Consider the following 72,089-nt stretch of genomic DNA (forward strand, 5'->3'; position numbering starts at 1 on the left):
AATGAATGAAGACATCGTGCAAAGTTTTAAATCTGAAAGTGCACCGTATATAAAGTTATTGTCTTTCAAAAGTAAGAGTCGACTCTTGAGTAAATTAAATTAACTGTTTTTCAAACGAGTCATAGCCATTTCGTCTGGACGTCAAGAGGAAACATTAGCCCGCCCACTTATTGTGCGTGCAGACACCAGGGAAACTTAAACCTCAAACCGGCAGCTGATTCCTGTGGATACTGGACAGCATCATGTCGAGGAGACGCTGTGCTCTACAATTTGACAGTAAAGACTTTTTCTTTTTTTTCCACTGCCCAAGGACGAGCATGTGAAGAATCTGTGGTTATGATAATCTTTACCGGCAGAGCTGCCAACTCTCACACATTGACCGTGAGACTCACGCAATTGACCCTTTTCACACACTCTCACGCCACACATCCATTTTCTCACGCAGAGAAAAATCGCGGAGCAAAGAGGACACTTACACCGACAGACTAGACAGAGCTGGTTACTTTTGATATGGAAAAAATTCTCAGCTCTCAGATTCTGTCAATTTTATTACGATATTACAATAAATACCGTTTTGGTACTTTTAAATGTGACAAATCGTAGTATCGCCTCAATTCAAATGGCACGTGAACCGATCATCTCTCTTTACTAGCCTAGTTAATAGTAAATAAACACGAATGATCAATAGGTGTGTAACGTGTGTTGAAAGATACAGTAGCCTACAATTATTGTGCCATACACTTATTGTGATGCAAGTTTTTTTTAAATATCTTTTATATGCACTTGTTAATGCTGATAGTGAGGAATTGTAACATCTCATAATGTACCTCAAACTGAGTAGTAAATCACTGAAACATCCTGCTCGAGTCGTCCTTGCGATGGAGGTTCGGGTTGAATAACTAGTAGCCTAGTTCTTCTAGTGTTTCATCATCGGACTCGCGCTCGGATTAATATGGTAAAATCAACATCATTGTTCGTTACTGTGTTTAGTTTACGGTGTAGGAAGCCGCAGAGCTGTCGATGTTATGGCAATGGGAATTTTTGTTTTTGACGCGTGCTGTCCGCGGTAAACCAATCACAACAGACTGAGCTGTCAGGCCAATCAGAGCAGAGTAGCTTGCGGAAAGGAGGGGTTTAGAGAGATTGATTCATTTGGCGAGTCATTTGAGAATCATTGAAAATCTGGTGATGTGCAAATGTATATTATGAGGAAATTAAACGTTTTTTTTTACCTTTGATGCATGTAAACCTGTTGTAGAAGACTCCAAAACAACATTAGGAAACTTTAAAATATCATATAGCGGGCCCTTAAAAAAAAAATCATCCTTGTTGGTTTTTCCCCACTGCTAACAGCAAACTTGGTCCAATTAATAACTTTGGCAAACTGAAATAAAAACATCAGAATTCAAATGCCATTATAATCATCTACAATTGATTGGGTGTTTTCAGTAAAGTAATTGTAATGCAAATGGCATATGGGTACTACTGATATCTATGAGTCATAGGGCTGGAGCCTATATCAGTTGCTTAGACCAGACCAGAGGCAGGGGAAAGCACCCTGGACAAACAGATCACAGATATATATATAATTTCAAAAATAAATGTCACGTAATAATAATAAAAAATATATTGAAAATATATATTTCTGAATCAATGCAAATCAGTTTGATCAGATTTTGGAAGTAAACCGGGCTGCGATGGTACGGTTTTATGAGTTTCTGAACAGAATACTTCAACAAGAAAAAATTTATTGGATTATGATTTTTAACTAAATATGGGGTTAATTTTGATTTCATGGTGTATCAAAGTATCTGGAGTATCAAATGATTGAATAAATACGCACACACTCACTCCATTAGCTCTGTCTACAGCTCAATCTCTGTTTTTTTCGAGGAAGTGTGGTCTCCTCAGATTAAGCTCTGGAAGCCAGCGCTGGTAGACGGCCACAGGGTTGATGTTCCAGTGTTTGTGGAAGGAGATTGGGCTCTGCCGTGCCAGAAGTTCTTTCACATAATCAACCTGCCGGACATGTGGTCAGAGAAGAGACCATGGATTATTCCAGAGGTTTCACACTCAGCATACAAATGGAACCTAATTTATAAAGACGCATCTGCGAACTTGTTGTGTGAACGTATAATCGTTTCTCGAATGCTAAACTGAACAATTTATAAATGGTGTACATGTAAAACTGTTCTTGTCTTTTCCGGCCAATTCGGTTTTTCTAAATATAATTTTCTAAACTCTTAAGCCTTTTAAAGGGATAGTTCAACCAGAAATGAACATTATCATCATTTTATTCCCCTCATATTGTTCGAAACCCATATGGCTTCTTTCTTATGTGGAACACAAAAGAGGTAACTGGCAGAAAAATGTCCTATCTGCTTTTTTCCACAGTGAAAGTGAATGGCGGTGATGACACTAAAGTTCAAAATGGGGTCAGTAAGATAATCATCTATGGTCTCGAAAGACTTGGAATATAGTGCACAAGAGTAATGGACCACTTTTATGGTGCTTTTCTGTCCTTTTTGATATTGATGGTCCCTATTTACTTTCATTGTATAAAAGAGAGCAGTGTGAACATTCTTCAAAACTTTTCCTTCCAGAAAAATAAATGATTTCATAATTCATATGTAAACTATTCCTTTAATTACCAATCAAATAGATGGAATATATCAATATTATAAATGAGGCTCTCTAGGGAGTACAAATAAAGCCAGTACAAGGATATAATAAACCTGTCTGCCTGCACCCTCGATTCATCTGTGAAATCACAAGATTGCTCTCCAGATTTGCAGCAACAGATTTCAGCTTATTTGTTGCTCTGCTTGGGTGCCAAAGTATGGCAACATTGAAAAAAAGAATCGTAGACAGCCGCAGCCACCTGCCAAAATGTTCTGCACACCAACTCTACTGAACACCATCCTGTAAGAATATAGAAACTTTACTCTATATGGAACAAGTTCTACTGGACATAATTCAGCTCACACAGGCAGATTCTGAATTGCCTAACGATTTGGGACGGCTAACTATGTGAAAAGTTAACTTGTCCAGTCTCAAGTGAAAGTGAATCACACTCACCTGTGTGACAGACAGTCATGACACCATTGTGTCTTTCACAAAGTACCTACATTGCAATGGGAAGTCACTGTCTGCTAATTTGAATGCTACAAGTAAACAAAAAAACACTTGAGGACCGTTACTAAGCACCAAACTGTTAGGACACTTTGATAGCATGACAAAACGGGTAGCATGCCACTACCAACACCATGTTACTACATGTTTGCTAAGGGGATCTGAGTGGTTTTTAGCGTGTTGATAGGTGGTTGCTTACTGTCAAGTAAAAAAAAAAGTTTAAGCAATAGTAATCTGAGCAGACTGTATCTGTGAAGCGTGACGTAATTTTCATCATTAGGAGGGTCCGTGGAGGTCCGAGTGCTGCCCAATTTTCGTGACTGTGCGGACAGCGCATGGTGTGCACGCGCAGATCCGCGCTTACAGCCAAAGTAGTGTACTTTGAAAGGCTCTCGGGAGAGGAACGTGGAAAATAAAGTATACCCGGGCCTTAACTCACCCTCCACCACCCGTGATGTAGATGTAGCCACCCCTGCTAAGCCCATAGCCGTAGCGCTCTCCAACACTCACAGATTCATTTGGAGCATAACATCCCAGCAGTCTGGGTAGACTGGAAGACATTGGTTATTCAGTGCATTATGTGACACAAATCCACAGGGTAATTTTCCCAAAGAGGTGTCATCTATATTCCTCATAAACATAACCTGACATTAAAGCTGCAGTCTGTAACCTTTTTGGGTTAAAAAATCCATAATACATTTTTGAGCAAGTACATAACCAGTCAGTGTTCAAAACTATCTGCTTGCCTTAGCTCGATTCAAAACGGTAAGCTTGTAATAATGTTTTTAATTCCAGTGGTACTGGTGGATTTCCGCAGGAAATTCGAGCATGTCTTTGCGCCATTACGTCACATCTGTACACATAAAGGTGTCTCGGGGAGTAGGCTATGTTGCGTGTGAGGATGTTGGAGATTTATAGCCTTTTCTCACAGCACTTGATATAAAATTCTTATGTTGGTCATCTACTTCCAAAAAGTAGAATGAATCTGTGATTGCGAATGCCAGTATCCACACCGGCGTGATGACTGACAGCCGCACATTCTCCTCAAAACATTGTGTTCATCCGCGCTGTGCCGGGCCGAGGCACAACCCACGTAAAGTTGATAATTCCACGAATAACTGCAATTGCAGGTTTCGAACAGAGATGGCGACAAAGAGCAAAAACGACCGATTGCAGCTTTTTAAAAAAAACAACATCTGGTGTCAACTTTTATCATGTGTTTACAGGCATTTTTCTGAACATATTAACAAAATACAGTAGCTTTATTTATTAATTTTCTTTCTTTCTTTTACCTATCCACCTTTTTGGCCTGTCCTCAGCCCTGTTCCCAACTCTTTTTACTGTAGGCGTATTGGCAGATATGCACAATTGGATGAATTATGAAAGCACAATACATTAAAATAAAAGCAATACATTTTAGTCGACTATTTTTTAAGTGTTAAAAAGTTATCCATTAAAGGTAGGGTAGGTCAGAATTGTCTAAAAAAAACTTTTATTCAAATTTGTTTAAACTGTCTTTATATACCAATGCATAATTAAAATGTAAGTACTCTGATAAAAAGAGTATAAAAATCGAGTGACTCTAGACCGTTTAATCTTCATTAAACACAGCTCATTAATTCCATTCACTCCCACCTAAAAACGGGTGCGCGACTGCGCGCACGTGGGCAGAGCCAGTAATAACGGCGGTAGTCATGGCGACGGAGAGTGACAGTCGCGCAAGCCAATCCTGTGATTCGTCCCGAATGGAAATAATGAGCTGTGTTTAATGAAGATTAAACGGTCTAGAGTCACTCGATTTTTATACTCTTTTTATCAGAGTACTTACATTTTAGTTATGCATTGATATATATAGAAAGTTTAATCAAATTTGGTAAAAAGTTTTTATATAAATCCTACCTACCCTACCTTTAACCCCATAATATATTTTTTCCATTTAAAGTGATAAACTATTTAATAAATAAAAAGTTATCCTCTCATGAACTCTGTAAGGACAAGTTAAAAGTCTTTTTAACTTTTACTACATTATGTAATGTTGTCTTATACTTGTCAGTAGGGATGATATTAAAACATCAAAATTACAACTGAAAATAACAAGTGAATATTTATAGCACTAAATTAAATAAGTGAATAATAATAATAGCATTAAATTATAAGAGCCAAATTGTAGCTTCACGGCCTTGCATACAATATACTGGCAAATTAGACTGTAAAAATGGTAAACCTTCCTGAAAACATTCAAATGTAATACTTTAACCTGAGATGGCACACTGCAATTTACACTAAACACACTATCAACTGTAATATAAATAACATAAATATAAATGAGCAAATAAATAAAAAGATACAGCATGTCACAATTTTAAGTATCTAATATGTGCCAAAGAGTTTAATGGCAATTTTTTTATGGTGTATTAAATGTTTTGATAAATCTGTCCTATTGTATTGTCTTGGGAGATAAAACTGTCCATATTTTACGAGAGAATATTCACTTTTTACTTTTTTTTTTAAAGGTGAAGTCTGGATATTTGCAAGCCTTTAAATGGCATGAAATGCCCTGATTTTCCTCTCTTACTGAGGTTGTATTAAAGGAGATGGAATATCTCCTTTAGGGTATAATTTGTAAGCACATTTAACAGAGACTTCACAACCATGTGAATTCCGGTCCAAATTTTGCACAGATTTCAGCATCGTGACCTTAAGTGCTTCAGAGTATTTTTGTGTGGGCGTACTTGATTTTCATGTTTGTGCCAGACTGCTGGATTATAATTCTGGATGATATGTGAGATGAGACTTCTTTTAGATTCAAGATTACATACTTTAGTGTATTTCCCATTAAGTGTATGCATCTTAATGCATCAAGTTCCGTTTTGTTTAATAATCATTGTGTCGTCATCTACTATGAGTTAACAAGGTGCTTGTGTTACTGCCCCATTCGCAAACCTCCTCAGGATGGCAAATGGTTTCATACAGTGCCCTGTAAATACAAGTGTAACAAGTTTGTAATTCATCTAGACAAGACTCTGGACTGCGTTCCTGCAATATGTTGCTATAAATGAGAATAAAAACAGCAGATGAATGAATTGGAGACATGCAACTCAACTCGTATCTCTTATGTTCTGTCCAAGAACTCAGGGCAGACATACTGTAAGCAAGACTGCAAAAACCTGCATCTGATTCAGTAATCGCCAGGTGGCACAGAAACTATCTGAAGAAGGGAGGTGGGCTCTTTTTAACCTTATAGCTCATCATGAATATTAATTAGATGACATAACATTCACCAATAAATAACAGTGAAGATTAGCATAATAACAGGTGCTATCCAACTTAATTTTCAACACGGAAGGTGTTTTCTGTGAATGAAAGACTTATTTATTAGCCGCTATAGGGAAATAATGAGAAGAATATATAGAAATGCAGTAAACTGTAAAACTATTTGCACTACATACCAGCATGGTTATAATTAAGACAATACATTAAAATAATATAGTAAAAAAATGCCAGGTTGCAATATCAAGCAGCATAACGAGCTGTTTTGTACAGCTAAAAATAACCGGAAGCCAGACACATTAAAATTACAAATGGTCGCACCCGCGCTTACCTTAAAAAATACGATGGATAGAGTGGTGCAGGGATGAAGTAAAAACCTGGAAGACTTTCCTAAAGAAAGTCTTTCCTGGAAGACTAAACCTAAAGATTTTCCTATAGGTTTTTAAAATGTTTTTTTTTTATGTTTTTTATTCTAAAACGTAAATTACACACACTCACACCCCAAATGTTCTTACCTAGTTATTTATGGACCACGGACCACAAGGTGGGACTTGAACTTGTCGAACACAAGGCTATCAGCTCTGGCCAGTGGATGTAATAATCACAAGCTTGGCCCACAGCTTTAATTAACTCTGAGAGCTCAATGACCCTCTTAGAGCTTTAACCAGGTATGGACAACAAACAACAGCAACAATACCACCTTTGTGGTTCATTACAAATATCTTCCTGTGACTTTTCCCTTTTTTCCAGTTAATAGGATAGAACTGAAGAGAAGTAGTGGGAAACATCTGTGAGAACAGATTGGGAAATGACCTGTGCCAGATTCAAAGCCTTGAGTTGTCCACGGTGCAACATGTCTGGCCCTTCCATCCCTTCATTATACTGGAATTTTCCTGATTCTGAGGCCCCAATGTTCCAAACACTTTCAGGATAAAATTGCAGAGGAATGCACTGGAACACAAAAGAAGTCAATCATAAAATCAATACAGGCGCTTCCATTAAAGGTTTGCCACTGTTGGTTGAAAATGTGCCCAGTGGACTGGCAGTAGGCATAATCCCACATTCCTATGGTCCATTACAGGGTTTGAAAGAGCCACAAGGATTAGATTCAGTGTGGTTTATAAAGCACTAAACGTATGGCCATTAAAGATATGCAAGACAAAAGGCCACATCAGCAAATTTGCCTGGATGTACGATTTTCCGAGCAGGAGCTGGAGCAGGAGATTCCTTTTTCTCAGGTTCAGAAGGTTAATAACGACTTTGTGACCGGGAAGATGAGTAAAAGAGTGATATAACAAAGCAAAAGAGGGAAAGAGAGGTCGCACAAAAGCTTTGCAGCACCCATGAAAGAGAAGCTCTCCTATGGCAGTCGAATGAAAAGGCCAGCTAGACACAGGCTGAGAGATGGGGAGAGGACAGGAGGAGGACAGAACAAAACATACTGAAAAAAGCTCCGGAACACCGACTCTCTAGATCTGTGGGAGTAATGTCTGTTCTGAACATTACCACACCACAGCTGACTGAGCTCTCCTCTACACACACACTCAAGAGAAGACTGCTCACTCCCCCAGATGTTTAGCTCCTCATTCTGGTGCAGAGACAAAGACACAGAGAGACAAAGAGGGGTGGAGAAGTCTAATTTAGGGGACAGGTGTTGAGAGTCCTCGGAGACTATCCTCAGCTCTTTCTTCATTTCAGTTCCTGGAGAATGACACTGGATATATAAGGTTATTGAGATTTGGCTGCTAGCTTGAGGGGCCTGGGGAGTTTGTGAAGGAAGAAGAATGTCTCGAGGCTGACGGTGCAGCCAGGTATATTGTGCGGTTAAATTAGTATCCTTAAAAATGAAGAATGTCCCACTGTTTGAGAGTCGAGTAACATGGCAAATTTAAACTTACTAAAATGACTGTCATGAATTACACAGCAAGTTTAAATATCTAGCAAGTTTAAATATGTCTGTCTGTCTGTCTATCGGAAGAAGGGCCATCTGTCATGGCAGCAAACTTGTTATTTAGAAGTCCATTAACAACTGTGTGTAAACAGACTGGAAGCAACCAATGCCCCATCCATTAACTTGCCGCAGTCAAGTCATGAATAAAACAAATTATCTGCCTTTACAAAGTTTGACGTCGGACTGTTTTCCATTAAAGAAGCCACTGCACATTTTGCACATCACAGGAAATCTGCGAAGACAAGAGGGAATAATCAGTCCATTTAAATGCTTCATTTCATTTCAGAGTAATTTTCTATGGTTTTGGGTCACAGTTATGAGCCATGTTCTTAGAGGATACAAGGACATTATGAAATTGTTATTTGTTTTTTTAAATCCCACTTGCAATGGTTCTTTTCACAGACATGCACTAGCCCTTGAATGAGCTCAGACTCAGTTGGACAAGTTGATGCTTGTCTGAGCACGGTAATTGATTACACACCTTATACTAAGGAGTGTCTGCATGTTCCTCAGACAACACTGATCCTGTTGTCAGCCCAAAATAAAAAATGAAGAGACAAACCTCTCTCTGTGTTAGGGACTCCCCAAGTGGATTGTGGGTACAGTGCTGGTCAGAATTATTTGCCCCCTTGGTAAATATGATCAAAGATGGCTGTAAAAAAATACATCTGCTGTTAAAATTTTATTTAAAAAAAATAGCAAAAAACTAAGTAAAATTCATTGAAGTAAAATAATTGAAAGTGGGGGGGGGAAATCACATTATGAAATAAATGTTTTTCTTCAAAACACGTTGTTTATTGAATACTTATTGCAAACTCCTTGTTCCAAGTTAACAGCTCTGAGTCTTCTCCTATAATGCCTGATGAGTTTGGAGAACACCTGACAAGAGATCAGAGACCATTCCTCCATACAGAATCTCTCCAGATCCTTCATATTCCCAGATCCATGTTGGCTCTTCTTCTCTTCAGTTTAGCCCACTTATTTTCTACAGGGTTTATGTCTGGAGACTGGGTTGGCCATTGCAGATCTTGGTTTTTTTGCTCAGTGACCCATTTTTGTTTTGATTTTGATGTTTGTTTTTGGATCACTGTCCTGTTGGAAGATCCAAACATGGCCCGTTATAAGATTTCTAGCAGAGGTTGTCAGGTTTTGAATTTTTATCTGTTGTTAGTTGATCGAATTCATGATGTCATGTATCTGAACAAGATGTCCAAGACATCTGGAAGAAAATTAGGCCACAGCATTAAAGATACAGCAGAGTATTTCATTTTACACATGGGGTACTTTTTTATCCATGTATAAACCAAACCCATATTAAATGTTTGCTGCCAAAAAGCTCTTTTTTTGTTTTTGTTTCATCTGTCCATTTTAATAAAATATCAAAAGGATTAACAATGCAATTTTATTTTTTACAGCCATCTTTGATCATATTTACCAAGGGGGCAAATAATTCTGACCAGCACTGTATATGTATTTGTGATGTCACTGTAGTATTCCAGCGATGCAGCATCTTTTCCCATGTCTGTTTAACTGAAGGAACTGCAAAGATACATTTGTGAATACAGTTTTAGACAGAAATACATTGAGACTATAACATCCATCTAAAAGAGCTAAAAATAATAAATTAAAGATATCCTGCTGCAAATTTGCATATCTGCATTGATATTTATGATCTTTTTAACCACACACAAATGTTGTAGCATTTAATGCGGCCTCGAGACTGTTTATAAAGTCAAACCCTAAACATACCGGCAATCATGCAAATCAGTGCAATTATAGCTGACCAGCTGCAAAATGAAAATTTTCCTGGAATATAAAACAGCCTTTATACCTGTCCTATTATACAGTAGAGAGAGGGGGACTGGAAGAGGGTTGTGTTTGAAAGTACAATGTTTCTGCAAAGCCATGATGGAAGTTTGTTGGGCGACAATCTATAAAATCAATTCACTGTCACTTAAAGACATGTGGGCTGAGACGGAAAGCATCTGACGGCTGCAATTATTCCCATTTATTATTGTCTATCTTTAATCCTCCCGGAGCATGGACTGAAGGCCTCTTTTGTGTGCTCTGCTGAACCACATAGACTTTGCTTTTTAATCAAGGCGAATGATCCAATCCATCTAAAACATACTGTTGCTCATTATCTAATTTAAATAAAAGCTAAGCTAAATAAAACAAGCAGTCATACATCTATCTATCTATAAATTACAGGAACGTCTGTCTGTCCGTGTCTCTATGACTGTTATTCGCATAGCTCTCGAACTGTTAGTCCGATGGATTTCAAACTTGACATGTGTCTTGCTACGGGGACGAGTAAGTGCAGTGCCAAGTTTGCCGTTGTTTGGATTAGAAATGCAAAAGATATAGTTAAATATATCGGTAAAAGAAGCACACATTGAAGATGTTTGAATGATGTTTAGAAAGTTGTGGTTTAAAAATGAACATTCTGACATAAACACTCTGTCAGCTAAACATTAAGTCAGCTACACTGTTTACTTCTGAATATTATTTTATTCATGGCCATCATTTGTAGTAGCCTATTCACAAACTGTTTGCTCAAGCGTAGCGTTTTCTCGGAGTTCACTGTGTAGCCTGCTCCCTGAATCGTGTAGTTAAATGTTCCATATTTATTGTAGGCTATGTCATTATGTCAGTATCAGTATTTGCTTTCTACAATGCACAAATAAAAAAGCCACTGAACTGTTGCTGTGTAATTGTAACAATGAGCACTCAAACACACCAAACCAACAATTACTAAAAACACACACAAAAACTGATTTTGCACGGGTCAGGCACTGCACTAGTATTTATAACAACAAGCAAAGGTTTCTCCATTTTTAAATGGGATCGAATGTATCTTCATATGGATGGCAGTGATGAAGCTGAGGTGAAGTGTGTAATTTCTACATAATAATAATAATAATACACTTATAGAAAAAAAGTATTAATAAAAAAAAATTAGTTCATGATGTGAACTAAATTCAGTAACTCATGTTAACATATACAACTTTTATATAAGACTCCATTATTACTTGCAGAAAAGAACATTGACCAAAATGAATAAATGCTGTACGACTACTGATCATTATTAGTTTGTTAAACATTGTGTTACTTAAAAAGTACAGACTTCACCTTTCAAGTTTGGTTAGTGAGGATCCAGTGATGGTCTTTATCTTTTTTTTTTTTAAAGAATAGCTGACTACTCCCACCTATCTCAATGAAATATTTGGCATGTTTTATCAACAACAAAGATGTCCTCATTTTGCACAGGGTTTCCCTATGAAGAACATAACAGATTATTCAAGCAAGTCAGTAGCCTGGTTTCCATTACAGATTTGCACAAAACTTTTTTATATAATGTAAAAAATTATATCATTTTATATAATACAAATATTTTATAAATGTCCATAAAAAAAACTATTGCGAAATGACGGCGTTTCGTTAACCTATGTTATGCGACTAAAATTTGCACTAGAATTGTTTTCCTCTCATGATAAGTCATTCCAAAAACCATGGCAACAGATGTTGGTTGGTTTACGTATATCACAGCCACCGCGCTAGCCATTATTTTTAATCGAAGTAGACGTAGGCGCGTTATCCAAGCATTAATGGCAAGAAAAAAGCCCCTTATACTTAGGAGCGGAACATATGAGGTGTGAATCCAGTATTCTTCTCGTCTTCTGTCCAAACATACCACGCCATCTTTAAAGAATGATTGACTTTTAAGTACGCCAGGTGACCTGTTTCCATTGCAGTTTTGCACAATATTCCTTTTTCGAATTGCCTCAACCACCTCATGTGAGCGTAAAAACTTTTTTGCGATATATGGGAGTTTTGGCGAAATTGACGTGTTTCCATTTCGCAATTTCAATTTGCGGAATTTGAAGGGTAATAGAAACGCAGCTAGTTTCTGCTACCATCAAAGCCTGTTCATTACAGTATTTGGGTTAAAACCAGAGTACCTCCTGTTCCTAATTTAAGACATAGTAGGTCTTCCATTGAGTTATTACAGAATGTCTGCGTGTCAGCTCTCAGAGGACACTTTGTGAATGTGGCTCAATTTAAGGAATATGAACTCATAGGCCTTTGATTATTATCATTCAAACTCAGAAAGAACAGCAAATGCGAGAAACCACAAGCAGGAATTTGGTGTTCACTTTTGAAGGCTGTCATTTATTGGGGTATTACAGCAGGGAAAGAGTGATGATGGCAATGACAACTGACTGCGAGATGTTAATCCTGCTTGACTTTCTCTTGGAAGCCTGAACAGAACAGCTTGTCATAGTTTCATTATTTCACATGGCCGAGAGCTTGTATAAATCTCTGAACTAAATTTGTAGGAGGTGTGTTAGTGTTTATAGTACTTACACAGGAGGACAAGTAGGTGTTGATGGTCGTAGTGTAGTCTCCCGTGGAGCAAAACCCCTTCTCCGCAAGATCCCTCCCTTCCTGCCAAATGTAGAGGGCAATCTGAAACATCAATAAGTGGAGTAATGTGACTTCTACTCCATCAAGGAATCAATGACTATTAAACGAGTTGAACTAAAGAGACGATATGATTAAAACACGCAAGTGCAAAGAACAAAGCAATTCAGAGATCACAGAAAGAGAGTGCATTTTATAAACAAAAAAATCACCCACAAATTAACAATCTGCAATCATTTGTTGACCCTAATGTCATTGGACTTTCTTCTGTGGAACATAAAAGGAGACATTTAGCATAATGTTGACATTGTTCTTTTCTAAATGAATAAAAGTAGTGCGCAACGACTCATGCACTACATTCAAAGTCTTCTGAAGCCAACTGATGTCAGTGATATCAAGCGGCACTGGTTTTTGTGTGTGTATAATGAGTAAAACGCACTGTAAAATGGCATATAGACTACTGTTATGGTACTTTTGTAGTTAATTCCATTGTATGGAAAAGAACAGCTTGAACATTCTGTTAAACATCTCTTTTTGTGTTCTACGGAAGAGAAAAAGTCATACAGGTTTGGAACAACATGACCGGAGAGTAAATGATGACAGAATTGTAATTTATGAGTGGACTATCCCTTTAAGAAAAAGACCGATGCCAGTCAGTAAGACCACAGGGTTTTGAGCAGACTCTTAGAGAGTACTACATCAATAGAGATCACAAAAGTAGCACTGAGAGTTCTCTCTGGAACATGCGGTCTCGTTTTTATCAGCAAGAGAGAGAGAAGTGATGGCAAGAGAAAATGAGTGTGTGTGAGAGAGAGAGTCTTTCAATGTCACACAATTCAAAGCCCTTCCATTAATGATGACAGTTCCTCCATAAAAATATCAATGAGAATTAATATATATACACAGATATTCCCATTTGTAGGCAGATGGCAAATTATTTTAACATGAGATGCCAGACACCTTGAATTAAGATGTGACATTGAAGGAAGTATGGAGAATGTGAATTATATAAGCTGAAAAGAGCTGAGATGATAGATCTGAAAAGGGGGGGAAAGTCTGTTATCTGTGTCTGGGTCACTTTGGGGAAAAAAATGTCTTGTGTTGAGATACTTTCAGAAAGATTTCTGATGCATTAGAGCAACTTCCATTACAAATTATTCATATTTATTACAAACAAAAAGGGCAAGCACTTCCATTGCAAAATATGAATATTTAACAAACAATCAAAAATATAAAGTGCTACTGCCATATGTAGAAGAACTCCAATTACATAGAAGTATTTTGTGATATTTTTCACCTCACGTTGAAGGTCAATTGTGAAATCCAATTTGGGTGGCTCATAATTCACACGTTCTGTGGTTCTGAGACACCAGACCAAATAATATCTGTATTAAAAGTGTAAAGTAGCAGCTACGCAAGAAGCACGGAGATGAAATCTGACCGCTTAGCCAGGGGGCAGACGAGGGCCCAGCTAGCCATGAGGTCAGGGTAACTGAAGCCGTAGGGGTCCTCTGAGATAGTGGTGGATAATTGTTGGTTCATCATCATGGAGGGGTCTGCCCAGAAACCACTCCTTTGGGAAAAAAGACACTTGGATAAAAAACAAAGAGGCAATGGATTAATCTTCCCAGCCCTGTTTCAGGCTGCTCTTTAATTTCCTCTAATTACTTTAAGTTTGCAGGAGATGGTTTTATGTTTTGTGTTGACATATTTATAGTTTTCTCCAGTGATTGTTTGTTTATGGAGTAGTTGCACATTTAAAGGATCTACGGTTGATTTTAAGATTAAATTCATATGGCCTAAATAACATTATCCAAGAGATTGCGGCACAACACTTTGTTTTCAGGTCAGTGGCGATAAGTCAAGAATATTGCAGGTGACATTTCACACAATCAAGAAACGAATTGATCCCTGAGGGCTCCCTCACGGCTGCTGATGATTGGATGCCTGAAATTCAAGTAGCATAGAGCATTTCAAGTGCTGTGTGTCCTCAGAGTTAAAAGTACATTTGGCTGAGAAAGTAAATACGGGCAAAACTGTTAAAGTAGCTTACTACATGAAAATGTGCATGTCCACCCTTATGAAAAGAAAATATAATTCCTATATATGATCAATATCAATGGTTTAACAGTATATTTGAAAATATATTGTATTGGAATTGACGCTTTTCATATATTGAAAAACATGTGACAAAATATTTACTAATCATAATGTAATTTTATATTCAGTAATACTTTTGAATATCTAATTCAAATATCTAAGTGAATAATAGTAATCACTTTATGATATATAGATGTATATGATCAGATATGGTAATATATTGCAGACATACTTATGCAGCATAAACACACATATATGGAGAAAGATATAATGTAATATATTTCTTGTATTTTTATAATTATTTACATTATAAATGTTTCATATTTTAAAGCTAGTTAACGGAAGCACAAGCACACCAGTATGTACTAAAGTATTTAGCCAAGAGACTATCACTGTGCTCAGTGTGCTGAGGAGAGCACAGTCATTACTTTTAAAATATAGTAATTATAGTCTTAATGTTGTTCGGCCAATCGTCAACCTAACCACAGGCTTTATACTCTTCAGCGCAATGGTAACCCCAAAAACTCAAGACATACCAGAAAACCTTTTAAACTCCAAAATAATAGCAAAAACACATTAAATAACACTTCATTTTAAAATTTGCTCTCCTTTAACAGTCAGAAGCAAAGCATCCTGGGAACTAGAAATTGTAACTCATTCCGTGAATGTGTAAGCATAAATTCACATTTATATGGGAACATGTATGTGTGCAATATACACAATATAGGATAAAACTGAAGTCTTGATATTGCACATTTGCAATAGATAAAGTCTGCCACTCACCTTTCTTGTGTTGAATTTGCTCAGCAACTACATAAGGTTGTGCAAATTCACCTTGGTCTCTTCTTCCAAAAACACAATCCACGAAGATTGTTGGCAGTACTGTGAGGCAAGGCTAAAAAAAGAACAACATAGAGCTGCATAAAATGTGATTAAGAGAATCTTGTGAATAAACACTCATAATTCTGACATCAAGAGGTGGAGTACATTTTGTGTTGTGTTTGTTTTTGCGTTTTAAGAATGCTCCAGTTTCCATCATAATCTGACAGCTTGTGCAGGAGCACAACATAAGGTGAACTCTGTGCATAAACTCTTTAAAAATGTTGCTGTTTTGCAATGTTATTCATTTACTCAATGCATTCTGACTGACGGTTGATATTGATTAAAGGGGTTCACCCAAAAATGTCATTCTTACCCTCGTGTGGTACACGTACGACCTTCGTTCATCTTTCGGAACAAAAAATGTTTGATGGAATTCGAGAACTGTCTGAGCTCTCTGAGTCTCCTAACTTGATCATGTCGTAAACACAGTTTAGCGCTTACGGTTTCTACGTCTGAACGCCGGCTCAGTATTGACCCGCTTCTGCTCACGTGAACACATTAGCCGGCGCTCTGATGTAGAAACCGGACGCACTGCACTGTGTTTACTACATGATCAGCGTAGGAGACTGACACGGAAGAGAAGAAATTGTTGAATGAAGTCATTATTTTTGTTTGTTTTTTGCACATAAAAAGTATTCTCATCGCTTTGATGCTTCGTAGCATTAAGGTTGAACCACTGTAGTTACATGGACTATTTTAAAAATGTCTTTACTACCTTTCTGGGCCTTGAAAGTTGCAATGTCCAGAAACCTCTCGGGTTTCATAAGAAATATCTTAATTTGTGTTCCGAAGATGAATGAAGTTCTTACGGATTTGGAACTGCATGAGGGTGAGTAATTAATGACATAAATTTAATTTTTGGGTGAACTAACCCTATAAGGAACAAGGCATGTCCTCATGCAGGTACTCTTCTGCAGAATTGCCATTGAAAGATGCCAGGTAACTGAAACAGATCCATGTAACAATTAATATGCATGAATTCACAGTCAGTCCGACTTTAAAGGAATACATCATGCAAAAATGAACATTCTGTAGAAATGGAAGAACAAAATGGTTTGGAATTACATAGAGGTAAATTGGTAAAACTCTTCCTTTAAAACCTCATGTCAAGTTTGATGCAGTTTTAAAATATTAAATTTAAATATGTAATATTTAAATATTTTACATTTTAAATATTACGTTTAATATTAAAAAAAAATTGTAAATAACATTTTTTAGCTCCAAATGGCATCATTAGGAACTATTTTTCAATTCAGGAGTTTACTGTACTTTTTTATGTTAATGCATCTCGCAGCAAAACAGTAGCTTAGTCTATGCAGTGGGGATTATGACCACAGGCTCTTCTAAATGTTTTGAACTTCAAATCTAACTTTACAGAGGTCAAGGACTGCAGATACCGAATGGGAAGAGGTAAGAGTTATGGAGTGCCGGAGGGTATTCGTATGAACCAGATGTGCTTAGAAAACTCAAACAGCTTGTTTAGATAAAGCATGCAATAGCAGAGAGTTTGAGGTTATTCAGAATGTGCTGGAAAATTGAGCAGATGGAAGATCAAGAAGACAACATTTGTGAGGTTTAGATTGATTGACAGAGGAAAATTAACACCCACATGACTCACACTTTTAAAAACATCCATTTTGTTCTATAATAGGAAAGCTTTCAAACTTGTATCTTTAATGTTACATTTTCAGACTACTAAGCTGTTAACTCCCTCTGACAAATCAGTTTGCATGCACAAAAACAATAACAACCTGTTTTTGAAAGCACATTGTGATTCTTGACAATTTTCTAATCACATAGTATGAAAAGTTAAAAGTTAAGTGTGTAATTTCCGCAGTCCATTGCATAAACAAAGGAATAATGCAAAAATAATGGCTTTCATTCATTAATAATGCCAATTTTTTATAAAACGGCAAACCATTTCCATATTAGGGTGTTCTATGACCTCACTGCTCTCTTATCTTGCTCTTGTCTGAGAGCGTACAGCAAGATCTTCAAATAAAGCAAAGTGTGCCAATGTCAAAACCAGTTAAAACCCAACTTAATCATAAAAAAAGGGAAATCGACCAACATATCGGTTACTTATAGCCGTCTCTCAAAATTAAGGTGCGATAGGAGACAGTATTTTACATCAAATTACACACACAACCATAAGCACATAAGAACTTTGTTAAAGTTTAAAATCTACTTCTGAGTTAATGAAAAACACCCACATGTCATTGTAACATATTGTAGCCTTAAGTTTAAAGTTTCATTTCAACTTAAATTACATTAAACTGACTTAAACAATAGAATCTTGTATAACTTATACAAAAAAGTTTATATATAATTGCATAAAATATATTATTTTACAGTGTAGTGAACCTTTGAAGGCTTCCTGACTGCTGCACTTTTGAAGGAGGGACAAAAGTAGCACACTGCCCAAACTTGAGCGCCAGTTATACTGCCAATAGTGAGGAACTGGATGATGATTATGACAATGAGGTGGAAAGAAATCCGGCCTTCTGAATTCAGGCAGTAAAAATGCTTCTAACGCCAGGTCACAGCCAGTCAGCGGGTCTATCCCTGCCCCAGCACAGCACACGGTGGTTAATAAGCAAGGCTGATGTGTCAGGCAGAGCGATGCTCGGGAAACCTTTTCCACATGCCGTAGCCTAGGAGTCCTGCCGATTAACAGGAGGTCAAGATAGCAACTGGAGCGTTCTTACCTTCCCGCTCAACAGCCCCAATCCTCCCATCCTTCCCATCACTCCCACTGTGAAAGTGGTCTTCTAATGAGCCTGAAAACCATACGTCTCTCAACGTTCAAAATCAGCCAAAACTCATGTTAAGATGGGCTCTAGTAAAAGTGAAAAAGATGGCCTTATTATCTGGAATGACTCACGGAAGGTGAGGTTCGACTTCTGCATAAGAATTGGGATGCAGAGAATTCAGATAGCTAATTAGCAATAATAAATTCAATCTTCCAAACATAAAATATACATCAGCGAGAAACTGAAGATAGTAAAAGTAAGAGGCTGGGAAACAGATGGCATGATGAAACAAAGAAAAAAAGGAAAATGAAAATGAATGACATCCTTAAAAATCCTTTCCTAGGCTCTGAACTTGCTCATGTTCAACATGCACTTTTTGCCAAACTTATAGCAACAATATATAATGTTGTTGCAAGGAAACAGACACCTGTCATAGGTTATTTTCAAATGGTAGTTGTTGTGGTAAAACATTAGTCACCACATGCAAATTTACCTCAATGTTTGGAGCAGCCATATTATTATAATGGTACAATTATAAAGCATCTATCTATGTACAGTTGTGTTCAAAATAATAGAAGTGTGTATTTGAGTAAAGCTCAAAATCCTTATAATAACTTTTATTTCAATACACGCAAATGCATTGGGAGCACTGCACATTCTATTAGAAATAAAAACATCAGGAAAAGTGTATCAAATGTGTTATTTATTAGACAGTGAAGAAAAAGGAATATTAGGCTGTTCAAAAAAAATAGCAGTGTATGCATTTTTCTTTACAAAGTCAAACATTTACTGTACAAACTGAAAAATGCTTGAAGATTTAGCTTTCTTGTGAATCACTGAACTAATATTTAGTTGTATAGCCATGGTTTCTGAGAACTGCTTCACATCTGTGTTTCATGGAGTCGACCAACTTCTGGCACCTGTGAACAGGTATTCCAGCCCAGGACGATTGCACTACATACCACTTTTTTTTTTTGGTTTTGCCTCACTAACAGCATTTTTTATGTCACCCCACAACTTTTCTATTGGATTAAGGTCCAGGGATTGGGCTGGCCACTCCATAACGTTAATCTTGTTGGTCTGGAACCAAGATGCTGCTCGCTTACTGGTGTGTTTGGGGTCGTTGTCTTGTTGAAACACCCATTGCACGGGCACTTCCTCTTCGGCATAAGGCAACATGACCTCTTTAAGTATTTAAGTGTGCGATAAATAGGCCCAACACCATAGTATGAGAAACATCCCCATATCATGATGCGTGTGCCACCATGCTTCACTGTCTTCACAGTGTAGGCTACTGTGGCTTGAATTCAGTGTCTGGGGGTCGTCTGACAAACTGTGTGCGGCCCCTAGAACCAAAAAGAACAATCTTGCTTTCATCAGTCCACAAAATATTGCGCCATTTCTCTTTAGTCCAGTCAATGTGCTCTTTGGCAAATTGTACCCTCTTCAGCACATTAGTTTTTTCAACAATGGGACTTTGCGGGGGCTTCTTGCCGATAGCTTGGCTTCACATATGGTGTCTTCTAATTGTTACAGTACTCAAGTAACTTTAGATCTTCTTTGATCACCCTGGAGCTGATCATTGGCTGAGTCTTTGCCATTTTGACTATTCTTCGATCTTTTGAATTTTATTTGAATGGTAGTGTTCGGTTTTCTTCCACGTCGTTCTGGTTTTGGTTGCCATTTTAAAGCATTTGAAATGATTTTATCTGAGCCACCTATAATTTTCTGCACTTATAACATGTACAGTACAGTACTGCCTTCATCCTTAAATAAGGGCCACTTGTTTGACACCAGTTTTTTTCACAGAATGAATAACCTAATTGAACTCCATGCTGCTATTATTTTGAACACACTCCTTTCAATTAATGTTTCAACTACACAGAATAGGCAGCATGCATGTCATTGGGTCTGTTGTTTTTCTATCACTCTACTACACATACTAGTAAATTATTTGCCATGAAATATAATTTCTACCAAAAACAGTGATTGATCTGGTTAGTGATCTGGTCTATTATTTTGAAACTGTATATCATCGCCTTTTAATTCTAATTCAAAATGCATTATAGCCAGCCCTATACTAAATATTATTAGCCCTATATATAATATTATTCTGTAAGATGTAATTTAAGATTATTCTGTAATGTAACTGGTGTTGTGTGGTTGTGTTTTTACTCTAGAGTGTAAATAATTTTTCATGGCAAATTTAATGACTCTAAAACCTTACCAAGATTTCAGGTGTGGGCACACAAAGTTGCATTCATATCTTTTTACATTGACCGAGAGGGCTCAACGTGCTGCAAATGGAGAAAACAAATGCAAAGAGAAAAAACACCAGCAAATTAAGAAAACATCAGCATCAGTTTGACAACACATGTGCTGCAAATACTCACAACACAACCAAATACAGAAACGCGCTGCAAAAAGCACAGAAATGTTTCCAACAAGTGATGAACCTGGCTGGGACCGCCAGTGGTGTTGTCAATGCGTTGGGAGTATTTGCAATGCGTTTCTGAATTTGGTCACAGCAGATACATGCTGTCTCTTTCCACCCATCTATTTCAGTAATCACACTAGCAAAAGAAAACTTGCAAAACTGGACACTGAGTGAACTGACAAAACTGATCAATTCATCACACACACTGAAATAAACACTGTAATGCACACACTTGCTTTCACTATTAGTAATCAACAACCAAGCACAAAAATCAGCACCCCACTGTGTGGTCAATGTGAACACTCAAACATTTAGGAACCACAAAAGTGACTGTTAATACTGAAATGCAATGCACATTTCACATAATCCCAATAAAAATAAAATGACTTTTCCTAAGACAACAGTGCCATCATGTGGGTGAAATTCAGCATCAGGACACTCACACATTTATTTGTGCATAGTCTTCCTCAAAACTACCTGGTTTAGGGGCTGAGCCTGATGGAGAAGTTCTGTTCTTCTTTGACCAGACCATGATACAAGTTTATCTGGCTCTGTATCACAAATACCACATCCTGCAGTTCTTCCATAAAGAGAAAAAGAAATAGGAAGAGAAATATCTGAGCCATAGGCTAATTAGATCTAAAATAATCTGCTTGATATTGCAAGACTCAATGCATTTCTGCATTTTTTGTGCAATGAGCCATTGCATCTTTTAAATGACACTTAATGTGGGGGTGGGGGGTGTTATAACCCATTGATGAATATTTGAAACGTGCAGTTTATTTTACCATTTTAACAATCATTTCTGCCAAAACTACATGTAGTCATTTCCAAAGTAACCTTACCAAAACATTAGTTGATTTACTGGAAGACAAGAACAGAAATACACATTAAACTTAATATGAATTTAACACGCTAAGCGTTTGCCAGTGATATAGGCTACTGGTTATAAAGTTGATTTGAGTCAAGCCGCTTGACGTTGGACATTCGCGCATTTAGGGACCATCTCTAAAGTTACATGTTAAAATTAAACATAAAAATAGCCCTCCCTCATAATAATCACAAATACACTTACATTTCCATAAATCAGTTTTTATGAATGAATGGCTTACTCTAACTGTTGCTCTGGGCCGGTGTTCTGTCGATGTAGCATACTTTGTCAGAATAGCATACTGGAAGTTGAGTTTTATAGCGGGGTCTGTCAATTTAGCCTACTTTGTCAAAACTGCATAAGTTACCAGTGTTACCAGTGAAGGGTATGCTTCTTTGATGGCCCCTGGTTTAATAAAAATACAGTTTATAAAGGGGTATATTAATAAAAATACAGTTTATAAAGGGGTATGCTGTTTTGATGGCCCCTGGTTTAATACAAATACAGTTTATAAAGGGGTATATTAATAAAAATACAGTTTATAAAGGGGTATGCTGTTTTGATGGCCCCTGGTTTAATACAAATACAGTTTATAAAGGGGTAGGCTATATTAATAAAAAATACAGTTCATAAAGGGGTATGCTGTTTTGATGGCCCCTGGTTTAATACAAATGCAATTAGGTAATGTGTATATAATATAGGCCTATATATAATGTGTATACCAACACTTACCGCTTGTAATCTGGTATGCTGAAATGATGGTTTAAATTTAACGCATGCGCAATTCCACTAATTCCATGCGCATTAACCGAAGGTATCCCATTCTGATGGGTATGGTGTTCCGTCAGAACACCTGTTTTCCCGATAACGATGTAGCGCTCTCTACGTGCAAGGTTACGAACGCTCGCGGCAATTCCACGCGCCATTCCATTTGTGAATTCATCCCTATTTTGCCCAGTCTTTGAAGCATATTTTCCACATTACTTCTTTTATATATTTTTTTGTTAATTCATTTAATTTAGGTGTGTATTTCTATCTTTTTCTTCCCTTTTTAATTATTTCATTAATAAATTCATGTAAACAAAAAATGAGTAAAATAAAGTGTACAATAAAGTAGCCTACAATCAAAACATTATATTACTTATGTTGCAGTGTGTTAAATCTAGATAAAAGTGTAATCTGCCGGTTGTCCTGCAGGTGTCCTCATAAATCTGTCTTCTTACGATGCACTTGGGGATGTACGATTACTCCAGAGCACTCGTAGTTCTACGAAGATTTTCAAGTGCTACTTAAGCTACGATGCTTTTGGGAAACAGACCATAATATTAAGATCAGTCGTACGATCGTTTTTACGATCAATTTGGCTTACAATGCTTTTGGGAAACGCAGCCCTGGTCTTCGTCAACAAAACGCGCTCGGTGAGGCTGATTCTCTGCAAACCTGCTGGTGAGGTTGATTAACAGCAGATGGAGATTATGCTCTGTGATCTGCTCTGCTGCTTTTCCTGCAGTTCCTGGATGTCAATGTTGAATTTTAGTGTCGAATTTGAACCACTGAATTTGTGGAAGCGAATTAGTAAAGTGAAATCAAATGGACCGAAAATTGCCTGTTGAATATTATAGGTTGTATTTTTAAACAGTTTGAATATTTTGGAAGTGAAATATGAAAGGTGAATATGGATTATTAAATTTGTATTCATGAAAATGTGTTTGAAATGTTTTGAATTGAAATATTCACATCTTAAATATACAACCATGTTGAATTTCAGCCCATAAAAATGCAAGCCCTAAAAATGCAATGCATTTAATTGCAAGCATGATTAATGCAATGCATATTTTTTTAAGTAGTGAAATTCAACAGGCTTTTTTATTTCAAAAACATTTGCCATTTTTTTACTTCCATATTGCCGGGTTCTCATGGGAAAAGCACAGTATAGTTACACCAGGTCACCCGTTTCTCTGTAAATGACTGTTAAAATTTAGTTTCTGTGACAAACTCCTTTAATTACCATAAAAAATTAGTTTCATTTAGAACCATTTTATGTGTATATGAACCAAAAAAATACAACTGAAATTTAGGTATTGTGCATTTATTTGTGTCAAAAAAGTACCGGTAATACATGCTGCATTAGAACAGAAAATTCAGAACACAAATACCGGTAATCATTTTTAAATATATATATTTTAACTATTTTTTCACAGCATTAAAATATCCTTTACCTTGGCAAATCAATACAAAACTTACAAAAGAACTTCAAATTTATCTTCACCATAACAAAAGTACAAAGATGTGTCACCAAAAAACTGACATCGCTTTGGAGGAAAAATGCCTGGTGTGAATACGAAAGTGCAATTGAGATCAGAAAAAAAAGTTTTCACAGCTCATAACTTTTCTGTGCACATGAATGTGAAAGAGGTCTGCTTTGTAAATCTAATGTGAAAATGACAGCATTTATAATTTTTAAACACATGGAATTAAAGACACTTGAGTTTTCTAAGGTTCCACTAATTTCCAGACATATGTACAGTTATAGTTGTATCTATAGTTGTATAGTTGTTCTAACGGTAAAGCAGTTTGGTTCAGTCCAAAATGGCGGCAGCGCGACCGCAGCGCCATCTAGCGATTGTTGTCAAAACTGCAACGGAGTTTCGCCTCTTGTTACTTCTATACTCTTTGCCGATACCCATGGAAGGGAACTTGCTGCGGTGCTGAGGGCTGTCGGGTTCTTCGCTACCCCCGCTGCTGGGAGGGCTACCACTTGAATCTGAGGAGCTAAACCAGTCTGAAGTGGGAGGCTTTTTCACAGGTGGGCTGGGGATCGTGGTCTCCTTCAAGCGTGAGTTAAGTAAAGCAGGCCTCAGAGAAATTGCTTTGTTGCTCTGTCTGTACCATGGTGATGGAGGAGCTTTTTTGGTTAATAAAGCCCAGAATTGAGCGCCGAGGGAGGAAGGTGGGCGAACGGGGATGTTGACAGCTTTTGAGGGTTCTTTGGAGCTGTCTTTCTGGGGCGGCTGGGTCTCAGGTGTAGGATGGGCTGGCTGTGGGTTGTTCGGGAACAGGGGGTGGATCTCCAGGTTTTCGAGAGAGGAGGACGTGATGTAACCTGAGTCCTGAGTAACATCTTAAAACCTTCAGTCACAGCTTTCAAAAGACCTGAAATTGATAGGAGAAAGAGTTTGATTCAGAGCAGATCCAACTCATGTCTTTATTTGTACACACAAATATCTTTATATTACTGTCATGTAGGGAAAATTCTGGGAAAAATATGAATCACGATTTTTTTTTAGCTTAGAATTGATATCACGATTCTCTGCAACGATTTTTTTCTCATGAAGTGTAATGTTTATTGCACACATGAACCATGACAAAACAAATTGGCAGTACGGTACCAAAAATATTTATAAAGAAGAAACACTCTTTAACTGCTTGCCTTTTGTACAATTAACATTCAACTGGCCATTCAAGTAGGTTACCAAAAATAGAAGTTTAACGCACTGCGCTGAATATGGCCTGAACATGGCTGAACATTTTTATGTGCAAGGTGTCCGTAATAGATTTCTGCGTTTTTGGACGACTTTCGGACCTCTTGCCTTGTAAGGCTTCATCATATTGCACTTTGTGGTGACGTTTGAGGTGCTGATAAATATTTGTGGTGTTACCTTGCGGTGCTGCAACAAGGGCAAAGCATGCCTTGCAAATCACATCAGACTGACCCTCGTCTTCTAGCTTGAATCCAAAATACTTCCACACCACCGAATGTGAGTCTTTTCGGAACAAGTTCGGTTTGAGACTGAGTGGTTGGCTGATTCTCGTCACTAGGACCTGGGTTTTCATCAATATCCATTTTGTTTATTTCCGAACTACCGCGCTCGCTCGATGAGTGAAACACGTGACTAAAAGGCACTTTGTCATTGGCTGAGGGTGAAGCCCTGAACTTTGTGAGAGCTGTCCTTTCAAAATAAAGGCCGAATTATTAGGCAAGGCAAGTTTATTTATATAGCACATTTCATACACAATGATAATTCAAAGTGCTTTACATAGAAGAAATTAAAATAATCAAAAGAAACAAGAATAATTAAAACAATAATAAATTATTATTATTTATTTTTATTTTTAAATCGAAGTCATTTAAAAATTGAATCGTGAACCAGGTGAATCGAGATCGCGATTTTATAACGATTTATCGTGCAGGCCACTGTCATGCAGAAAGTCTGATGGCCTAGGGAAAGTCTTTTGTCTTTTAGTGCTGGACATTTACATTTTAAACTGCTTTAAGAAAAGATGTTGTTGAACGTTTCCATTGTTTTTTTTATACAATCAAAGTCAGGAAAAACAGGCTTGGGCCCAAATGATTTTCATTGTATGGACAAACAAGCAGATATTTAGAAAAATATATTTAGTGTTCCTCAGAAGTAAGCAAGTCATACAGGTTTTGAGTGACTTGAGGGTGAGTCACTGAGTACATTTTCACTTTTGGGTGAGCTATTGCCCGAAGTGAAAATGTTAACCAACTGAACAATGTTCCACACGTTTACTGAGTTTGTGGAGTTGAAGCATCTTTGAGGCTTGACATACTTCAATATGGTCACATGATTGGCAAACAAGCAAGAGAGAGTGTGTGAAACCGGTTTTCTACACATTTGTTACGTGTCTAATGAAGTCATCTTTAATCTTCAACTTGATCTTTCTGGTGATCTTGAACAGCCCTGAAGGTTTTACATTTGTTTGATTTACTGTCAACCTATTTGCCAAGTAAAAAATGTGGAATTATCCCTCAGGCAACAGAGCTTATTCCAAAGCTTCCTTCAACAAAGAGGTATATTAAAAAACTTTTTAATTTGTACCATTGTATATGTACCATTTGTTCTCATTCTGTCAATTATTGTCACATACATCTAAGTCACGCATCAATTGTGTGCCAGATCACATCTTAACCAAATGTTTGGTTCATATATGTCTATGTTTAACTGTGTATATAGTCTAGGCACTTACCAGTTCTTTGTTTATTCTCCTTGTTTATTTATAGGCCTTTGCTCACAGCGAGATAGACGGGTGTCTGCTTGGGTGGTATCGTGATCTTCTCAATGTGCTTCCTCCACTGGGTCTGAAACAGTTCGCTCTTTTTCTCTTTCTCCATGTTGTACTGTTTCTCCTGTGAGAAAGGGAGTTTGTTAAACGCTCAGGAAACACACCTGACAAGGTTCTATGAAAGAGAATCAAGTAGATGTTGGTTCCTCAAACTTACCCTGTACTTTTTTGAGAGTCTCTTCATTTTGTTGTTGAGGAGGAAGTACACAGTCAGCATGTGGCAAGCTTTGTTAGTGAGCACCGCACTCAGCACCTCACTGTGTTTGTAGCCCATTTTCTCAGTCATGTGGAGCAGAACCGTATGGTTGATCTCCTCAATGTGGATTCTAAGAGTTAAAAGGAGATGTTTTAGGTCACAATGTCATAAAATGTGTAATAAAAGCAATTTAGCTTAAAGCATATTATATGACTAACCTATTTAAGTAAGGAACTCCAGTGTGAGGGTTGCCCAACTGCAGCCACGAGTCGGTCATCACTTGGTGGATGTTTGGTCTTATGTCGGGGTCAGGCTCAAACAGTCTATTCAGCAGATTGATGGCAGCTGTGAACACAGACAGGAAGCAGTGAGGACTTTGTGCTATGTTACTTTAAGTAAACAAAAAAATCATAAGCACATCCTTGGTCAGTCTCTAGGTTTAATTGATTTATTAGGACAAACATATAATGTTGTGGCCATTATGATTCTCCTACATCTTGCATTAGTCAGGGGATGACCGCATGCTTGCGTCTATGAGATGGTAAATAACGGTTACATAATGAGGCTAATCTCATTTCAACACTGCATCATCCTGTTGTAATATATCCTGTCACAGATTTAGTAGTGAATGAATCACCTGTTGTTGAGAATGCTCACGTAAGTGTAACGCAATAGAAAAGTCCACAGAATGGGATTAACCGCAATGTTGGCAGTATCATCATTTTCAAGAGAATTTATCTGGAATTCTGCTTGCATCATTTAGGTCAGTGAAATACAATGGTAATGTATTATATTATATTATATTCAATGGTAAGATGACTACTTAACTACATACTATGCAAAAATCTGAATAAAGCAAATCCTGTAATTTCTTCTAGAGAATAAACCCGTTTTTTCCTGAGGTTGAAAAACAAGCCGCCACTTGTCTTTTTTGACTCTGTGTTCTATTGAGTACATGTTTGTTGCCATTAAAATGAATTATTATGCGTAATAGTCAAATAAAAAAACAAGTTAAAGGAGAATTGCACAATGGTAAATGGAAAAGTAAATGCGCAACCACTTTTGTAAAACCTCAATATTATGGTAACATAAAAACGAATAAGTATCTAAATTATGACCAATATAATGATTTCATAAAAATAAAAAGATTACATATGCAATGGTGTTGACACTCTGGAGTGTTTTTCTATGGAATACATGTGTGTTTGTATATAAATAGCGTGACATAAGTCAGAAAACGATGTTTCATGAAGACTCGCTGCTTTTTTTTCTTTTTCTTTCATTCTTCTGAGATATTTAAAACACCAGTGGACACCAGACTATCCCTATTTTTTCCAATTAAGCATTCAAAAGCACCATACTGGACTAAAACACGGTGCATTTTCACAAAGACTGCATTCATGCTCAACTTTTGGAGTATGATACCCATTAGAACGTAATTTGTAGGAGTACACAGGCTACTTTCCAGCATGTAATAGTTGCTTGTTCCTGTTTGGATGTGATCTTTGTGGTCATAAATATCTTTTTGAAAATCTCAGATATGCATTTCTGTCAATACCTGAAGAGATAGATGGAGGTAGAGGGTTCATATCTCTGTCCACCATCCTCTGATGCAGACCGTTCAGGCTAAATGGCTCCACAGTGAATGGTAGGGTACCAGTCAGCATGATGTACATGGTCACCCCTCTACAATTAAAAACAAACATATAGTCAAATCCAGATTTTTTACTCATGTGAACTTAAAAGGTGGTGCTTAGGGGTGTGACGGTTAGTATATAACCGTGAGACCGACGGTTATAGTTAAACACCGTCATTAGAACTCTATAACCGCCAAAACCGTGTTATTAAAATATTTTTTACAAACATAAAAAAAAAAACAAAAAAAATTTAAATTTTTAGATAGGATCATAATATGCGCAATACATCGGGAGACGTGTTTTTTACCACTTAATGAAGTTTTGTTTTGTAAATCGTCAGAAATGATTTTTACCACTTCATATAAATTTTGCTTTAAGCCTTTCCTTAAAGCGAATTTCGTTTTGTACAAATTGTACCTTAATTTTAATAAATGTTTCATCAACCAATTGCATGTATTTAATAATATAGCAGACAATATAATAACCGTGACATGGAGGAGCCGGCGCGCCGCGTTCACTTGCATTGCGTTGTGAACTAGAGCGCATCTCATCGTAAATGAATGAAACTATGCCTATGCCTCATGCATTAGCATTAAATATCTTTGCTACATCCTTTCTAGACGGGTGCGGCTTTGAGAAATCTTGGAGATCTCCCTAATAAACGGAGGTCTGAAATATCTGCCCCTTTACCGATCAGAGCGCGCGCTGACACGGAGTTAACCCGCTATCTCCAAGAAGAATTGACTCTACGGCTAATCCACTAGCATGGTGGGGAGACAGACACACCCTATCCGCTCTTAGCAAAATTGGCACGTAAATACATGTGTATTTGTGCTACAAGCACAGCATCAGAGCGAGTTTTTAGCCTCGCGGGTAACATAGCTACCCCTGTCAGATCGTCACTAAAACCGAGTAAAGTGAACATGTTGATGTTCCTGTCACGGAACTTTGAAGTCGAAAAAGATTAGGAATTTAAAATGTCATTGCACTTTTTTTGTTTCCTGTATTTAGTTAGTTTAATTAAGGTATTATCACAACAATCGTTGTTCGACTTTTTTTTTCTTTAAAAAAGGTATGTAGATTTTATCATTTGTAATTTAGGCCTACTCATTCATTTTTATGCAGCTCTTATATAATTTAAGCAGCCTACGTTTTTAAAAGGATTTGTTTAGTGTCTGTGATTTATTTAAAACAAAGCATGTTCATTGCTTTTTTTTTTTTAAAGGATTTAAAAAAAAACCCGACGGTTATGTTACGAACCGTCACATTTGACTCACATCATAACCGTCATCACCAATTCTGAAACCGGCACACCCCTAGTGTGCTTCACATTTAGTAAACTCACATTGACCAGACATCCACTTTGAGCCCATATTTCTTCCTTGAAATAAGCTCTGGTGCGGCGTATCCTGGGCTGCCACACTGTGTGCTGAAGGGATCCGAGTATCCCAGAATTCCCGCACAGTTACAGAGGCCAAAATCTGTGAGGGCAAACAGAGAGAGGCTTGTGTATAAGACAATGTTCATGTGTACTGGCTCATAGAGGGATTGACTCTAAATACCTTCCCATTAGGAGGGATGCAAACGTGTATATGGCTTCCCAACACTAACCCTGTCTGTCACACACAACTGCTAAATAAAGGCCATGTGTTTGCCAACAGTTTAACAGAGAGGTGAGAGGTCGTTCGGTTTTAATGAGATGCTGATTACTCAATCAGTCTTCACCACATGCTAAAGATGAACACTTTCATGTCACATTACTTTAGGTCAGGAACCTTTTTTGACCAAAGAGACGTTTTTTCGTTTTTGGTTAATGCATTTTTATAATTATAAATATATTATATTACATAATGCATATGTTATAATTGGTGTATAAAAGGACATTTAAGTATAAAAGGTGTCTGCAATACGGCAAAAGCGAAAGTACCCGGTGAAATGCTTCAAAATGTTTCTTGGTACAGAAAGCTTTTAATGCAGAAAGCTGATGAGGTGGGTCTTATTTTTTATCGATCATTCGTGACCCTGGACCTCACATGGGTCATTTTTTTGAAATTGAGATGTATACATCATCTGAAAGCTTGAATAAATTTCCATTAATGTATAGTTTGTTAGGATAGGACAATATTTGGCTGAGTTTTCAACTAATTGAAAATCAGGAATCAGAGGGTGCAAAATAAAATTTTACAAAATATCTTCATGGAACATGATCTTAATATCCTAATGATTTTTGGCATAAAAGAAAAATCAATAATTTTGACCCATACAATGTATTTTTGGCTATTGCCACAAATATACCAATGCTACTTGTGGGTCACATTTGTTGGTAAAGGGTAAGAGACCTGGCGGAATTATTTTTGTCAAAGAGCCAGATGAGGCTATAGGTTCCCAACCGCTGCTTTAGGACTTATTAGTGTGACTTTGTGATGTTAAGTAGACCTATCAGGAGGAGCAAACCTTGCATAATGTAAATCTCAGACAATGCTTACCGATCAGTTTTATGTTGTCCTGTTCGTCAAGGAGGAGGTTTTCAATCTTCAAGTCTCTGTTGAAAATAAAACAATTATTTAAACAACTTTTATTTATCAAAGCAACCCATTTGTCAAAGCAGATCTTAAAAAGATTTAACTGCTCATTGTGCTCTAATAAAGACTAAATATACATTAAGGAGTATATACAATTGGTTTCTTCGGGTGTATTCACACCTGCCTTGTTTGGTTCGATTGAATCGAACTCAAGTTCGTTTCCCCCCTTGGTGCGGATCTTTTGGTCAGGTGTAATATTGTAGTGTTTATTATAAATGTTTTATCTGTGCACTTCATTATTTTTTTTAAATTCATCTACCCTTATAATCTTCAAATCAAATACATTACCCTTCCCTCCCCCCTAGAAACGACCTCTCTTCTCTTTCGGTCACGGACCCGTCTTAAATTCTCTGCAAGTATTCTTTCGGTTATGTCATAGTTGAAAAAGAAACCAGATGTTTGTCATTTTTTTCTCGGTCCGAGCAGAAACCCAATATTCCTACTGTTGTCTGTCATCAATGTTAATAAAACAACAAAATATAGCTTTAACAAAGATGAAACTATATATTTAATTTCTACAGTGAACAGAGTGTTATTTTACATTTAGGCTTAATTAATCATTTCTGTACCGGAATTAGACTTTGTAACTTTGATATTTCGTATTCATCTCTGCTTGTAATTTCGCTAAATCAACATCTTATAGATGACATTGTATCATATGATGCTCATAATATGATGTTTCTTCATATTGCTTAAGTTGCTTCATATTGGACGCCACACGCCAGTCCCGAGATAAATAGAGTTCGTCAACTCCAGTTATGTATCCAGCCTCTCATGGAGACTTTAGATGCCCCAACGCCTGGGACTCGACTCGACGCCGGCGATATGTTATGCCCTATGAATACATGATTAACTAACTGTATTTTTCTATGTACATTTCTGAAATGCATTTTCTATAAAGCTGCTTTGAAACAATATGTATTGTGAAAAGCACTATACCAATACATTTGAATTGAATTGCGTTAGTAGCTGATAACACAAAAACAGTAAAAGAATAAAAATTGCACTATGAAAGATCTCCATAAATTGTTTTTGCACTTCCTGATTTTCCCTGCTTGAGAATGTCTGTCCAATGAATGGATGACTTTAGCACATTTGTGGTTTTGTTTACAAATTTTGGTTCACTTGCGAAAAGGGCAATGTGAAAGCGAACCGTACCAAACAAAAAAAAATCAACATTGTATTTGGTCCGGAACAAAGCAAGTGAACTAGTGGACTTTCCTGGTGTGAAATGAATACACCCTTAGTTTTCAGAATTAATTCACTAATTGTTGTTCCTTTGGAAAATCTAATTTAAAGTTTCCTTATCGATGACCTCACACCCTGTGATTTTTGTTTCTCACCTGTGAACAACTCCTTTCTTGTGCAGTTGCTCCACCGCCATGACTAGCTGGCGTACGTATTTCTGGGCTTCTCTTTCATCCAGCCTTTTCTTCGCATTCATTTGGTTCATGAGGTTTCCACCAGGGCAGAGCTCCATGACGAGGTAGTAGCTGTTCTCCGTCTCCAGGATATCCAGCAGTTGGGTGATGTATGGGTGTCGGATCATCTGCTGGATCTGTCCTTCACGCCGCATGTTCTTTGAGACATATGAATCCTTTCTGATCTTTCTCTTGTCAATCACTTTCACCGCCACCTGTGAAGGTTAATAAAAAGGAGGTTTTCGTCAAAACGTAACAGGACTGTTTATTGGTCTCCTTATGTGTGTCAATGTCACTTTTATTTATAGCACTATTAAAACTACACATGTTGACCAATGTGCTTTACATCATCTCAGTAAATGTATGGAATTATTCTAACAGGTGAGCCAGACTAAGACAGATGGGGCTCTTATTTCACACTTGTCTGTCTCCTCACGTCTCCAGGGTTGAATGTTTGACCCGAGTTCCTGTGAAGGACTCAGTCGGTGAGGGATATGGACAAATTATCGATTTTATTCACTAAGTTTATAATTTGGATTTCTTTTAAAGTCTTGCCAGTGTTTAAACTGCTCATGCATGCACACTCACAAACAGTTCGCTAATACCAAATTGCGCATAAATGGTCAAATACTCACAACAAGTGTATGTACAAAATTACCGTCTTGACCAGCAGGCACGCAAACAGTCGTTTTTCTCTTAAAGGGATTTAAAAAATAAAATAAAAAACATCCACTCTTGATTCCAAGTGATCAAGGGCTAGGACGTTCCAATTCAGCCCAGTTTCCGCCAGAAGTGGGCACTCGTGCAACGATAATTTATAAAAAATATATATTGTCATAAACCAGATATCACATCCAAGTAAAACACATTGAAAATACATTCTGCTGGTATATAAAATTATGAAGAATAAATCGTGTTAATCTGTAATCTGAGATTAATATACCCAATTTAATCTGTATGAAGGGGAACATGAGACCAGTGAGAAACATCTCAACTCAACCTGATGATCAGGGGAAGATGTTTCTGCTATTCTTCCACAAAGAGCCAACACAAACTGATTTCTGGGTAGGCTTATGAAATCAATTTTAGCTTTAAACTTTATATTAACTAACATTGACGAAAAACATTTGTTTTTATAATAAATCACTAAGTAGCCTACAATAGAGCATTCAACTCGTGGTGTATAGACTATACCACTGACTAGACTAGACCATTGACTGTTGTCAAACCTTGGTTTGACAAACCATTTAGACGGATGTTATTTCTCTTTTTAACTTTACATTTTCACATTCAGACAAACGGATCAACTAAATGTAGTGAATAACAAATGCAACAGCATTTTAGTCATGTCTTGGTTGGATTTTCAACAGTTTTTCAGCGAGCAATTTTCATATTTAGACAATATGAACAATCGCTTGGAAATAACAGCAATTAGCCTATATGTTTATTGCTGGATTTTGACCAATTTCTAATGACAGGATGTTTTGTTATTTCTCTTTCAAACAAGTTTCGTACTTAGAGAATTATATAAACAAATAAATAAACAAATTAGGCTACTTATAAACTATTATTATGCCATTTCCACAAATCTCACCTTCTCGCCGGTGGTCGTATGAAGCCCCTCCCACACTTTGGCGAACGACCCCTCTCCCAGCTTCCTCCCGATCAGATAATTTCCAACTTTTTTCGTGTAGTTTCGGAGGATGTCACCTGGAAGACCGTTGCTTGTAGATGAAGGATGTGTGTTCTCTGAGTATTGGTTCTCTGTGGCTACGGGAACCTTAGCTTTCATCCCCAAAATCTTCCGGCTGTCCGTACCCATGTCTGTTCCAGCATCGGACATTCTTGCGCCTGTTGAACGAAACCCGGTGCTCTAAATCTGCTGCTACTGCTTACTAAGAGCTCTATGAGAATGAGACATCTGAATCCCTGTCCATCCTCCTGACACACGCGCCACCCAGGGGCGGATCTAGAAAAGAATTTAGCTAAGTGTGGCATGAGGGTCTATCAGGTGTGGCAGCACCAAAGCAAGTGCAATGCGTAGTTGTTTTTGGATTTATGGCCTGACATACGCAATTGTGTGTTCACAAATAGGCCTACAAAATCATTACTAATCATTACTGTTAGCCTATATAATGTTACTGTAAAATAATAACATTTTATTTTCCATCATGGTACCATATCGAGGTAGGCTACTCTATATGAAAAACATCAACAGATTCTAAATGTTTCTAAACTTGTATATCTGAGCCTTTTTATTATTATTACATGGCTGCTTGTATGGTTAATCACATGTTTTAGTGCAAGTTAAAGAGCACGTTCTTGTTGAGCACGTACGCACATGCGCAGTCTTCAAAAACGGTGCTTTAAATCTCTTGACAAACTAAAAAACGTAAATTACATTTGTATGTATTCTAAATAAATAACACGGGTTGTACTGAATGTCAGCTTGCTTATTTTGCTAAAGATAAGGATTAATTCAGTCTACATCTCATGTAAACTAAACTATGCTTAACCACAGGTCGAGAGCTACGTCGTTCCAACCACACAAGTTTGCGATGCTTTTTGCGAACGTTCGTTGGAACGATGGTTTCGGGAAACACCAAATCATTGAACTATGCTGATAACGACGGAACTTGCGACCATAGTTGGCTAACGATGCTTTCGGGAAACGCACCCCTGAATAGCAACCACATATAGCAACACTTTAGCAAACACCACGAACATAGGTCAAGCTATTCTGACCTAGATGGTCAATATTTATGTTTTTTAAACAAGAATTGAAGTTGACTTTAAGACAACCCAGAATAAATTTGTCTTTCCAACTTTTCAATCTAGTTATTACAGATTGCTAACACACAATTCATGAAACTCTTCACCATTTTCTCACAACTCTAAAAACTATACACCAACTTGCACAAACCTCAAACTTCCAGGTCAAAATAAAATACTCAAAATACATTCTCTTCTGTCAAAATCAAACTTTGACCTCGTGACACACACAACGTAACAAATTAAATACACTGATTACTCTCCTGCCCAGTGAACAATTCACAACACTTTGTGGTAATAAAAACCTCTTATTGGGATTCAGGAATTATTTTGCAGTTTATTATAGCCTTTAACATAAACATTTACAGATGCAGATACAGTGAAATACAGCAATGAACTTCTGGAGATAATAATTTAAATTTTACGACTGTAATAAATGAATCATCATCTGCACATTTGGCCCAATTTCATTATAGCAGTTTCTTGGGCTTCTGAGTTCTGACACAAGATTATATCAGTCATTTCTCAGTTCTGCAAAAATACAGTAGGCCTACACATACTTTTTTTACAAATAAAGTACAATCACAAGTTTGAGAGTTTACTACAGTTTACTATTTTTTTTAATGTCATCACATTAAAGCAGTACTTGAAACATTGCATATTTTATTGTGTGATAATTCTGGGGTGGCAAAGCTTTTTCTTTGGGTAGCGGTTGCCACGCCAGTAGATCCGCCCCATTGCATTCAAAAATATATTTCATATAAATGCTTTTCCTTTAACTTTGTTCATCAAATCATTCTGCTTTGCCATCACAGGAATAAATTAAAATGTAAAATAAAAATAGAAAATATATATCCTATTTTAAATTGCAATAATATTTCACAATATTACTGTTTTTAATGTATTTGCCTTGGTGAGCTGTAGAGGCTTCTTTCAAAAACATAAAAAATCTTACAGACCCCAAACTTTTGAACAGTAACGTGTATTATAGGCAGGTTTGTGCAATTCAATTTATTTAAATTGATTGTTAAAAGTTAAAATGGATTGTGTAATGTTCTGTAATTGTTGTTAACAAATCTGACATTTTGGGGTACAACTGCCTGTCACTCGCAGCCCTTTAAAAATAATTAACAATGGTTTTACTAAAGTGTCAGTTATTTGGACTCATTTGCCTTCAGTTTCAGTTTGTTTTCATTCAACACATGTGTTCCTTTGTTTGATTGTCCAGCCACTCATTAACTATCCTGGACACTCATCAGATCATCACACCTGTTCGTCATCTCCTCATTATCACTGTATTTAAAGGAGCTGTATGTAAGAAATGTATTTCAATAATTCATAAAATGGCCCTGATATGTCACTAGACATCGAGAAATCATGTTCATTTCAAATACTTATATCACTGACAACAGTAGTACGGCCAGGATATTGTCATTTAAAAAGTGAAGTTGCAGCCCTCAACTGATGTTAATGTTGTCATCATGTATTTTGGCCTGAAGCGCCACCCTCCACCTATCTACCAATCCAGAAGTCAGTAGTGTTTCGGAATCTGGGTTGCCAGCTCTGCTCTAGTCTGCTCTAACTCTCGGATAAAAGATGTCTAACGTTAACGCCTATCTGGCAACCTCGAGTCAGGGGGTAGGGGGAGGGGATACACCGCTCTACAGTTATTTGAAAGTGATTGCAGTACCAGTTTTGGACACAATCTTACATACGGCTCCTTTAAAGGTGCCATTGTCTGGCAAAAAAATCAAGTCATACTCCACATTCCATACCAGATGGGGGCAGTATACCTCCATAAAGTGAATTGGTCTACTCTAGAGTAACAGACGAGAAACGGCATAGTCTCTATGCTCCGCCCCTACCTTCACAACAACCCTAGAGCCATAGCCGAAGCCTAATAGAGGATGTTTTGCCTCCAGAGGAACGTTGGGTGATGTCAAGTGATTTTGAAACATGACATCTTCAAGCTACTCCCCTTCACCTTTACCAGTGAATATGTTCATATTCGTTTTGTTCATATTACATTTTGAGTTGTATATACACATTGTTTGAATTAAATTAATTTGACAGACAGCATTCTGTCAACTTCATTGGTCAACATCAGACAGCGCACGTGAACCGATCATCTCTACTATAGTAAAAAAAACACAAACACTGTTGAAAGATACAGTAGGCTACAAATGACCTGTTCGCGCCACAAATTGTTCTCCGTCCTTAGCGACCGAGTCATTGAATGTGAAACAGCCGGCTGCTGTCGTCAGCAAGCAGCAATATTCAGACAACGAGGGCGCGCGCGCCACGTTGATACCTCCGTTTCAGTTTCTCGAACCCGCACAGTGCGGTGGTCAGAACACGGAGACCATTCTGCCCCTAGCTATGCGTGCGAAAGCATGGGAAGTGATCCCGGGCGTGTCAGAATGGGTGCTGAACGTTGTAAAACAGGGCTATGCGCTGCAGTTCGCTCGCCGTCCCCCGCGCTTTCGAGCCCGGACCGTGACGAGCGGTCCTTTTCTTATCTGATTTGATTTGTGCTTCAGAGCGCGTTTTTTTCCCTGCAGCGGGTGGTGGTGGTAGGGGTCTCTTGCCATCCTTCCGCTCTCTTCCCTGAATTGAAATAAAGTAGTGGCCTGGCTGTACTTTCCACACGATTGACATCAGGTTCAAGTATGCCCACAAGCCGTGCGAGTTATTCGTGTATTGCAGGTTGGCTTGTGGTTATGTTGACGACACCTGTCGGGCCGTGGCTAGTAATGCTAATTAAGGTTGATATCTCTGCAGCATTATAACTTGACATTTTTTTAATGACATCATCGCCCTTATTTCTTCTCATTCTTTTGATGCGTGTAGCTCATTCTTTTGATGCGTGTAGCTCATTCTTTTGATGCGTGTAGCTCACTTTTTTGGATATTTTTACCTCAATTTTTACACATGGCACCTTTAAAGGTGCTGTATGGAGTTTTCAGCGGCATCTAGCGGTGATGTTTCAGATTGCAACCATTACGTTTACGTGCGAGTGCGCATGCTTTATTTTGTTTTTTATTATTATGTGGAGTTTGTGTTGGAGTCTGTGTTGTGCTAGTCGTTTCCTAGTATTAGCAGACTCCATGTCATAAAGTTGCAGTGTCGTCGCTGTTGAGTGCAAGGTCAGTAGACGAGGCGAGAGGCGAGACGCTCGGGAGCGCGCATGCAGTTCTCAGGCACGTCACTGGATTTCGCGGCAAATCCGACCCGGAGCTTTCACATAGAAATAGGAATACTTGCTTTCAGAGGTAATAGCAAAACCCGCCAAGTGGATCATTTTATTGTGAGATTACAACCCCTTCACACACAGGTAATAAAAAACGGATTCATTTTAGTAGAAAAACTCCATACAGCACCTTTAAGTTTCTCACCTTTACTCTGTGTTGGTTATTGTTTGAATGTCTGTGTTACACATGCTGTTACTTTCTCGTCGTCGTGGATTACCTGAGTTTGCTTTCATTAAAGTACCATTTTGTTTAAAGAAACCTTTTTAAAACCTTCAATCCTCCGTCTTCTTCAACTGGTGACATAGTAACCATCCACGCGGTTAATTACAGGTGTGTCAAGAGCACAAATCACGAAATCTTTTAGTGGTCATGAAAATGTATTTAGATTTAGCATATTATTGATGCATTGACCTCTTACCATGGCACACTGCCTTTCCACTAAAGAAGTGTGAGACAAAACCTCCCATTAGTTTAGCTCAAAACAGGATTTGCCAGTCCATTCTTGGAAATATGCAAATTACATGCATGGTTCTATGGAACAGCTGCCTTTTCATTTGTTTGCACGCCTCAACATTCCTTGCAGTTATGATGAAAAAAACAGTACACATATTTTTTTACAAATAAAGTACAATCACAAGTTTGAGAGTTTACTACAGTTTACTTTTTTTTTTATGTCATCACAGTAAAGCACCACTGCTAAAAAGCAGTACTTGAAACCTTGCATATTTTATTGTGTGATAATTCTGGGGTGGCAAAGCTTTTTCTTTGGGCAGCGGTTACCACGCCGGTAGATCCGCTCCATTGCATTCAAAAATATATTTAATATAAATGCTGTTCCTTTAACTTTGTTCATCAAATCATTCTGCTTGATTGATTGATTGATTGATTGATTGATTGATTGATTGATTAATTGATTATATATATAGTGCATTATATTCCGCTTTTAATTCTGCTTTGCCATCACAGGAATAAATTACAATTTAAAATATATTAAAATAGAAAATATATATCCTATTTTAAATTGCAATAATATTTCACAATATTACTGTTTTTAATGTATTTTGCCTTGGTGAGCTGTAGAGACTTCTTTCAAAATCATTAAAAATCTTACAGACCCCAAACTTTTGAACAGTAACGTGTAGGCAGGTTTGTGCAATTAAATTTATTTCAATTGTTAGAAGTTAAAATGGATTGTGTAATGTTCTGTAATTATTGTTAACAAATCTGACATTTTGGGGTACAACTGCCTGTCACTCGCAGCCCTTTAAAATAATTAACAATGGTTTTACTGTCAGTTATTTGGACTGGACTCATTCGCCTCCAGTTTCAGTTTGTTTACATTCAACACATGTGTTCCTTTGTTTGATTGTCCAGCCACTCATTAACTATCCTGGACACTCATCAGATCATCACACCTGTTCGTCATCTCCTCATTATCACTGTATTTAAGTTTCTCACCTTTACTCTGGGTTGGTTATTGTTTGAATGTCTGTGTTACACATGCTGTTACTTTCGCTTCGTTGTGGATTATCGGAGTTTGCTTTCATTAAAGGACCATTTTGTTTAAAGAAACCTTTTTAAAACCTTCTCTCCTCCGTATTTTTCAACTGGTGACATAGTAACCATTCACGTGGTTAATTACAGGTGTGTCAAGAGCACAAATCACAAAATCTTTTAGTGTTTAGATTTAGCATATTATTGATGCATTGACCTTTCCACTAAAGAAGTGTGAGACAAAACCTCCCATTTAGCTCAAAACAGGATTTGCCAGTCCCTTCTTGCTAAAATGCAAATTGGTTCTATGGAACAGCTGCCTTTTCATTTGTGTGCACGCCTCAACATTCCTTGCGGTTATGATTAAAATAACTGTGACCTCTTCCAAATTCCTGATGTGACACCACAATGAGTTTATTAGAAGTGAGTATGCCAATTTTATAGGCTTTGTAGGGATTGGGAATAATTATTATTTGGATTTTGAAAGTCATTATGAACCTATACACTTCCAGATACATACACACGCACACACAGAGGCCCAAAGCGCAGAGGACGGAAAGGACGGAAGAATCCCCATATATGGAACAGGATGTCTTCACCAGAGGCCCCCTTGACTGAGGCAATAGAAGGCTGATGTCACATGAGTCCTCTGGAAAAAAACCAAGAAACTGTAAAGGAACAATGTAACCCAGTTCCGTATAAACATGCTTTTTGACTGTTAGTTGTTGCATTTTTGATTTTGTTGTTGTGTGCATCCCTGGGGAGAAATTAGTTATTTTCCAGTTCAGTTTATTAACTGAAATTATTTTTGTACAAACTGCTCTGCTCTATTATCTTAACTTGAATAGCACGGATGAGAACAAGTTATTTTTTACATCTATTGCTTGAACTGCTTACAAGGTAAATAGTGTAATTTCACTCATACAAGACTGCCCTGTTGAGATTGAATAAGCTGAAGTATTATAACTTGTAACCTTTTGATATTTTGCTACAAATATTAATCATTGTGTAACCAGTTTTTTTTTAATCTTTTGTTCAAGTAAACTTTTATTTTATAAAGACAAATACTGTTCAGTTTTACTTCAGCTTACAAAGACAGTTCTATAAGTAATAGAAAGAGCATTATAGTATATCTTGCAAGACCAAGGACAACGAAGGATCCAGGAAAGATTCTGCTGAAGGATAAGCATGAATTTGATCAATGATTGTTATTGTTTCAAGTGTAGGGACACACCGATTTACTGGTATAGGCTAAACAAGCTGAGGATTAAATCCTAATTCTGACCTGACAGCGAAAGGTTGCCTGGCCACTTCGATACCAGGGTCTCTTCAGGACCTGAGAGAAATACTAGCTCTCATCACAGCCTATAAACATTTAAAATATTTTGACACTATTTGCACCACTTCAGTTTTTAAGTTTATTTTGGTTTCAGTGACTAAAGTTTCAGATTCACACACACACATTTTTTTTTTTTTTTTTTTACTATAATGTCCTCCTGGCTGGCTTTCCACTAACTGTAACACTGTACCAGAGCCCGTCTATACGCACAACCGGCGTAGCGTCATAGAACGTCTCTGAAAAGGTTCACGCCCACTTTTAGGGGATTCACTGGCTACCTGGTGACTCGATGAGGTACGAGTAAATGTCCGGGTAAGACACTTCTGGCCACTGGGTGGGGTTGTTGGACCAATTTGGCGCTGGTAGAATGAAGGGACATGTTTTTAAGTTGGCCAAATTAAGTTTATAAATGTATCGTTCACGCTCTATGGAAGGCAGGGTGGACATATAACTACTCGACATATTTCATCTAATTGATTTCTTAAGTTATACACGTCTGCCGGCTGTGTACGGACGTTGTTTTGTAGCGCTTTTTTGTATTGAAGTCTATGGGGAATATGGTTTGTTTTCCCCCAAAAAGGGGTGGTAACAAAATTTACCGTTAAGTTCCCGGATGTGCCGGTTGTGCGTATGGAGAGCCTGGCCAAGTACCGAATTTTGGTTGTAGTTCCACCAGAGTTCCACTGGTGGCAATCGCCCGAGTGCAAAATATACTGTCTATGAAAATGAATGGGAGTCTATTGAGCTAGACGGCTAAATTTGTCTCTTTCACCCGATTGCTGTTGAGAAATCTCAGATTTGATTGTAGGTTTGGCAAGTTCAACATGGGTTATAGGTCGAAAGTTGAATTAACGAGTACTTATGACCTTTCGATTTCTTACAGGTTGAGTTGTTGTTGCCCATAACACGCTAGCATTCTGCTAATGAACGCTGATTGGTCAGTGAAGGACTGATTACGACCAGAGATAACGCTTGATGGCATCATGGCATCCGAAGCGGGACCAGAATGTATTCTAGCAGAAACTCTTCTAGTGTGTTTACATGTGTCAGCGGTGTTGTCAATGCCTCGAGAGAAAAGAAAGTGCAGAGCGCGAAAGCACCAAAGTGACTGAAGGATTGCCGTAAAGCAGTATCTCTAGTCGTACGATGTGTATGACGTCATTGACATTTTAAAAGACTTTTTAAAGCAAATAAGTGACTCTAAAAAATCTAACACCCAGCAATGTGTAATTTCTTTTCATCTCCTTTCGAATACAACATTCAAATTACCAGACAAAAAATGATATCCTGAGAAAGTGGATTTTGAGGGGTATAGCTCCAGACCTCCATTCATTCTGCACTCGTCCTGTGAGCGCCCTCATATGGAACCAGAGTGGAACTGCAACCAGTTCAGAAGCCGGAAGTTTACTGAGAGTGGCAGTTCTCCCCTTATTAGACATTCTCTGACTGTACTGTAACAGTTACTATTTTTACCTTACCTTATCCACTGAATTTCGGAACACCAAGTAATGAACCAGCTTAGGTTCACTACAGGGCAAGTATTTTTAAGGCACATATAAAAGCAGACAATTACTAGAAAATGTACCATTTTATATTTTGTTTTAAAGATTGATTGAATGTAGATTAAATAAAATTACAATAACAATGAAAAGCACAAATGAATGATTTGTTCTCAATCCCGTGTGAGTTTCTTTTATATGTAAGTGTTATTTTCAGCTCTATAGTTTATAGTTTGTAGATATTTTATTGTATTAACTAGTTCAATCATTTAAATTAGAGCTTTTGCAAATCTTTTGGATTTTGGTTTGTTCAGCATTATTATATTATTTAACTCTGAAATGGAAATATCAAACCAAATTAAAATAAGAAAGAGGGGGGGGGGGGGGGAGAAAAAGAAGATTCAATATCACAGTAACCCAGTTCAAATCAGTAAGAGAACAATTCAACTCCTCAAATAATATAACAGCTCAATAACAGCTCAATCTGAACTTGTCACACTTTCTGTGTTATTTTAATAATTTTCCCCTTTATTGTTATTTAAAATTACACAATGACTTCGATTAAACATTTTGTTGTTGCATCTTTTCAGCATTATTGTTGAAATTATAATTATTGCAAATTATATTCTTTTTTCCCCAGTCAGTTAAATTCTGACCAGTGTTACATTTACTAATGATTTTAGAAAATACATTTATTTACCAAATTTGCACCAACTCTATTAATCCAGCTGGTGATGCGCGCCCTCTGGTGGTCAGCAGCGGCATATCATCATTACGTCGTCTTTTGTAGCATTGATCGTTGGGGGTAAATATTTATTTTGTTTTTCTCGGTCACTTTGGTGCATTTCTCAGATTACAACTGAAATTCTCAAAACCACTTGTTCAACCTTCATCTAGTCACTTGTGCACATCATAAAACGAAATTTTCATTATTTTGAACAAATTGCAAATGCTTTGGTACATTCCTGCAATTGACAATTGTCTGCTTTTCCTACATTATCAATTTCTTCACGAGGTATGGTTTTCAATTCAAAGGTTTGTTAGTCAAGAGTTAACTTGCGACATGTCTTGCCTTACTAATGTGCTGCTTAGACTATCAGTTGTCTTCTGCAGAGGAAGGGTGGGTACAGAGCATAGACTGTAAAAAATAGGTACAGAGTCAACTATGTCCTACTTGTCCTACGCAATATCACCAATAGAGAGCGCAATAGACCTACTCACCTTCATTTCTCTGTACATCGCTCGTCTCATGACCGCATGGTAATGTAAACAAGCTGCCGGCTAGCTGGGGTGTGGTGACGCAATATTATTAAAAAGCCAGCCTTCCATTGTTGTGAAAATCAATTAATCATGTCAGGGTAGTCATCGCGAGGCATTCATTTACAAAACACTTTGTGTGTAAGATACAGTACGAATAATGCAATTTAGGGTTTATTTGAAAAAAATAAAACGACATTGCTGGTCTTTCGATTATCATTTTGTAGGATATACAGTTTTTTTGTTTCAATGATAATATCAAAATGAAAACAAATTAAATAACGTATTTACAATATCACCACCATTTAAAAAACGTAAAGTGTTGAAATAGACATTACCGAAAACAAAGGGGGTGAGGTAATGTAGAAATACTGGCATGGTAAAACTAAAGGTAAAAAATACAACGGGGATTCATTTAGATAGCCCATGTGCTAATTATAAAGTAAAATGTTTATATAATAGTATAGGCCTAAGTGTAATTATATCTGATGAGGTGAATTGCAAATAAAATAAAATCAATGATCCACATCATATGCATGACATCACTGCATAAAACGTGTTTGTGTGCATCATGTCCGTCTCATTTGAATGAATAATCAATAGATAATTTAGTCGCGACCAATAGGTCAGCCAAAAGCGATCTACGTAAACCATCACTGGGGAAAGCTGATAGAAATCAAGAATCACCGCGAATCTGACCCCTCAGCAAGTGCAACATGCTCTTTGTTGTCTAGGTAAGCATGGGTGAGAGGCGGGGTTGGTTTTACAACTCAGAAGAGGGCGGAGCCTCTGATCCCGGCGCGGCATCTGATTGGATTAGATTTTAACCCAGTGACTGAGAAGAGAAATGCTAGCAAATAAGAAACGCCCCCACCCCGTGCCGGGAAACTAACTTCAAATAACAAATATGAGAGACTCGGCAGCAGCCGTAGACATTCACTTATTTCTCGCACAGATACAGAGAGGTGCTGAAATCTTTTTAGCTTTGTCATTCGGAAAGGTCCGTATATAAATGAGACGTTTTGATAATTTGATTTAGATTAGGATCGAGTGGCTCTATTCATTATTCCATGACGAATGCAATAGTTACGTAAAACTATTACAATCTTACAGTTTGCGGATTGACTGGCAGCTGAACCGAACAGGTGGCGCGTGTGTCAAGTTCCGCTAAGCGTTTAGTATTAAGGACAGGGATTCAGATGTCTCATTCTCATAGAGCCTCTTAGTAAGCAGTAGCAGCAGATTCAGAGCACCGGGTTTCGTTCAACAGGCGCAAGAATGCCCGATGCTGGAACAGACATGGGTACGGACAGCGGGGGGATTTTGGGGATGAAAGCTAAGGCTCCCGTAGCCACAGAAAACACCCATCCTTCGTCTCTAAACAACGGTCTTCCAGCTGACATCCTCCGGAACTTTTACCACACGAAAAGAGTTGGGAGTTATCTGGTCGGGAGGAAGCTGGGAGAGGGGTCGTTCGCCAAAGTGCGAGAGGGGCTTCATGCGACCACCGGCGAGAGGGTGAGAAGCTTTGACGAATTGTTAGCTCACTTGCACCTAATACACTGACATTTTTTTTATAATAATATAAACGTAATAAAGCATCCAGTCAATATAAATTGGTCACAATTGTATTTGTTATTTTCTAGTGATTGTTCATTTAATTGTCTGTATGAAAATTGCTCGCTGAAAAACTGTTGAGAATCCAGCCAAGACCTGACTAGAATGTTGCATTTGTTATTCACCAACGTTACATTTAGTTTATCCGTTTGTCTGAGTATGAAAATGTAAAGTTAAAAAGCGAAATAACACCTGTCTAAATTGTTTTGGTCAAACCCCCCTCAGTGTCAATGGTAGTCAGTCTATACACCACGAGTTTAGTTCTCTGTTGTATTTGTTATTCAGTGATTTATTCTAGGACAAATGTTTTCCATCAATGTGAATATAAAGTTTAAATCTGAATTTTATTTCAAAAGTACCCAGAGATCAGTTTGTGTTGGCTCCTTGACCTTGTGGAAGAATAGCAGAAACATCCTCCCCTGATCATCAGGTTGAGTTGAGATGTTTCTCACTGGTCTTGTGTTCCCCTTCATACAGATTCAATTGGGTAACAGAGGCAATCCTTGAGCCTGTTTGCATTCAGGTGTCTGTATTAATCTCAGATTACCCCAAAGAAAGCGTGCAGCCCTTCAGAATGAATGGATAAATATTTTTTTTATTTTTTTTGTTTATATATATTTATACATATAGGCTATTCAGCAGAATGTATATTCAGTATGTGTTTTACTCAGTTAGACATGATATCTGGTTTCTAGGGTGAGTTTTATGACAATATATAGATTAATTTATTGTTTGTTGATTGAATGTCACTTCTTCTATTAGTAGGGTGTGTTTTTCTTTTTTCTTGGCTGCTGTCTTCCTTTGTATAATGTTCTGGGTGAAACTTCTATTTGCATACCGGTACTTAGAAAAAAAAAGAAGTTGTTTGCCCTTCCAGTGAGTGACCTGAAATACCTTCTTAGCATATCAGAGATTTGTTCAGTCCTCTTATGCTGTTGCTGTGGGAAGGAGAAGAGGTCTGTCCCGGGCGATGATGCAAACGCTAGCAATCACAAAGAGAAGCAAGGCTGCCTCGTGCTCCTCTTGTCTCCTGCTTCGCTCTCGTTCTCTGACATCACCTAGAAAAACAGACAGGGTGGGGCGGGGCTCACGGTTGGTGGGCGATAGCACATGCTTCCCCCATGTCTGTTGTGAGCATATCTAACCCACTTTCACCCTCGCCGCCTTTGTCTGCCTGAGAGAAAAACAACATGTTAGTCTGAGGCTCCGGGGGTCCCCCTGCCACCCCCCTTTAACCATCGACCACCAATCGACCTTATTAACAATGCTGGCAAAACACGACGGTTAAGATCCAGTAATGTCGGATTAGCATTTTTGGGGATTGTTTAGAAATGGAACTTTCCCCCTTTTTCCTCAGTTCCTCCTTTAAAATCCTCCTCAGTTGGAGAAATTGGTCCAATTATCTGCTCAAATGGCCATGTTTGATTGGTTTGCTCAACAGTTTTTTTTTTGTACCTGATGATTTGTGGTGGCACAGCAAGTCACCCCTTGAACCCTCATCGGGTCACGCTCTGGTGCTCTTTGATCAAGGGCGGAACCAATAGCACCAGGCTATTGTTGCAGCACACAGAGGGACATTTTACCCAGGACAAAGAAATCTTGTTTGATAAAGAACAAAGACCCTCCCCTCCCACCTTAATTGAAAAAAAACCCCCATCAAAATCATTAACGAATGAGCTAATTCACTTACATTTATATATGCAATGCATGCTATGCTACATTACATTGTCCGTGAACGTGTTTTTGAGGGGGCAGAGAATTTTTTAACCCAATGTTAATGGTTCACGGCATGTTGGTGACAAATGGGTGGCATTAACAGGCCATTTGGACATTCTTCATTCAACTGGAGGTGCTTTAGCGGCTACAAATCGGTCATTTGTCCTTATCCCTCCCCCACCGAGTCCTCCACAGGAACTCGGGTCAAACATTCAACCCTAGAGACGTGAGGAGACAGACAAATGTGAAATAAGAGTCCCATCTGTCTAAGTCTGGCTCACCTCACCTGTTCAGGGCTGTTAGAATAATTCCGTACATAAGGAGACCAATAAACAATCCTGTTATGTTTTCTATCTTGACGAAATCTCCTTTTTATTAACCTTCACAGGTGGCGGTGAAAGTGATTGATAAGAGAAAGGCCAAAAAGGATTCATATGTCACGAAGAACTTGCGGCGTGAAGGACAGATCCAGCAGATGATCCGACACCCACACATCACCCAACTGCTGGACATCCTGGAGACGGAGAACAGCTACTACCTCGTCATGGAGCTCTGCCCTGGTGGAAACCTCATGAACCACATTTATGAGAAGAAAAAGCTGGATGAAAGAGAAGCCCAGAAATACGTACGCCAGCTAGTAATGGCGGTGGAGCATCTACACAGGGCAGGAGTTGTTCACAGGTGAGACACAAAAAGTCACAGGGTGTGAGGTCATCAATAAGGAAACTTTAAATGAGACTTTCCAAAGGACTAAACATTAGTGAATTAATTCTGAAGACTAAGAAACCATGTGTAGATACTCTGTAATGTATATTAGTCTATATTAGAGCACAATGAGCTGTAAAATCAATTCAAAGACTATAGTGGCTTAGTTTGTTTATAGTTCAGACGGTTGATGAAAGTTGTTTGAATCATTTTTTTATTTTCAACAGAGACTTGAAGATTGAAAACCTCCTCCTTGACGAACAGGACAACATAAAACTGATCGGTAAGCATTGTCTGAGATTTACATTATGCAAGGTTTGCTCCTGACTGACCTACTCATAGAACGTCACCAAGTCACATTAAGTCCTAATGACCTAAAGTAATGTGACATGAAAGTGTTCATCTTTAGCATGTGGTGAAGACTGATTGAGTAATCAGCATCTCATTAAAACCGAACGACCTCTCACCTCTCTGTTAAACTGTTGGCAAACACATGGCCTTTATTTAGCAGTTGTGTGTGACAGACAGGGTTAGTGTTGGGAAGCCATATACACTTTTGCATCCCTCCTAGTGGGAAGGTATTTAGAGTCAATCCCTCTATGAGCCAGTACACATAAACATTGTCTTATACACAAGCCTCTCTCTGTTTGCCCTTACAGATTTTGGCCTCAGTAACTGTGCGGGAATTCTGGGATACTCTGATCCCTTCAGCACACAATGTGGCAGCCCAGCATACGCCGCACCAGAGCTTCTCGCAAGGAAGAAATATGGGCCCAAAGTGGATGTCTGGTCAATGTGAGTTTACTAAATGTGAAGCACCATGTTCTAAGTTCACATGAGTACATTTGTTTTTTCTCTGGATTTGACTATATGTATGTTTTTAATTGTAGAGGAGTGAACATGTACGCCATGCTGACTGGTACCCTACCATTCACTGTGGAGCCATTTAGCCTGAAAGCTCTGCATCAGAGGATGGTGGACAAAGATATGAACCCTCTACCTCCAACTATCTCTTCAGGTATTGACAGAAATGCATATCTGAGATTTTCAAAAAGATATTTATGACCACAAAGATCACATCCAAACAGGAACAAGCAACTATTACATGCTGGAAATTAGCCTGTGTATTTCTACAAATTACGTTCTAATGAGTATCATGCTCCAAAAGTTGAGCATGAATGCAGTCTTTGTGAGAATGCACCGTGTTTTAGTCCAGTATGGTGCTTTTGAATGCTTAATTGGAAAAAATAGGGATAGTCTGGTGTCCACTGGTGTTTTAAATATCTCAGAAGAATGAAAGAAAAAATTTAAAAAGCAGTTTCTTCATGAAACATCGTTTTCTGACTTATGTCACGCTATTTATATACAAACACATGTATTCCATAGAAAAACACTCCCGAGTGTCAACACCATTGCATGTGAAATCTTTTTATTTTGATGAATCATTATATAGGTCATAATTTAGATACTTAGTTTTTATGTCATCATATTGAGGTTTTACAAAAGTGGAAAAGTTTTACATTTACTTTTCCATTTACCATTGTGCAATTCTCCTTTAACTTGTTTTTTTATTTGACTATTACGCATGGATAATTTTAATTGCAACGAACATGTACTCAAAAGAACACAGAGTCAAAATTCTCAGTGAAAAGCCGTCAGCTCATAAACACTGTTTACTGCAAATGTGGCAGACAAGTGGCGGCTTGTTTTTCAACCTCAGGAAAAAAACAGTTTTATTATGTAGAAGAAATTACATTACCATTGTATTTCACTGACGTAAATGATGCAAGCAGAATTCCAGATAAATTCTCTTGAAAATGATGATACTGCCAACATTGCGGTTAATCCCATTTTGTGGACTTTTCCATTGCGTTACACTTACGTGAGCATTCTCAACAACAGGTGATTCATTCACTACTAAATCTGTGACAGGATATATTACAACATGATGCAGTGTTGAAATGAGATTAGCCTCATTATGTAACACCGTTATTTACCATCTCAAAGACGCAAGCATGCGGTCATCCCCTGACTAATGCAAGATGTAGGAGAATCATAATGGCCACAACATTATATGTTTGTCCTAATAAATCAATTAAACCTAGAGACTGACCAAGGATGTGCTTATGATTTTTTGTTTACTTAAAGTAACATAGCACAAAGTCCTCACTGCTTCCTGTCTGTGTTCACAGCTGCCGTCAATCTGCTGAATAGACTGTTAGAGCCTGACCCCGACATGAGACCCAACATCCACCAAGTGATGACCGACTCGTGGCTGCAGTTGGGCAACCCTCACACTGGAGTTCCTTACTTGAATAGGTTAGTCATATAATATGCTTTAAGCTAAATTGCTTTTATTACACCTTTTATGACATTGTGACCTAAAACATCTCCTTTTAACTCTTAGAATCCACATTGAGGAGATAAACCATACGGTTCTGCTCCACATGACTGAGAAAATGGGCTACAAACACAGTGAGGTGCTGAGTGCGGTGCTCACTAACAAAGCTTGCCACACGCTGACTGTGTACTTCCTCCTCAACAACAAAATGAAGAGACTCTCAAAAGAGTACAGGGTAAGTTTGAGGAACCAACATCTACTTGATTCTCTTTCATAGAACCTTGTCAGGTGTGTTTCCTGAGCGTTTAACAAACTCCCTTTCTCACAGGAGAAACAGTACAACATGGAGAAAGAGAAAAAGAACGAGCTGTTTCAGACCCAGTGGAGGAAGCACATTGAGAAGATCACGATACCACCCAAGCAGACACCCGTCTATCTCGCTGTGAGCAAAGGCCCCACCAAGGAGAAGAAACCAAGAACTGGTAAGTGCCTAGACTATATACACAGTTAAACATAGACATATATGAACCAAACATTTGGTTAAGATGTGATCTGGCACACAATTGATGCGTGACTTAGATGTATGTGACAATAATTGACAGAATGAGAACAAATGGTACATATACAATGGTACAAATTAAAAAGTTTTTTAATATACCTCTTTGTTGAAGGAAGCTTTGGCATAAGCTCTGTTGCCTGAGGGATAATTCTACATTTTTTACTTGGCAAATAGGTTGACAGTAAATCAAACAATTGTAAAACCTTCAGGGCTGTTCAAGATCACCAGAAAGATCAAGTTGAAGATTAAAGATGACTTCATTAGACACATGTAACAAATGTGTAGAAAACCGGTTTCACACACTCTCGCTTGCTTGTTTGCCAATCATGTGACTTTATTGAAGTATTTCAAGCCTCAAAGATGCTTCAACTCCACAAACTCAGTAAACGTGTGGAACATTGTTCAGTTGGTTAACATTTTCACTTCGGGGAATAGTTCACCCAAAAGTGAAAATGTACTCAGTGACTCACCCTCAAGTCACTCCAAACCTGTATGACTTGCTTACTTCTGAGGAACACTAAATATATGTTTCTAAATATCTGCTTGTTTGTCCATACAATGAAAATCAATTGGGTCCAAGCCTGTTTTTCTTGACTTTGATTGTATAAAAAAACAATGGAAACGTTCAACAACATCTTTTCTTAAAGCAGTTTAAAATGTCCAGCACTAAAAGACAAAAGACTTTCCCTAGGCCATCAGACTTTCTGCGTGACAGTAATATAAAGATATTTGTGTGTACAACTAAAGACATGAGTTGGATCTGCTCTGAATCAAACTCTTTTTCCTATCAATTTCAGGTCTTTTGAAAGCTGTGACTGGAGGTTTTAAAGATGTTTACTCAGGACGTGGTGGTTGCATCACGTCCTCCTCTCTGGAGTACCTGGAGATCCACCCCCTGTTCCCGAACAACCCGCAGCCAGCCCATCCTACACCTGAGACCCAGCCGGCCCAGAAAGACAGCTCCAAAGAACCCTCAAAAGCTGTCAACATCCCTGTTCGCCCACCTTCCTCCCTCGGCGCTCATTCCTGGGCTTCCGCAAGCAAGGAACCAAGCAAAGAAGCTCCTCCATCACCATGGTACAAACTGACCAACGGAGCACTTTCTCCACCTCGACATGTGTCTGCTTTTCAGCCCGATAGCTCATACTTGAAGAAGGCCACGATCCCCAGCCCACCTGTTATCATCATCAAACCTCAGCCCAAGAAAAAGCCTCCCACTTCAGACTGGTTTAGCTCCTCAGATTCAAGCGGTAGCCCTCACAGCAGCGGGGGTAGCGAAGAACCCGACAGCCCTCAGCACCGCAGCAAGTTCCCTTCCATGGGTATCGGGCAGATTTTTAAGAAATACCGAAATACCGGGACTCGTATGCCGCCCTTCAGCTTCCAGCCAGAGCCTGCGGTGGAAGTGGAGTCTCCAACTCCCTACCATATGCAAACTCTGCTCTGTGCCTCAGGGGCTCTCAAAACCCTGTGCTGAGGATGAGAACTTTTCGATTATATAAAATCAGATGTATGCAGTACCGTATTCTCTCATCAACAATGCTTGCAGTAACATGCAGAACAGATACATTGCTAACCCCACAGGGAGTTATTTGGCATGTCATACACAGCTTGCAGAGAAAATAACACAAATAGATCTTGAGGTAACAAAGCCTCAGGACAGTAGACAAGTTCACATGCAGAAGCACGTTCAATACGCTTCTAGTCCAAGTGCCATGTAGCAGCTGAGCCACAACCTTTAATGCACAATTCTTCTGTGAAACAAAGCTGTCACTGCCCACAATAATGTGCGTACTAATATATGTTCATGTACAGTAATATAACAAAGACTGTTAATGAATGGTTGGAGGGTTTTTTGATAGTGCGCTTTTTTGAGCAAACAATATATGTGATTTTTAAGCTCTTACTTTATTCAACCTCAAATTGTAATTGCACTCAGGTCAATGCTTCACTTTTTCAATAGCCTCACTTTTAAACCTGTAGTGAAATGTCAATACTTCATTAGAAGATAACATTCCTAGTTTTTCTCCTGTAGGGGATTGCTGGCATTTTTATAGCCTTAAATATCTTGTATTCAGACTTTGGGCTGTAATGGAAGATTATTTGAACTCTTCGTGTATAAGATTCATTTTATCTGCAGAGCATCATGTGAAGTAATAGATTGTGCAATAGTGTGTATATATCGAATGGCTGACCTGGTTATAACCAGGGTGGTGTTTCTCTCCATTGAATGAAAGAGATTCAAATCTGTCTGTACATAGAACTCAAGTGTCTTTAATTCCATGCGTTTAAAAATGATTCATGCTGTCTTTCACATTAGATTTACAAAGCAGACCTCTTTCACAGTCTTCATGTGCACAGAAGACTTATGAGCTGTGAACAAATTTTCTAATCTCAACTACACTTTTGCATGCTCACCAGGATTTAAAAAAAAAAAAAAAGTGATGTCAGTTTTTTGGTGACACGTCTTTGTACTTTTGTTACGGTTGAAGGTCTTTTGTAAGTTTTGTATTGATTTTCTTTTTTGCCAAGTTAAAAGAGATTTTTTTAACACTGTAAAAAAGATTTTAAATATTTATATTTAAAGATTATTATTTGTGTTCTGAATTTTCTATTTTAATGCAGCATGTATTGTTTTTTTGACACAAATAAATGCACAATACTTAATTCAGAGTTGTATATTTTTTGTTCACATAAAATGGCTATAATTTTTGATGGTAGTTAAAAGAGTTTGTCACAGAAACTACATTTTAACAGTCATTTACAGAGAAACAGGTGACCTGGTGTAACTCTATACGCTTTTCCCACGAGAACCCGGCAATAACCATTAAATGAGTGACAGCTGAAAGACCCTGTGTCGGATAATCCAGTCAGCTGTACCCTCACATGCACAAACACTCATATTATACACCCTCTTGTGTCCCTGTACAGGAGACCAAAAAAAAAAGAGTGGGGGTTGACCCACAGACACAAACACTCTAGCCCAGATAAGTCTGTGCAGCTAAGCCGATAAAAGCTTAAGGACAAAAGAGGCTGCAAAGTATATTAAAGCAAAACTCTTTGTTTACAAAGGACAACACTCACTGAAAATCCTTTGGCGAAAAGTGGTGAAAACAAGCTATGATTAAAAAACATCTGATTCAGAGTAATTCACAACAACAACATGAGCTGAGGATAAATTGGCTGCGAGATACCGATGTAGAACAACATTAAACCAAACGCCTGACTTCAAACGATCATCCGCTTTTACCTAAATGTTTTAGCTCTGTTACTGACTTAAGAACATCCAATCAGCCCTTACAAAAATATACTGAGATCATTCTATGGAACAGTGATGACATAAAAAAGAATTACAAAGATACATCAGTACATTCTATGGTAGTGAATGATTACTACATTCATCATGCATGGAATCAATGTTCCTTCAATGAATACCATTGTATTTCCCAATGTCCAATAAAACATAATGGTAACACTTTACAATAAGGGTGCACTAATAAGAATTAATTCATTCTTAACTAATGCACAGATAATACTGAATGAATGTATTACTAATGATTATCTAAGCTATTCATTAATGATTGCCTCATTAGCAACTAATGAAGAGTCTGTCAGGTTAATATATGTTCATATGAATTGTTATTAATTAAATATGTAATTGTGGATTAATTCCATAATCACTTATTTTAATAACTAATAGTGTTCATTAATTTGTTAATTACACTTACACATTTAATTAATAACAATTAATATATGAACTAATATATTAACCAGACAGACTCTTCATTAGTTGCTAAAGAGGCAATCATTAATGAATAGCTTAGATAATCATTAGTAATACATTCATTCAGTATTATCTGTGCATTAGTTAAGAATGAATTAATGCTTATTAGTGCACCCTTATTGTAAAGTGTTACCAACATAATAGTAGCTTTAATGTAACTTTTGTCAAATTTGACCAGATTACTACTTTTATGGCTTTGGTAGAGGAATATTCTGTGTTTTATACAAATGAAGCTCAATTGACAGAATTTTAGCAAAATAATTTTGACAAGTGCCTCACTGTAAACCAGATTTTTAGTTCTTGTTTTTTTTTTTTTAAAGGATCATAATGTTTATGATTATCACCACATGCTGTTGATTGGGCTTTACATGTGTTGAACCCAGAATATACCGATACAGAAATACAGAATATATTTACCTATCTTAACTAGTAAGTGCTGGTTGACTGATTCAGCGATATAAATGTAAACAGGAAGACCAGTCAGGAAGCAATTGATGTCAGTCTTTGGAATTAGCCTGCTGACATCATAACCTGAGCTAAGGAAAAATAAATCCCGGATGTCCTTTAGTGTCATAAACTACCGGGGCATGTTAATACGGCATCGTCACAATTTAAAACTCTGTGTCAAGGGTGTGCAAATCCCTATTTACTGTTTGTTACATGGCAAAGACCATCATTAGACTCAAAGTCAAATAAAGGCCCTCTTGCTGTGCTTAGACCTCTCAATCTCTCAATCTGTTCTGGCTTAGACCCTGATTGAGACTAATCCTGTTTTCAAATGTTTTTTTGTTTTTTGTTTTATCAGCTGAGGAGAATTTTCTTTGTGTCTGAAAAACAGACAATTAATACCATCATTGCAGACCCAATATAAAAAAGGGTAGACAGGGGCTTTTCAGGGTAGGTTTATTTTTGAAAAGTCAATTTCTGTATAGATACACAATGTTTTGAGGGAAATGTCACACTGCACGGACTAAGTAGTCACAATAAAACAATTGTTACACAACCTGAAAATTTCCGTCTAACTTTATTTATAAAACATTTACAAAACTTTAAAACAGTGTAAAGTAAAAAAAAAAAATGTTGGGTCATCTATAGCAGTTCCGTGACCGTGGAGAGCAAAGGTTTGCTTCTCACTGGATTTGTCACCTATAAAGGGTAAAGAAAAAAATGAGCCGGGGTGCCATGGGGAAAAAATGTGGGGAAATTTTGTGAGAGCCCTATATCCAATATGGCTGCCGTCAGCCAAGCTGAAGACCATTTGGGTCAAGAAATTAATAAATGATGTAGATTTATTGATTTGACCTATTTTTTACCTTCAAATTCAAGATAGCCGCCAATTTTTGCTCTTTAAGGCGAGACACTACAGGTGAATAGGGTAATTTTTTTAACTTACACATATCACCATGAAACTTTACCAGTTGATTACTCACATGAATAGGAGAAAGAAAAAAATTAGCAAGTTTTCTGTAATTTTGTTTAAATATGCTAATCAGGCTATATCTAATTAAATATGCGCTAATTTACATATATTTTGAAGTGACAAATCTGACCATTGAAAAAAACAAGGTTCAAAATAATTTTTGGTTTTGTTGATATATTCAATGAAAAGACATTACTAGAGGGGATTATGAATATCTCCTTTTGTTACCCTGTAAATCAGAAAATACTGCCAATAGCCTTAAAAAATGGATTTCCGCCCTATTTTTAGGCATAAAATGTCATATAAATCAGGACAAGAATGATGTAATAACCAACCCCTCTGGACAAACCTTCACAATATAGTTAGGAATATGACTGTGAAGTTTGGTGTATGTAGGTGCTACAGAAGTGGAAAATTGTCACTATAGGAGTGTGAGAAAAAAATCATTTTAAGAAAACGGCCTTTAAAGATTTTTATGGCAAAATTCCACTAATTTCTATTGAAAGCCATGGATGAAGCAATAATGAGTTTTGGATGTTAAACAGTGTGATACATGGATTTTACTTGGACCTAAAGCATATTTTGTCTGTAATTCATGGCTTTCAACATCCAAAACAACAAAACAAAAAATTAGAACATCCAAAACAACACATCAAAACGACACATCAACAGTCCATCACACAGGTGGAATGACAAAAACGAAATATATCACACCCATAGACGTCACAGCAACATCACATGACGCTTCTGAAGATGACTGCAGAGTCAGCAGCTCATCCCTCTGATCCGCGATCGCTGTCTGCACCCTGTCATCATATATACCGCTGGACAGCTCTCTCTCTCCTTTACAATGCTGTCGGATCCAAATATGGTAATTTCCTGTTTATCAGTAACCAATTATGAAAGTAAAATGGGCGATTTAACTCGAAATGCGCAATCTCATTGGCTGATGTCAATTTCTGACAACGTGATTTGTTCAGAATCGTCACGTGATGCGCTCTGACATTTCATACTATTTGTATTTATAAGTTGTTGTTTGAGATCATAGACATGTATAGAAAGGCTAGATGGCTCAAGGCGGAGTCAGCTGTGTCGTCACTTGGCGGCCATCTTAGGTCAGGAGACTGCGCTGCTGCTCCCTGCTGCTGTGGACGGAAGGTGAGTGACATACGGCAACTAAAATGCTCGTAACTTGCTGAATTCTTGACGGATTTACAAACGGTTTGGTTTATTACAAACCTTATTAGCGTGGCTATGATTTGTGCTGATGCCGATGTTTAAATTGTAGCTTCACGTTTTGAGAAACGCTTAACATTGCAGCGTAGCTGTGTGTTTCATGGCATCCCTGACGTTTATGACACACCAAGCCGTTTGAAAATCGGTTGAAAATTGAGCAAAATATAGTTATTTCAGCACTACATGCACAATAGACTTTAATGTTATAACTGGACGAGCGGTCCTGTCCTAAGATGGCCGCCGTGTGACGTCGTCGGGTCCCATTGGCTCTCAGCGCCGGTAAGCCATCTAGCCTTTCTATACATGTCTATGTTTGAGATGAGCAAAATCTGCGCAGAACCGATCACCGGTGATCACCGCGAGATGCATGCCGGTTAGAAATGTGTCTGAGTGCGGTCCGCCTGGCTCTGATGTCATGCTGACGTATGTAAAAAAAACTCTCGCGAGCGCAAGGCGCACGTGTCGGATTCTGCAGTTGAGCGCAGTTGCTCTCCACCGACTGCGCTGATCAAAAGCACGATGGGAAACGACTTGCTGACGACACAGCTTAATGCTCATTGGTTTAAACAACCATGATGTATTGTTCTTTTTTAAAATGTTTGATTTTAAAACTCTGATATCATGTTTTATGTGTATAAATTATGTGTGAATATTCCCAAACTCTCTGACAGTGCGATCTCTATATAGATTGTGATTATGTCATTTTTGTAAAAAAAAATACATAAACATGTCTGTATTAAAGAAAAAAATTATTGATAAACACGTATTTGGAATGGGATTAAATAACCAGTGCTTTGGGTGTCTTGTTTATTATATTTATTTTCATATAAAAGCAACAGAACTTAAATTACATCCAGTTTATTAGCAACACTGTGCACGAGCGTGAATCCCGCGATATCCATCTCCATCTTTGATCTCACAGGTGTCAGATCCACTGTGAGAAGAGAGATCTGTCCGGCTTGCCTGCACTTTTTCCACTTCTCCCCTCACTGCAGCCGCCTACTCTCGCATACATTTCAGGCGAGGCGCATCTCAAACAAGCCTATTCTTTCTTATACGACAGGCTTAAAGTTTGTTGTCATACCGTGACAGTTTCGACTACTGACTCTGCAGTCATCTTCAGAAGCGTCACTTGATGTTGCTATGACGTCTAAGGGTGTGATATATTTTGTTTTTGTCATTCCACCTGTGTGATGGACTGTTGATGTATTGTTTTGGATTTTATGATCAGTGATGGATAAAGCAATAATGAGTTTTGGATGTTAAACAGTGTGATTGTCAGTGTGGAACATGTCTTCCAATAGCACGTCATCGAGTTTAACTATACATGTTATGCTGCCTATATAATGAATTACACGAACCAAGCAATGAAAAAAAAGCTGGTAATTTAGACGGTAACATTGACTTTGGCAACCTGTCGAGAAGAAAGCAGGCAACTTCAACCCCATTTTTTGAATTCACCGTTCATGCCACGCAATGCGGCCTTTCAAATTTGCCAGGGCAGTGACAAGCGCCTCTCACTGATCTCCTAGTCCGTTTCAGCTGGTTTCAGTCACGTGATACTGGCTCTGAACGAAAACGCGTTGTGGAAACGCATTGAGGTAGGCTAGTGCTTTTTGTCCCTCTATGCTTGTATAGTTTTTCAAGATGGCGGAACGACATGGAAGCCTCCATTGACTTACCCATCCCATGTAAAAAAAGATAAGAAGTTCTTCGCTTACGAGGATTACCGGTAATCAGATCATTGGCAGAGGTAATTTTACACCAATGAGGACATATTTATGAATAAAGACATTGATTTTAGCTAATAAAATACTTTAAAAAACGACACAGTGTAAAAATTCCAAGTGTGGGTATCTGCAGGTTGGATTGATGGGCACGATGAAAGGTTGTGCAGTGTGGCGAAAGGTGTCGTGAAAGCTGTCTGTCAGAGTGGGCTATGGTTTTGTGTTCAGTCGGATCACTCAGTACAGCACATGACTATGGGATAACGTGCTCTTGCGCAATTTGCTAAAGACACATTTATTCAATGATGCATGACGATGTGGGTGGGGCTACCTGCCCACAGCATATAAATGCAGTCGTATGCGTCATTCCCTTTGTTCTTCAGCTCTTCACCGTGCTGCTAGAACACCATCACGCCACATTTTAGAAAGAAGGAAAGCCCACGGTGGTAATTCTTGTCGAAACTAAGGCAGAAAAGAGAACGTTTTTAGCACAAGTTTAGCTTCGCTAATGAAGGGCCAATAAGCTTTTCTCAAACAAAATGTCCAAACATGCCACATTCACAAGAAAACCCATGGTGGTGACTCTTGTTGAAGAAAAAGGCATAAAAAAAGTTTTTAGCTCGAGTTTAGCACAGCTAACGAATGGCTAATAAACTTTTTCATGAGGAATATTTGAACTTTGTTCTGGGTGTTTATGGTATACTCATCATGAGCACTGTCCAGTGTGTTTGGAATTGTCCACGCTAGGCTGGATTCCCTAACCCAGAGGCATGTGTGCACTGCTGGCAGCTCTATCGTTCCGCACTCGAGTGGTGTGTAGCGCATGCTCTGTAGGGCAGTGGCCAGACACGGCCTATACGCCTAAAGTGCGGTCTCCTTTGAGCTGCCTGTCCTGTAAAGTCTCTGACTCAGAGTAATAAAGAAGACTTGCTTTGTGCCCTGTGCGAGTTGTACGCAGGTACATTTAGCAGGTGCAGGCGAAGCACTCATCTGACCAGCTTTTTGTCATCTTTTTAAACTTGGTCAGTGGGAAGCCGCTATCTAAGCGACGTCTTTCACACTTGATTGTAGAAAGCTATGTGTATAGCATATAAGGAGTTGGTTCTGCCTGAGAAGTGTGTGCACACTCAATGAGGGGCATGGAAACGTCATGGGCATGGTTTAAGGTTTTCATGCGGATGCCAGTTGGGCATCACCATGCACGTTTGTCCGGTTTACAGACTGTCACTGTGACGGGACAGGGGCTGTCGCTCCCATTAAAAAGGAAAAGGGGTATGTGGCGGTGCTGGTCCCTTGCATTTAGTTCAGCAACTTTTCGGGGCGTGAATATATGTCCCATAGTCATGTGCTGTACCGAGTGAACCGGCTGAATGGGAACGTTGAGTTAAGAAAATAACTACTGTTCCCATAAGGAGGGAAACGAGGTACAACACCTCTGTGCCCCACGCAGTCGGAGGCTTGGTGAAGAGCTGGATTAAACAAAGGGAATGACGCATGCGACTACATTTATATGCTGTGGGCACCCCGCCCATTTCTTCATGTGTCATCATTGGCCTTTCAGGCATGTCTTTCCATAGTCATGTGTTGTACCTCTTTTCCGTCCTTCAGGGAAGAGTAGTTATATGCATAACTCACCGTTTCTGTTGTAGCAATTCTCCTTTCGGCACGCCTCATTTCAGCAAGCCTATTACTCCGACCTGCTGCTATCCCGGTCTCAAATATTACGTCAATGGCAGGGAAGTGTTGTCTCATAATGATGGAAAGTTCTGTCAATGGCAGGGAAAGACTAGCCTGGTTCTACCAGACTCTCGTACATTTCATTTGTACAGAGAGTCTGGCCTCTCTCCATTGACAAGCGTTAACTTCCTTGAAGGCGGGTACTCTGTTGAAGTTTAAAACTATTGGATCTGCCATAACCAATCGATAACGTTTGGTCATGACGTATGACGACTCAAACTAGCACACAACGTCATCGCTATCAGCCACTCCCTCTATTCGCTGATTAGACCGGTAAAAAATTGAGCGGAGAAAACCCAAGAATATACCACAATCCCAGACGTAGTACTGAAGGAAAATGAAAATTGAACGGAAGTACGTAGGAGGGCGGAGCCAGGCTGGGGAAAGACTTAAAGCCAGACAGATTCTGATCGACTGTCCATGTTTTATCTCTAATCAGCTGTAAAGAGGGATTCTGTAAAGAGGGGTTTGCTTATCGTTTTCTTCAGTCAATTTGTTACGACAGGCGAGTGTATTTCTGTGTTCCGAACTATTGATTCCATCACTCAATCGATTCGTTAAACAACTCAGAGCGTTCACATCTTATTGTCTTTTATTAAAATATGTGTGACAACAAATCTCACGAAACAAACTTCAAACGGAAATGCCTCACTCGTTCAAAAATTAAATGTCTAAGTGCTGCATTGAATCTCAAAGCAACAACTCGTTTAGTCGGTCAAAACAATGAAATTCTCCACAACATGCTCTAGGAAGCCATTTACTCATTGTAAAATGAGTTTTCGAAGGAAAGCAGTTGAAGGAAAGCCTCAAAATGACATTAATAAACAAAAAATATATGAACCAGAATGTATGTGATTTATTTAAAAACACTGATTTGTTCATGAACAAAAAATGACTGAACTGTACATGCTGTTGTCTCTGTTCTGCTGTACTGAATTTTTAATTCATGTATTTTTCTCCCATAGCCTAATTTTTTTCACCTGCTCCGCCAGCCGCTGTCATTTTGATTAATGGATGCTGGCTGCAATCTCAGAGTGCATCTCACTTGAACTGGAGTGCTGATGCGCTGCACTTTCAGTATGATCTTACCCACCCCATCCACCTTCATCTAAGTGTCCAGACATAAACACACACACACACACACGCGCACACACAGTCCTGGAGGACTGGTGGGGTGGTAATCAATAATGTAGACAGTCTGATTAAGCGAAGGTTACTTCATTGCAAATAACCCCGTGAAGCAATCGACACAAGGAGTGCAGAGACAAACCCTCCAATAGTGTTTAGCTCAAAACAGGATTTGCCAGTCCATTCTTGCTAAAATCCTAATTGGTTCTATGGAACAGCTGCCTTTTCATTTGCGGGTATTCGCCTCAACATTCCTTGCAATTATGATGAAAAGAATTGTGACAATATTCGAACTTCCTGAAGTAACACACCATAATGAGGTTGTTAGAAATGCTGTATGCAAATTTTATTTAATAGGCCAAATGTGTACATCTAGTTTAAAACACTTTTAAATTAAAATAATTTGGTGATTTCTGTCATCTAAACTAAAATTCTAATATAATTGTTTTGTAATAGTTGATTAAACTGCTGAACACTGAAGGTAGCTTGTTCTCTGGACAAGGGTATTTTCATGAATATCGGATTGGTGCAAGTTATCACATGAGTTTTATAATGGCGCTTTTCCACTGCATGGTACGGTTCGACTCGCTTCGCTTTTCCACTGCCTGGTACGACTCGACTCGGTACGGCACGGTTCGGTTCGCTTTAGCTCAGTTGCTTTTCCACTGCAGTTAGTACCGCTTCAAAGTGGGTGGGACTGATCGTTAATAGTTGCCGCCTCTACTGGCTCGGTAGTCACTTTTTAGTTTTTTTAATTTGTCCCTACACTGTATGTAGGTCCGGTGGTAGCGGTGTGCGGCTAAGAGCTGTGCTACTTCTTGGCACACTTTTTCATTCCGTGTTGCCCCATCCAGCTCTCGCTGGATCCGCTCCTCGGCAACCAACGAGAGGAACGTCTGCACCTCGTCCACTGACCACAAATCAGCCATTTCTTGGTTGATTTTTTTTTACTTCTTTTGTCAAGTAAATACTCTAAAAACAGGTGCTACCGCGTTGGCTGGCTATTTAAATCTAGCGGGTTTAGTGTCTCGTGTCGCAAATACAATGACGCTGAAGTGACGATTCTGTCTGACCAGTGATCTGCAGTGTTTTCACGTCACTTTTAGTATCGGTACGGTACGCTTGGAACCTCAACAGAGGTGGTACCATTTAAAGCGAGCCGTACCATGCAGTGGAAATGCGCCATAATGGCGCTTTTCCACTGCATGGTACGGCTCGGTACGGTTCGACTCGGCGCGGAACGGTTCGGCTCGCTTTTCCGCTGCGTGGTACGCCTCGACTCGGTACGGCACGGTTCGCTTTAGCTCGGTTGCTTTTCCACTGCAGTTAGTACCGCTTCAAAGTGATCGTTAATAGTTGTAGGTCCGGTGGTAGCCGTGTGCGGCTAACGTTAAGAGCTGTGCTACTTCTTGGGACACTCTTTCATTCCGTGTTGCCCCATCCAGCTCTCGCTGGATCCGCTCCTCGGCAACCAACGAGAGGAACGTCTGCACCTCGTCCACTGACCATTTCTTGTTTGATTTTTTTTTTTACTTTTTTGTCAAGTAAATACTCTAAAAACAGGTGCTACCACGTTGGCTGTTGTCTGGCTATTTAAATCTAGCGGGTTTAGTGTCTCGTGTCGCAAATACAATGACGCTGAAGTGACGATTCTGTCTGACCAATCAGTGATCTGCAGTGTTTTCACGTCACATTATAGTATCGGTACGGTACGCTTGGAACCTCAACAGAGGTGGTACCATTTAAAGCGAGCCCAAGCGAGCCGTACCGTACCATGCAGTGGAAATGCGCCATAAGTGAGCCGTACCGAACCGAGCCGTACCGTACCATGCAGTGGAAAAGCGCCAAAGCGTGCCGTACCGAACCGCACCATGCAGTGGAAAAGCGCCATAATAAGGTGCACCAATCAGATATTCATGAAAATGCCCTCGTCCCTTGCTAGATGGGAGAAATTCCTACAGTGAATGAACCAGGGTTTTACTGCAAAAACACACACACAAAAATATTATGGTTAGTTAAACCATGGTAATCACAAATGAACCATGGTTTTGCCACACTAACCACCATAGTTTAACAATGGCATTTGTAAAACTGTTGTTATAAAAATTACTACTTTTACTATAATAAAACCATGGTTAATTTCCATAAGGGATAAAACTTTGTGTGTGTGTGTGTGTTGTTTAAAAGCAGAGGCTCTGTTCTTTATTTTGATATTGCATGCTCAGATATTCATACACCAAAATGCGTGCTAAACATAATTAGGTACATGTTATCGTTCTTGAATTTGCACGGCCCTTTAGAGATGAACCCCCATGAACTAGTACAGCTAGAAAGGATATAGGCTACATGTAGAGTGATGTTGTTTCCCTCTACTGGACACACACAATAAAAATGATGCAATAATACAATGTGCTATAAGCGTGTTTTACCTCTTGTTCCTATTTTTAACACTACTGGGTAAACAGGCAGAACGGAGGAGGAGTTCAAAGACACAGGAATGAAGAAGTCTCTGCGGGCGCGGGAGATGGAGACAACGCCCCTGCGAACGACTGACGCGCAACGTCATCAGACTGACAGACATCCTCGCAAGCTGGTTGGCTGTCCGGCAAATAAGGAAACGACGGATGCGATGGCAACAGGCTCTAGCGACAGCATGTGCGCTTTGTTTCCATAGCAGCATGCCCCTTAGATACAGCTCTCTGGTTGGTCCGAGGCGCGCGGGTTCTCTCTCAGCCGCTGTTGTTATGCTACCCCAGCATTCGGGATTGGGGGCGCGCGCCTGCTTCAGGGGTCTCTAGCAGTCTTTTTGCCGCCTCTTGGTGGAGACTGGAGAGTGTTGCTAGGCACATTAGACAGGAACTGTAAACAAAAAAATGGCTTAAGCCACCCTGCCCCCCTCCTCATGCTCTATCCACTTGTTATTGAACCAGTTTTCTAGAGGGTTGGAGCAGGGATGTTTTGATGCAAAAGATGAAATATCAAAAACAAACAAGTGGAGGGAAAAAACAACAACACGTGTGATGCTTTACCATTATATTTATGGTGCAGTCTCACCCTGTGCATCACATGACAACAACACAAGAATCACTTCTGACAAGATGGTGACAAACACATGCTTTCCATTAATAGTTTTTCTCTAACATACAGTACAGCTAAATTTAAAGAACAATAAAATGTTGTTGTTATATCTAATATATGCATTTATATATATACACAATAACATCGTTTAGAATGTGTTTTATGACATTAATAAAAGATAGGACACTACAGATGTGTGTGTGTCACTTGTAAACAACTGTATAGTAAATGCATAACAGTCAGACAAAATTATCTCACACTAAAGAGTCCAAAAACCTCGTTCATGACAGACATGAGGGATTATTATCAACAGCTCACATTATTTTTCAGAACTGCACTGGAAGTTAGTTTCAATCTCCAGTAGGCGTTGTCCTATTATCACAGCTAGGGATTTTATCTGCAAGGCATATTAGAAAATGACATGGGCATAAGGACATGACTATATAATTTTGTATAATAAAATTAAATAAATCAATAAACCACATAATTGCCAGAACAAAATATACCAGTACACATGTGAAAAATTACTAAAACATATTTTCACACTATGCAGAAGACATTTCATCATCACCCACAGGAATCTTATTGTAAATCATATCAGAGGTTTTCATTTGATTTATTTGACAAACACATAGACATGGAAAAATGTAATAAAAACATTCAAATATTTTAAACAGACTTTTAGCAATCCCTTCTAGATCAAATTCTTTAACAGCTCCTAATATCTATTGTTTGCCGGACTCAGTGACCAAACAAAGAGCTCTGTTATCACCACAAGAGCGCCATCTGCTGTTTACTTGTGCGCTTTAAAACAGCAAAAAAGAAGCAGATATTTGTATTCTTTTTCTACCCATTTATATCTCTTCTTTGTACCCGCCCCCCTCCTCATACTAAAGCACATTATTATTAGAGATACATTATTTTGAATTTATTCAAAAAAAATTATAATTATCTAATGTTTTAAAAACAATTAATTTACCCCATACAATTTTATATGATTTGTTTTATTCTTTCTGTCATTTTCTATATGCACTCAATATTGTCATTCATCTCTACATTTGTAGTGCAGAAGAAATAGCTTATTTTTAAACAGAGAGAGGCACGATTTACATCGGTTTACATCATACTCGTAGATCAATAATTTAAACGGTCTCTGGGTGAACTACTTTACCTCTGTCATTTGCTGCTCCACAGTGTTCTGGTACTCCAGGGTCACTGGTCTGTCTTGTCTATCTAATTCTGGCATCTCCTGGCCTGGACTGCCCACTACATAGCTATAGAGAAAAACAATGATGTCCTCAATGAGAATTATGAGTTATGGTAAACATGCAAAAATCCAAAAAGACCCAAGATAAACAGCACACAAGCTTGTGCACTGCACAATAGGCTACTTACCTTTCAATATTTCCAACGTTAAAGCAGAAAATGGATCTCTTGAAATCAAGCTTTTTGGGGGTTGATATGTACATGATTCCTAATTCTGCACAACACCCACGGCAGGTGAGATTGACAACGAGGCTAAAAGTGAGAGACAATTTTACAGAGACCTTGATTTCATGTTTTGGTGGTTAGGGTGGGAAAACACACATCCATGACATATAGCCTAATATATAAGAAGACATAGACGTATATAAATAAATATCTCACCATCCAAGCTCCTTTTGGGTACCAGAAACAAAGGGCTCTTTCCCTATGACAATATTGTCAGTGATACCTGAAATTCAAGGTGCAAAAATCAAGACATTGCATGTACTAAAAACTTTAACTGTCCTTGCTTAGTCAGTTTTCAGTACATGCCTATATGTATAATTACAATTTCAGCAAAGTAACTTTTGTTGTTTATCCAGAGTTGTTTTATGCTATTTTAACAAATGCATGCAAAAATATTTAGATGTGATCATCAAAAAATAACATTAACCACCATTCAAAAGTATGAGGTCTGCATTTATTTGATCAGAAATACAGAAAAAAAGGTAACTGTTAAAAATCATTACAATTTACAAATAATAATTGTTTTGTACTTTTAACATAATTATTTGTTTTGTATTTTATTCCTGTGATGGCAAAACTGGATTTTCAGCATCATTACTCCAGAAATCATTCTAATAAGCAGTTTTGGTGCTCAAGTAACATGTCTTATTATTAAAACAGTTGTGTTGCTTAATTTGTAAACCGTGATAAAAAAACAGGATTCTATGATGAACAGAACGTTCAAAAGAATGTTAGTTTTGTTGAAACATTATAAACGTATTTACGTACATTTGTTGTCAATTTAATGCGCCTCTGCTGCATAAAATTATTTATTTATTTTTAAATCGTACTGACCTCAAACTTATGAAAGGTAGTATATCAACCCAAGACATAACATGTTATAAACAGCACTTAACATACAACAGCAATAAAAACGTAATAATCTTTTACGTTTGAGCATGATTTGGTTCTGGACGTCATCACTGCCTGCCCAGGACAAACTGTCGCCGATGGGCAGCTTGCATTTGCCGCACATAAACACTGCTGGACCGTCGATTTCGCCATCTTCCTCAACTCTGCTGCTGCTATCAGCCGCAATCTCGCAAACAGAGTATGTTTTATAACTACTATCGTCCGGAACTTTAATTTTCCCAGCCATGTTCTTTTCAAAACTAGTCAAATGTTTTCAAACAAACGCGGGCAGCTGTACTTCTGCTGATTTTCAGTGAGCTCTTATGAAAAGAAAAGAGCACAGCGCCCTCTGCTGCAAAGGAGTAACAATTTCACTTCATTCTCAACGCGAGGTTCACACCCTTCTCGGTTCGTATGGTTTTACTAGAATATTATAATAAACATGACCAAACTCATAATACTCAGGCAATAAATTATTAAAAAACACACACTCACAAATATGAATAAACATTTTCGTGCAAAACCATCTTTTAAACTAGGCTATGTAGATTTTTTAAAGGCTCCCAGAAGTTTAACTTCAAAGACAGTCGGTTCAATAATTATATGAAATATTATTGATTGTAAATGCAGTTTAAATAGGTTGGTTACAATACTGTTGGCAGTGCCTCTCAACTCCTACAGCAGCACTGCCAATTTTAGGCATTCACCGCCACGCCCCGTTCAAACGTGTTATTCCTCATCCTTAAAAATCACTTTCTGAGTGTCATAAAGTCTCTTGTTACAATTTGTAGTCTTGATAAAGACCATAAAACCATCAATATTCGACTACATAATGCGAATGTCGCTGTTTTCAGGCACAACTGACTTGTTGCGCACTTGTTATTTCCCATAGGCTGCAGCACAGTGACTACGTCGCTTTAAAATGTTTTCTTTTTGCATCTTCTGACTTCTTTTAAGATTGAAACGATTCCGAGGAGTTCGCTTTCTTAGACTTTGGCTTGAAAGGAATGGGATGTCAAAGTCGTGGTATGAGAATAATATAGCCTATACTTTAGCGGGGTGAGATCCCTGGCAGGTGAGAGAGAGACGGGATTCCTGACAGCCTTTCTTTCACCAGCACGCGCTTGAATGCACGCGGCTTGATGCAGAAATAATTGAAGAATTTGAACATGATCTCAGCGCAGCACCCGAGAAGCTGCCGTGCACCCGGGCTGTGTGTTCAAATACTTTACAGTGTTCTCATACTGTGGACCAAAGAAATGGACGGACTCTCGGATTTCTCAAGTGAGTCAATAATGATGATGAACAGTAAGACAAAAAATATTTATGAGTGCAATAACAATCACAATGGATAACGATTAAACTAATATATAATAAATTGTTGTTTTTATTAAGTAGGCTATACAATCTAAAATAAATACACGTATGGATCAATGCCAAATCCTCCGTGATGGTTTCATCAATGTTTGAATCTTTTTATAACATTTCGTACAATATTTTTCCTTTAATGGCACTAAAATTGCATAAATAAATCACAAGCTACCCAATAATTTAATTATTTATTAAACTTGTATAATAACTTTTATTAATTTAAAAAAGTAATATGTATGTGAATACTGGACAATCACACCACCTATAGACTGATGTGAGGCCTCACAAAAAAATGACTTGTATATATATATATATATATACTGTATATACTCCATCTGAATCGATAATATATTTTTAATGAACTTATTAGATCCATTAGCTTCATATATAGTATATACTGGACAATTACACCATCAATAGACACTTTTGATGTGAAGATGATAATAGAAGAGGTGAAATAATATTTAGCATGTTTTCTAAATCGCGTTCATAATGTATTTTTTAATGAACTTATTAGTTTCTCCCTCCCAAACCCCTTTCATTAGATTATCTGTTTAGGATCATCACCAGTCAATCAGCTCAAGTCTGTGATGGAGATCTCCTGCTCCTCGGGTGTCCACGACACTCCACCATAACTATTCAGTCTGCATTTTATGGACTGAGTGAAACCCTTCCCGGGATCGTGCCAGGAATGAGATGCCAATGGCGTAATCACAGCTGTTCTGCTACCACAGCGCTGCAGGTGAGTAGCCTGAGCCTTCCTTTCATGAAAATAGACCTTTAATTATGCATCCACTAAACAATAACTTGATTAAGTCATTTTAGTACCTTATAAATAGTCCCACTGAGACTAGACTTCTGTGGCACTTCTGGCTCAGAAAATATAATGTGTTTTCCAGAATCAGGACAAGGCTATACTACATTTTCCCTGCCTTTTGTATAACACACAGTCTATGGTCCTTGATTATCCCTCTAGAAAGTGCTCTCTGAATGCCAGGGTCATAGAGATTGCCAGTTCCTGGTTAATCATCAAGTCTTTGGCAGAGATCCTTGTCCAGGAACCCCTAAATTCCTCCATGTATCATACAGGTGTAAACCTAGTAAGTATTTCCTTCTTTAAAGCCTTAATTGATTATTTCTTCCTCAAATATTTACTCCTCCAATAATTTGTGCCTTACAGCAGAGCACAAGACGAAAGTCGCATGCGAGGGAGATCGACTTCTGCTGCACTGCAAGTATCCAAAAGTGCTGAATATCTACTCTGCTGTTTATGGTAGACCGCTGCAGGAGAAAGACTTGTGCCCAGCAGAGGAACGAGAACCTCCACCATTTGGTACGTTTTTAGGTTGAAGTCAGTTTAGACTCTTTTTCAGCACACATAAAAACCACTATTGCCAAAGTGCGATTCATCTTGCTCTATTTGTTGCCACTAGCGCATGCTGATGACGTTTTATTCTTCTTTACCAACTTACGTCGCAGCCTACGATTCAATTGGTGTCATCATCGTACAGTCTACGTACCCAAGTTTATTAGATCCATGTCGCACAGTGTGATTGGTTCTTATAGGATTGCCGAAATTGCACTGTCTTTAGTAGGCATAACTTGGCAAAATCAGGACATGTATGTCCCAAAACAACGTAGAATGCAAATAATATAATACTACATGCTCAAATAATGCATAGCTGGGATAACAGAATAAATAGACTATTTTTTGTTTTGTTGAAGATGAGTACATGCAGTCTATTTATAAAGTTCTTAATTTGATTTGAAGGATTTTTTTATTTTTTTTCGGTTTGTACTGTATAATAAGCCTTTTTTTTTTCTTTTTCTTTTGGCAGAATGTCTGTTTCATGGAGCTGGCGATGTGGTTTCCAAAATCTGCTATGGCAAACAGAGGTGTTTGTTTACTGTAGACCAGGAACATTTCCAAGACCCCTGCCCTCCTGGAACCAAAAAGTATATCACCGTCCTTTATGCATGTGGTATGAACACTCTTATATCCATCAGAATCTACCTAAAGCAAAGCCTATTTGAGTGTGTTCTTGAAATGACTTGAATTTTTTAAAATTAAAGTTACTGCATGACATACCATCTTCATGGCATGGCAGATTTTAAATAAGTTTTCCATTGATTGAGAGCATGGGAAAATACTAACATATGGCCTTTGTCTCATCTCAGATTGTTGATTTACCCGTCTGTTTTCTTCCCGTCCTTAAATTACAACGAAGACAAAAGTTGTTTGGGAATAAAAATAGGGAATGAGGCTGGCATTTTGTAGCTCTCGGGGGCTTCCTGTGTAAGACTTCCTGTGATTGCTTTGAATGCCAAGCTTTTGTTACTGATTGAAGGCAGAATCAGTTTACAGGAAAAATAAAGATTACTCATCATCGTCGTATTGAAAGATCCCGGGAGATGCCGACTGGGAGTTGGAAGTTGTTAACTTGTACTGTGCCTTTTTTCAGTTCCACAAAGTTTACTCAAGGAGGCTGATCCCAGAAGTTTCCAAACTACCTCAGTTCCTAACCAGAGCACCAAAAAAGGTGACAGTACACCACACAGTTCACTTTATATAGAACTGTGCAGTGGAGGTAAATAAACAATGAAACTGTCTTATTCTGTTGTTATTCGTAGGGGAACAGCCAGTCATAAGAAGTTCAAAGTTTCCAGATAACAGGATTATTATCAGCAATTCTTTAATGGCATATGTCTACATTACAGGTAAACTGAAATATATAAAATGTCTTAAATTTAATATACTTGGACATTTTTTATGATCCCATTCAACATAAAGTAGCACAAATAGAGGGAATATAATTTAAAATAAAAATCCCATTAAACGAATGTGTATTCAAAATGGTTTATATAAAATTCTATCATTATTCACTCACCTTCATGTAATTCAAACCTCTATGCAATACGTTTCCCCATGCA

General features: G+C 38.2%; 5 protein-coding genes across 9 annotated transcripts in view; 2 read left to right on the top strand and 3 right to left on the bottom strand.

Annotated features, from left to right (window-relative positions):
• Positions 1 to 1,872: 1,872 nt before the first annotated feature.
• On the bottom strand, positions 1,873 to 16,105 carry b3glctb (beta 3-glucosyltransferase b; the record flags this gene model as incomplete). The annotated part of the gene is given in 14 exon segments (XM_079599074.1): positions 1,873 to 2,019; positions 2,750 to 2,760; positions 2,870 to 2,922; positions 3,572 to 3,682; positions 6,001 to 6,038; positions 6,042 to 6,109; positions 7,909 to 8,103; positions 14,081 to 14,139; positions 14,220 to 14,294; positions 14,296 to 14,351; positions 15,662 to 15,688; positions 15,692 to 15,773; positions 15,866 to 15,970; positions 16,074 to 16,105. Coding segments are annotated over 14 exon segments (1,059 nt in total).
• A 7,798-nt stretch (positions 16,106 to 23,903) lies between these two features.
• On the bottom strand, positions 23,904 to 34,710 carry LOC306991604 (hormonally up-regulated neu tumor-associated kinase homolog A-like). The gene is given in 12 exon segments (XM_079599635.1): positions 23,904 to 24,929; positions 24,931 to 24,942; positions 24,944 to 24,974; positions 26,814 to 26,841; positions 26,845 to 26,973; positions 27,067 to 27,235; positions 27,324 to 27,450; positions 28,664 to 28,791; positions 30,088 to 30,223; positions 31,229 to 31,284; positions 32,668 to 32,960; positions 34,340 to 34,710. Coding segments are annotated over 12 exon segments (1,887 nt in total). The 5' UTR covers positions 34,589 to 34,710; the 3' UTR covers positions 23,904 to 24,400.
• A 10,519-nt stretch (positions 34,711 to 45,229) lies between these two features.
• hunk (hormonally up-regulated Neu-associated kinase) lies at positions 45,230 to 53,964 on the top strand. The gene is made up of 9 exons (XM_079598652.1): positions 45,230 to 45,875; positions 48,079 to 48,371; positions 48,623 to 48,678; positions 49,055 to 49,190; positions 49,286 to 49,413; positions 50,588 to 50,714; positions 50,803 to 50,971; positions 51,065 to 51,218; positions 52,093 to 53,964. Exons 1-9 carry the CDS (start codon positions 45,636 to 45,638, stop codon positions 52,770 to 52,772), a joined length of 1,983 nt encoding a protein of 660 aa, XP_079454778.1. The 5' UTR covers positions 45,230 to 45,635; the 3' UTR covers positions 52,773 to 53,964.
• A 10,392-nt stretch (positions 53,965 to 64,356) lies between these two features.
• On the bottom strand, positions 64,357 to 68,987 carry mis18a (MIS18 kinetochore protein A). Of its 2 annotated transcripts, XM_079598660.1 has the most exons (6): positions 67,827 to 68,987; positions 67,053 to 67,119; positions 66,801 to 66,923; positions 66,577 to 66,679; positions 65,724 to 65,802; positions 64,357 to 65,186 (listed from the first exon to the last, which is right to left on the bottom strand). In XM_079598660.1, the coding sequence occupies exons 1-5, from the start codon at positions 68,032 to 68,034 to the stop codon at positions 65,725 to 65,727; spliced, it is 579 nt and encodes a 192-aa protein (XP_079454786.1). In that variant the 5' UTR covers positions 68,035 to 68,987; the 3' UTR covers positions 64,357 to 65,186; position 65,724. The 2 variants fall into 2 exon arrangements, with proteins under 2 accessions (XP_079454786.1, XP_079454785.1); XM_079598659.1 differs by lacking the exon at positions 64,357 to 65,186 and having other exon boundaries at positions 65,598 to 65,802.
• Positions 68,072 to 72,089, top strand: part of eva1c (eva-1 homolog C (C. elegans)) — a 5,097-nt gene continuing 1,079 nt past the window's right edge. The window contains exons 1-9 of one of the 4 annotated variants that reach the window (XM_079598655.1): positions 68,072 to 68,195; positions 68,745 to 68,813; positions 68,905 to 69,071; positions 69,676 to 69,900; positions 70,135 to 70,258; positions 70,339 to 70,491; positions 70,997 to 71,140; positions 71,621 to 71,698; positions 71,790 to 71,876. In XM_079598655.1, coding sequence (XP_079454781.1) covers positions 69,850 to 69,900; positions 70,135 to 70,258; positions 70,339 to 70,491; positions 70,997 to 71,140; positions 71,621 to 71,698; positions 71,790 to 71,876 — 637 coding nt within the window. In that variant the 5' untranslated portion in view covers positions 68,072 to 68,195; positions 68,745 to 68,813; positions 68,905 to 69,071; positions 69,676 to 69,849. The remainder of the gene's footprint in view (positions 68,196 to 68,744; positions 68,814 to 68,904; positions 69,072 to 69,675; positions 69,901 to 70,134; positions 70,259 to 70,338; positions 70,492 to 70,996; positions 71,141 to 71,620; positions 71,699 to 71,789; positions 71,877 to 72,089) is intronic. The other 3 variants (XM_079598656.1, XM_079598653.1, XM_079598654.1) reach the window with 3 other exon arrangements.

Source organism: Phoxinus phoxinus, assembly GCF_949152265.1.
Source record: "Phoxinus phoxinus genome assembly, chromosome: 23".
Lineage (NCBI taxonomy): Eukaryota > Metazoa > Chordata > Actinopteri > Cypriniformes > Leuciscidae > Phoxinus > Phoxinus phoxinus.

Coding starts and splice junctions, on each gene's coding strand:
- hunk (XM_079598652.1), top strand. CDS start 45,636: ATGCCCGATGCTGGAACAGACATGGGTACGGACAGCGGGGGGATTTTG. Junction 45,876..48,078: donor ATGCGACCACCGGCGAGAGG/GTGAGAAGCTTT, acceptor TAACCTTCACAG/GTGGCGGTGAAAGTGATTGA. Junction 50,972..51,064: donor GACTCTCAAAAGAGTACAGG/GTAAGTTTGAGG, acceptor CCTTTCTCACAG/GAGAAACAGTACAACATGGA.
- mis18a (XM_079598660.1), bottom strand. CDS start 68,034: ATGGCTGGGAAAATTAAAGTTCCGGACGATAGTAGTTATAAAACATAC. Junction 67,120..67,826: donor GAACCAAATCATGCTCAAAC/GTAAAAGATTAT, acceptor CTTGAATTTCAG/GTATCACTGACAATATTGTC. Junction 66,924..67,052: donor ACCCAAAAGGAGCTTGGATG/GTGAGATATTTA, acceptor TCTCACTTTTAG/CCTCGTTGTCAATCTCACCT.